Source organism: Garra rufa, chromosome 13 (genome assembly GCF_049309525.1).
Source record: "Garra rufa chromosome 13, GarRuf1.0, whole genome shotgun sequence".
NCBI classification, from domain to species: Eukaryota; Metazoa; Chordata; class Actinopteri; order Cypriniformes; family Cyprinidae; genus Garra; species Garra rufa.
Window position 1 is genome coordinate 14,023,425 of NC_133373.1, and position 72,089 is coordinate 14,095,513.

At 42.7% G+C, this 72,089-nt stretch overlaps 1 protein-coding gene across 1 annotated transcript; it reads left to right on the forward strand.

Annotated features, from left to right (window-relative positions):
- Positions 1-365: 365 nt before the first annotated feature.
- LOC141283313 (uncharacterized protein C14orf132) lies at positions 366-44,604 on the forward strand. Its single transcript, XM_073816597.1, has 2 exons — positions 366-569; positions 40,635-44,604. Exons 1-2 carry the CDS (start codon positions 543-545, stop codon positions 40,863-40,865), a joined length of 258 nt encoding a protein of 85 aa, XP_073672698.1. The 5' UTR covers positions 366-542; the 3' UTR covers positions 40,866-44,604.
- The last annotated feature ends 27,485 nt before the right edge of the window (positions 44,605-72,089 follow it).

Here is a 72,089-nt window from a genome sequence, read left to right on the forward strand (position 1 = left end):
TCCGACAAATCAATAAGTAAAACCACTTTATCATGAACGTTTTTTGATACTTTGTGGCTGTATAAATGAACATAGGCTAGTCAAATTTGTATGTCGATAAGTTAGACAAAACTGATTTTAAAAGAGCGAATGTGGCTAAATATTTAAAGCTCATATTTGTGGCGCATCTACAAAAGCTTTGTCCAAAAAATATTTTCGAGACGTCGGCGTCACAAAAACAAGTGAATATGAATAAGGCAAGCACACGCTCCCTCACTCGGTCCTCTCTCTCTCTCTCTCTCTCTCTCTCTCTCTCTCTCTCTCTCCATCCTCTTGTTTCCTCTCTTCTGGTCTGTCTCACCCTCGTCTCGCTGTTGATCCGTCTCTAAAATGATCGCAGACGCACATCAGATGTTGAGGATTCATGTACCCGGAGGCTGAAGCTGAATACGACGATGTCATTTGGATGTAAATAGGTTACACCGGTGGACAGAGACGACACGGAAAGCTAGCTTACCTGCTCTTCCTGAAGCTTTAGTTATTGTTCTGATAAGCATATCATCATGGATCTGTCATTTATGGCTGCGCAGGTAAGAGATTTCCCGCTTTTTTCTCGAGCTATAGATACCGATATACTGGATATACATAAAGTCAGCTTGAACTTCACAAAGAACTGCTTGTTGAAGTCAGAATGTACAGACTTCAGCTTAATCATATCAGAAAAACTAATTGTACACTGTGGGGTCCAAATGTCTACATTCAAAACTCTACAGGTGACGTTAAAGATACTTGAATTAAAATCCTGTTGATATGTTACATAAAAAAAAAAATGTTTTTGGATCTTTGGATTGTAAAACCATTATTTGTTAAGTTTCTGCATAATTTAAGGTCACTAAATACATTTGTGTATATATTTGCACACAAGTGCTGCTTTGTACAAAGCACAAGATGCCCTTTGTGGCATTATCAAATCATGCTGGGGAACATGGATCACCCTTTTTTTTTTCACAAACTTGTGGAGTTCAAGATAAGCCAAATAAGACATCCTTCTTATAGTCACCTTTAAAAAAAATCAACCTGTATGCATGTGACAGCTATTGATTCGACAGTATTTTAAGAATGAGTTACAGAGGCAATCCACAAGCAACTGTCAGCTTTTTGGATGAAAATGTCTAAAATACCAAAATATGTAATTGTAACATACAAATGATCTTGTGTTTATTATTTTATCCAGTCACTTTTCAACCAGAAGCAATTAAATAGGTCCTAAACATGTTTAAATGCATTTTATAGTCTTAAATATAGTAATATAATATTAGACCTTAAGAATGTGTATGCAATGTGCATGATTCAGAGAGTAATAAAATTAAGAAATGATAGGAACAACTGCAGCCTTTGTAATGAGCTGTAGAGCAATTATTGGTGGAAGGCTAATGGGAGAGAACAGCAGTGCTCAAGCTTTATAGTTATATTCATTTCCTTGTGTTTCATTAACTTGACTGAAGAAAAAAAATCAAAAGCATAAAGTGTTTCAACACTGCGGTAAAAGAAACTTAGTAAAAAGAAAAATCATAATTTATGCCTATGGCAACCACTTTGCTGTGGAGTTCAATAAAGTAGCTCTTTTATAAGCCAAAATTCTGTGATTACACACAGTGCTTGTTTTGGATGGGGATTTTCTTGTAGGCAGACGAGCGAGACGAGTTCTGCTTGGAGCGACATCAGAAAATTGCACTGACAAAGTCATTTAAAAGGATGTAGCTAAGTGAAGTGAGCAACATCGTTGCAACATCAGCCAGAGGTGCAACTAAACAACCTTTTCTTCTTACTGGATGAGCTACAGAAATAACTTCAGGTGTGTGTCCCAGACTAGATTGTGCTGTGGATGGATTTGATCCAAGGCCAGACAGAGACAGGTTAAAGGGCATCAAAGAGTGATCTCTCCATTAGTGTTGTGTCTTCTCTCAGTGTCATTTCTCTTGACAGCCAGGAGGCAGAAGCTTTAATATTAATGGCTGAGACTAACTTGGAGCCAAGTCAGGGTTCAAACTAGCCTGCCAGCACAGTGCTGTTCCCTAAGAATAGACATTACCCTCATAAAGTCAAATCTGACTGACTGACTGATTTCTGATGCCAAGTCTGATCTATTTCAGAACAGACGAACTGGACTGAGGTCTTCATTTCTATATGCTTGCGACTCTCAGTGGATAGTTTTAGAGTCAAGCCAAATCATAATAAGTGGCAGTTCAAGGCTAAATGATTTTTCGGTTCGGTTTCATCCCTCATTTGTGCCCTTGATGCAAATGAATCTTTGGCTTTATGTGTTTTGACAGGTGCTAAAAGATGGCCGCGGATTCTCACAATGGCCCTGATTGCTGGCGAGATTTCCGTTAATTTTCCAACTTCCCTCATTAATCTCATATAGCATTGTCTCTCTGGATTTAATTGAATTGCTTCATTTTGCTCAAATGGTGCAGAACAGTGAGCCTATTTTTTGGGAACGAGCTAAATTATATCAGTGGTGTTACAAAAAAGTTATGCAACTACAGAATACTGTACTAATAGTGCAGCGAAAAAAATTTCCTCATTTTTTTCCCTATTAACCGTTCAAAATAGGCTTTCACAAATGGTTTACATGCATCATTGTATTCAAAACGTATTTGCACCTAGTGAACTGCCTAAAGAATTATCATTTTAAGGCATCATGCACTAACAGATGGTTTGCTTTGAAACAGTTTTAACTTGTACTAATGAAAATGTCAAAAATAATTACAAAGAAACTGCAAGCAACACATTTAATTAAGTGTGGAATTTCTCGCACATGCTTATTTATTTTATTTATTTATTTATTTTTTTCAACAATTTGAGTAAAACATTTAATTTAAACTAGAAAATCAAAATTTCATAACTTCTGGAGAGAAATAGAGCAGATATTGGTCAACTTTCTAGTGCGCATGTGTTGTCCGCCTGTGTTTGTGTCAAATGGAATAGGCTGTATGCATATGCAAAACTGAAGCCTAAAGTATGAAACTACTTTGGGAAGTTTCACTTCCCGCCAAACGAATGCACAACCAGGACTGAAACATGACGCGACATTGTTGTCTGTCGTGTAACAAGGTTACCATGCTCTCCACTGATTAAACTGGAGCGCAATTGAATCTACTGCGCCATTGTTGCAGCTATGGTCGTGCTATATGCATTTGAGAGGTTAGAACTTAAATGTCTGACAGACAAGATGGCACAAAGTAAAGCTGTTTTTGATGTAACTTTTCAAACATGAATGTAAGATAAGTCATGAATATAAGTAATTTAATGAACTGACTTATATGATAGCAGTTTTTCTATTCCCATTGGCTGGTCTTGTTGCTCCTGTCACGTCCTAAAATCTTTACTGAATGTTTTTGAAGATTTTGTGAATTTAGCTTGCATTTTTATTATTTAAAATTAAAAACCTTCAGTTGGTTGACTGACCCAGCACTATGTCAAAAAACAACCCAGCAAATGGGTTAATGGAGTGGTTCTCAATTTTAGTCCTGGTACCACTGCTCTGCACATTTTGTATGTCTCCCTTATTTAACTCACCTGATTGACATCATCAGGAGGGAGATCAATAAAATGAACCGAGGGCGTCAGATAAGAGAGACAAACAAAATGTGCAGAGCAGTGGTACCCCAGGACTGGAATTGAGAATCGCTGGGTTAAAATAACCCAGCATGTGTTCTGAACAATATTTACAAAGCACTGGGTTGCCAAAAAAAGAAAAAGAAAAAAGGAATGGTTGTTTTTAACTCAGAATTTTTAAGAGTGTAGGATTTTGGAAAATTACTGTTGACTTCCTTAGTAAACAACTAGAAATGTTTACAACATCTGACTCTATGTTCTTCAGCCCTTTTTGCCTCCTCAACATGAGCAAGGCCAGATATAGTAGAAAAAGTGGCTGATTTTTTAGCTCTATATTGTACTTTATGTCTGGTAATGTTTGTTTATGGTTCAATGAGGCTTTGCAAGCCATTTATATGGGTAATTAATTCTGTTATCACTAACACAAAACACTGTTTTACTTGTGTGATGTGCTCTCATTACCTAATCTCTTGTGTTGTTGGTTCAAACAGTTTCTTTGTAGTACCATTGAAGATGTCATGACCAGAATTCGTATATCCTTCATTCTTGGTCTTTTATAAATGCAGTAAAAATTTGGCTGTTTATCATGGTCCAGTTAACCCTGCTAGACATACCATAAATACACCATCTGCCTGCAAAAAGCACTGTTGGTCTTAACACATGTCAAATCCCTTTAATGTGCAACATCCAGATGTTGTTTTTTACAGACCGTGACAGAGTGTACACGTTTTCATGTTATTGTCTACACTCAGCATTAAGTGGCTTTCCCATTATCTGAATCCTTTCCTGCATTGTGAGTGTGGGAAAAAAATCTCCTTTTATCAGCCTTTGAAACTTAAAACATGCATATTGGCTTCTTTTATTTCCCCACTGGCTCATGGCTGCTTTTTGATTCTTTACCCATTTGTGTGATGGTTTTGCTGAGATCTAGCCTTGGGTCTGACTGTAGACTCTCTGACAGTCTGTGAATCCCTAATGTATACGACAGGATTATGGGCAGTTCTCCTTTGGGACAACTCTGTACTAGCAGAACTCTACAGTGATAATAAATGCTTTAGCTTTTTCACCCGGCTCTTGATACCCTTGTTAAATTTAGCCATCTCATTAATCATATTGCATTTGCATTTTTAAAAGCGTCTTTGACGTTGATGTATATTTTCTTCTGTCTTTGTGTGCTGCTGCTCATGCTCAATATATCACCTATTGTTTAAGTGAATGGGTTCACTTGCTCCTTTGAGTCCTTTCTCTCAATGACAGCTATGTGAAACCTGACAAAACTGAAAATTTAAATGGACAAATTACCATACTGCAAAAAAAGAAAAAAAAAAAAAAGAAAATAATATATATATATATATATATATATATATATAAATCACAGGTCTTGTTGCTCCTGTCACATCCTAAAGTCATGTCATGGCCACTATTTAATGCCCCCCACCACAGTCAGCTTCAATCATGGTATTAAATGACTGGAAATTAATTGTCTGTTTTAGGCCCGTCCACACGGAGACGTGTTTAGGTGTATATATAAACATGTTATATCATATTGACATTTCGTCTCGATGGATCCGGCATGGGAGCATGAAACTGCTATTTTTTTTAAACTGGATCACAGAAAGGATAAATCTGGAAACAACACCGTTTTTTTGCGTTTTTGTGTGTACAGCCAATCATATATTTTGTGAAACGATGATGTCTTCACCCCACGTCTCGACCTATGTCAGAAACCGTAAACATCAGATTTCCCTTTAGTAGCATTGTGTGGTAGTACACTGTAAAAAACAATTTGTTGAATCAACTTAAAATAATTTGTTACCTGGCTGCCTTATAATTTTTAAGTTCAGGCAACTCAGAAAGTTTAGTCAACTTAAGATGTTAAGTTGTACTAAGTGACAACTTAGATATATGAATTGATTCAACTTAAAATTTTAGGGCAGCAGGGTAAGAAATTATTTTAAGTTTACTCAACAAATTGTGTTTTTTTGTTTTTGTTTTTTACAGTGTAGCTACTATGGTACAGAGATGATATACCATAGTATTTTACTATTTCTTTGTACTAAATAATTATAAGTGATATTTAAATGATACTCCATGACACTTATGGCAAATGCACTGTTTTTGTGTACCATTTTAATCTGAAAATGTATTGACCTACATTCACAAGCTGCGTACTGTTACCGTTGCTTGAGAAACCACTCGAAATGAATCAGTGTGAGTGAGCTATCGGAATGATTCAGACCGATTTGTTAATCAGTTCATTAAATAGACCTGACTGAGTGATTATTTGTTAATTATGCCTCACTGTAGTTGTGATTCTAAGTAGCTGACAGAACATATATTCATATGGTATGTCATTATATTGTCAAGGTAAACAAAACAATAACTTGTGCAAATGCTGCCCCGCTACTTAATTAATAAAAAGATTATTTACTTAAAAGCTACATGGTTAATTGAATAAATTAAGACTCTGCCACCTGAAAATGAATATTAGATGTTTGAGGCGACAGCACAACACTGCAAGTGATAATCTTTAATTAAGGTTAATTCAGGTTATTTAACAAATGCAGTCTGTGACACTAAAATTTCGAGCCAAAACAAGTTCACAAACTGCTGATGGTGAAGTTCTCTGCGTTTAAGCCAGCTGAACAAATGCCACATCACCAATCTGGAACCTCCTCCTCAGAGACCTTAGTGTCATCCCCCGCTAGCTGAGGACAGCGATGCCTGGATGGGTAAATGTGTGCCCATAAGGACGATGAAGGCAGCGGGACAGAGGCCGGAAGCTTGTTCAGCACTGCTGTGAATGGAAATGGCACTTCAGTGTAGATAATGCCATGTAGTTCACTGCACACTGATTCATTTGCACTAGCCAGAGGATTCCTTCTCTCAGAGGCACAAGCTGATGGCTCACATAAGGTATTTTTCTCCCATCTGCCTCTCTTGTGTTTCATGAGCAGCTCTCCTACATGTGGTGATACTCTTATGTAAGCCGACACAGTTATGAATGCATTTGATTCGAGCTCAAATGGAGAAATCTAATGTTTTTAACTGTATGTCTGTTGAATTCATCAGTTTATGTGAGGTCAAAAGGTTAAATATTCCTAATACATATTGCTTATGCTTTATCTAAAATATATAGTCAACTATATATTTATATGAAAATATGTTTTACTCTGTACTGTTATTTTGACACATAAGAAGCTCATAAAACAAAGAACATTAAGTGATAATAATGCCAGTAATGCTTACACTTAACTAAACTATAATAAAGCAGCAATATGTTAATGTGTTTTTATGCAGATCGGCTTGATAACCTTTATTGTGCATAATAATTCAATGTTATTCTTTACAGAAAGGTTGTAAATCATTATCTCAGCCTTCCTGATTGCATATCGTAATGAACTAATGCCAAGTTATGTCAAGAAACTCTTGATGGCGCAGGCTAATAGGTCCTTAACGCAAGCTGATGATATTCACAGCATTAACTACTTGGCACAAGCTGATGAGCCTGCTGCCTTACATTTCAATGTCAGAGTTATGTCTGTGTATTGTCCTGTTCTGTTATGTTTTCCAAGTGTTTCCCCCCCCATGTTTATAGTTCATTTGGTTTAGTCCTTGTTTCTCCCCCTTTTGGTTAGTCTTTTTGGTTCCTTCTATGCCCATATTTGCATTTCCCCCTTGTCATCCTGTTATCTTGTTAGTGACCACACCCCCGTTTCAGTGTATTTAAGAGTCTGTGTGTTCACTCCCCATTTGTCCGTCAATGATTTCTGTTACTGCTGTTTGCCTGGTTTCATGTGCTTCTTATGCTCCCGGTTTTTGTTTATGTTAGTTTCAGTGTTTCATTTAATAAACTGTTTACGTTTCATTTACTCCGGTTCTCCTCATTCCATCTCCACTCCACAACCCAGTCTGATCGTGACATTCAATGACTGGTTAGCATCCACTAGAGCATTTTGCAGCGTGCTTTTAGACTTGATCAGACCTCTCCACCTCCCCAGCTCCACCTGTATACATCTGTTACAGCTAATTATATATGTTATTTGTGCATAAAAAGTTTTTTTTTTTTTTTTTTTTCAAAGAGAAAATAGCTTCAATTCAATTAAAAATAATAATCATTTCGAAAAATGTTTATTGTCTACATCAGAAGTGGGACTGAGTCATCTGACAAGTTCAAAGTCTTAGCATTCAAGTCTCAAGTCAAGTCCCGAGTTAAGACAGGCAAGTCCAAGTCAAGTTGCAAGTCCTTAACTTCAAGTCTTAAATAAGTCTTTGTCCAAATTAGTGGCACATTATTAATTAGGTTACAATAATACATTTATATGAAATTATAGTAGGAAGGCTGGAGATTGTGACAGTTATTAACAGTAGTAAAATATTTAAAGGTCATTTAACATCACTATTTCATGTGTTTTTGACCTAAGTTCACCTAACAGGCCTGTAGGTGGCACCTGTTCCTGAAAAAAAAAAAGTCAACAAGTACATTATTTTGCAGCATGCTTTTAGAGTTGATCAGAAACCCTCCATCTCCCCAGCTCCACCTGTATACATCTGCTACAGCTAATTATATGTGATCCTGGACCACAAAACCAGTCATAAGGTTAAATTAGACAAAACTGAGATTTATACATCATATGAAAGCTCAATAAATAAGCTTTCTATTGATGTATGGTTTATTATGATAGGACAATATTTGACTGAGATACATCTATTTGAAATCAGAAATCTGAGGATGCAAAAAAATCAAAAAGACTGAGAAAATCACCTTTAAAGTTGTCCAAATTAGGTTCTTAACAATGCATATTACAAATCAAAAATTACATTTTGATATGTTTACATTAGGAATTTTACAAAAAATCTTCATGGAACATGAACTTTACTTAATTTCTTAATGATTTTTGGCATAAAAGAAAAATCAAAAATTTTGACCCATGCAATGTATTTTTGGCTATTGCTACAAATATACCCCAGCGACTTAAGACTGGTTTTGTGGTCCAGGGTCACATATATGATATTTGTGCATACAAATAAATCTATGGTTGAGTATTTTCTGTTTTTTTTTGCTTGTTTTTTTGCAAAGGGAAAATAGCTTCAGTTCAATTCAAAAATAATAATATTTTCCAAAAATGTTTATTGTCTACATCAGAGGTGAGTCATTGCACAAGTTCCAAGTAAGTCTTGAGTCTTTTCATTAAAGTCTCAAGTCAAGTCCTGAGTTATTTTGCGTAGCAGATCTATTTCACTGCAATCAAATTCATCAACATTGTCATATCCATTACCATGCTAAAATATTCCAAGAGTTGTCATAATAGAAATGATCATTAATTAAATGTTAAAAGGTTAAATTAAATCAGAGCTCAAGTGATAAGGATTAAAAAGTACTTCATGGCCACAATTTATAATATATTCAAACAGTGGCATGCAGATCAGGTCAAGGTAAAAAGGATTTGCTATGAAGCAAACTGTCACATTGGACAAAATATATTTACCTGCCATGAAGTTTGAAAATAGCAACATTAAGCTTTGAAATTCACCAGAAGTTCAGGATTTCATCTGTCAAGAATCAAGTCATGTTTTTTTCCCCCTTCAAAAATTTTATAGATGAGTTTTATTTTTCTTGAGTATGTCTAGCGCTCATGTAACTATTCTGCATTTCCATAAGACTTGAGACTTGAGTCTTCAGAATAAACAGTCAGTAAGAGCAGAACAGATTGAAGGTGTTAGATGGGTTTTGACAAATGTGTGAATCAATACACAATTCAGTTTGATGTGATAGTATTGAGTAAATCATCTGGAGCAGTTTCTCTGTCAGTAAAACAGTATCAGGACACTTAAGAAACACTCTAAGAAAAGTCAGTAAAAATAAGGTCCATGACAATATGAAGGGATTTTCTCTATTGATTCTCTATTGTTTTACCCAAATTTTAAATTACACATTTCATTGTATTGTGTTTTAGGGTTTAACCAAATATCTGTAAATTAAAAGATTTTAAGGCTATTCTTTGAGGAGTAAACTAACTTCGTGAAGCTTCAACTACTGCATTGTCATGTGAATAAGCAGGTGTTTACACCAAAGTGTTTTTGTGTCCATTCCTGTTGTTTTTCTAAAGTAAATCTGCAGTAGACTTCAGTGACTTCAAAACTTTAGTTTTTCACTAACCACGCATAAACGTAGTTCCCTTCCGAGGGAACTCTCACCGCGTCCCCTAGGGGTCGCTATTGGGGAACGCTGCAGCGTGACTCTTGTCTGAAGAATGCATATAGAAAAACAACATGAAATGGCCGGCGACAGCGTATGACGTCACCTCGGCGCGCTCGTCGCTGCTGGTGTGTCACTACCGGGCAACACAGTATAAAGAGCCACCGGAGTAAACACATATCCTCTTCGCTGTCTTCAGCCTTCTCTTTGTCTAGGAGTGCATATTCTCTCACCGGAGGCCTGCTTGTGACGTGTGTGGTAATCTGATACCCGCACTTTCACACTGCCCGAGCTGTGAGGGGAGAACGCAAGCAAGATTAGCTCTTGAGAGAGTAGAATGCAATCGGTGCATTCATTGCTTGTTTGTAACGAGAGGCACGCTCTCATACCCACTTGCAACGACTCTCTGCTACGTGGGTGTGGTAAATTACAGCTTGTTTAGCTCCCGCGGGAGCCGAATATGGGCTACGCGTCGCGATTGTGGAGTTAATTTACTGCCATAATATGAATGTATGTATGTATATGTATATACATATGCATGTTATGTATGCGTGTATGTGTATATATATATATATATATATATGTGTATATATTGTCACGGTTGAGAGATCACACAACAAGGCAGCTCAGTGCAAAAGCCCCGGAGGGTGGATTTTATTGAATACTTGTGCAAATAAAAGTGGTGAACGGTGCTCAGCGTGATCCAAACTGGTGCTCTAGTGAAGTTCTCGTGTCCGTGAAGGGGGTGTCCAGGCGTGCGTGCTGCGGCCGTCGGTCACTCGCTGCCCTCTGTGTGACAAAAGAGAGAACGTTAGCATCAGTGTGATCAGCGTGAGACGTGAGTCTGTCTGAGTGAACGCAGCAGCGGCGTCTTATGCTGCGGGCTGATGAGCGGCAGCTGGGACCGATCGGCCGCTGACGAGGAGGTGCAGGTGTTGCGTGTTGGTTGCCAGGGCGACGCTGATGAGCCCAGAGACACTCGTCACATCCCCCCCCCCTAAGCGTCGTTCTGGTCCTGGGAACGAATGGAGACAGTAGGGGTGAATTAAGGGGTGGGTGGGGAATGACCCCTGACAGACCTGCAAAAGCTGTCCATATCCGTGAGAGCCCATCTGCATTGGCGTTGGCGGCCCCGGCGCGGTGGCGGACTTCGAAGTGGAAGTCCTGGAGCGCGAGGAACCAGCGAGTCACCCTGGCGTTGGTGTCCTTGGCGCGGGCCATCCACTGTAGGGGGGCGTGGTCGGTCACCAGGGTGAACTTGCGGCCGAGGAGGTAATATCGCAGCTCCAGGACTGCCCACTTGATGGCCAGGGCCTCCTTCTCTACGGCGGCGTAGTTCTTCTCAGCCGAGGACAGCTTCCTGCTGATATAAATAATAGGATGCTCCTCACCTTCCTGGATCTGCGATAGTACGGCCCCGAGTCCGGTATCGGAGGCATCCGTCTGCAGCAGGAAGGGGCAGCGGAAGTCCGGGGCACGGAGTACCGGCGCTGAGGTGAGGGCAGTCTTGAGTCCGGCGAACGCCTCTTCTGTGGCGGGCGTCCAGCGAATCTTCTCGGGCTGCCCCTTCCTGGTCAGGTCTGTCAGGGGGGCGGCTAGAGAGGAGAAGTTGGGGATAAAACAGCGATAGTATCCCGCCAACCCCAAAAAGGCTCGTACCTGGGTCTTCGTCTGAGGCTGGGGAGCGGTGAGTATCGCTTCTACCTTCCTGTCCTGGGGCCGGATGAGGCCGCGGCCGACTTGGAAGCCCAGGTACTTCGCTTCGGAGAGCGCTAGGTGGCATTTGCGGGGGTTGGCGGTTAGTCCAGCCCGCCGGAGCTCCGAGAGCACCCTCCGCAGACGTTCCAGGTGTTCATCCCATGCCTCGGAGTGCACGACGACGTCGTCCAGGTATGCAGCCGCGTAGGCTTGGTGGGGCCTCAGGAGGATATCCATCATACGCTGGAAGGTGGCGGGTGCTCCGTGCAAGCCGAAGGGGAGGGTCCGGTACTGCCAGTGTCCACTGGGAGTGGAGAACGCCGTCTTCGGTTTTGCCGAGGGGGTAAGCGGAACTTGCCAATATCCTTTGGTAAGGTCGAGGGTTGAGATGTACCGGGCCCTCCCCAGCCGGTCCAACAGCTCATCCACCCGAGGCATGGGGTAGCTGTCGAATTCGGAGACTTCGTTCAGCCGGCGGAAGTCGTTGCAGAAGCGGAGGGTGCCATCCGGCTTAGGTACCATCACGATGGGGCTGGACCACGGGCTGCGAGATGGTTCTATTACCCCCAACTTCAGCATCTGTTGAATTTCCTCTTCGATAGCCTGCCGACGAGCCTCTGGGACTCTGTAGGGCCGTTGCCTGACGATCACTCCAGGGGGCGTTTTGATGTCATGTTGGATGACGTTGGTCTGCCCGGGCTGGGAGGAGAACACATCCTCGAACTGACTGACCAGGTGTTGCAGCTCGGTCTTCTGGGCAGCCGACAGATGGGGATTCATGTCGACAACCACGGGATCGGTGAGACTGAGGGCGGCCACCTGCTCGTTGGTCCCTTGCCATCTCTTGAGGAGATTAATGTGATAGAGCTGTTCGGTCCGTCGTCGTCCAGGCTGCCGTAGTCGGTAAGTTACTGGTCCGACCTTTTCCACCACAGTATAGGGGCCCTGCCAGGACGCCAGGAACTTGCAGGCGGAGGTGGGGACCAATACCATCACCCTGTCTCCCGGTTGGAATTCCCGTGGTTGGGCTGCCCGGTTGTAGTGGCGTTGTTGGGCCTGCTGCGCCTTGCTGAGGTGTTCCCGGACTAATGGCATGACCCGGTCGATCCTTTCCCTCATCTGCTTCACGTGCTCGATGACCGTGCGGTGGGGTGCAGGCTGCTGCTGCTCCCAGGCCTCCCGAGCGACATCCAGCAGCCCCCGTGGCTGGCGGCCGAACAGGAGCTCGAAGGGGGTGAAACCAGTTGAGGCCTGAGGTACTTCGCGGATCCCGAACAGGACATACGGGAGCATCAGGTCCCAGTCGCGTCTGTCCTCGGCAGCTACCCTCCGAAGCATCTGCTTGAGGGTTTGATTAAAACGTTCCACGAGCCCGTCGGTCTGCGGATGATAGACTGTCGTCCTCAACTGTTTCACCCGCAGCAGCCTGCAGAGGTCTGCCATTAGCCGGGACATGAACGGTGTACCCTGGTCAGTCAGTATCTCTGATGGGATACCCACCCGGCTGGCCAACAGAAACAGCTCCTGGGCGATGGCCTTCGCAGTTGCTTTCCGCAGGGGGACTGCTTCCGGATACCGGGTGGCGTAGTCGACGATGACGAGGATGTGCTCATGACCACGGGCAGACTTAGGCAACGGCCCCACAAGATCCAGTCCGATCCGCTCGAAGGGCACCTCAATGATGGGTAATGGGATGAGCGGACTGGGGGGAGGAGTTCTAGGCGCGGTCCGCTGGCATGTGGGACAGGCCTGGCAAAACCGTTTCACTTCCGCGTCCAATCCGGGCCAGTGAAAACGGTCTCGAACCCGTTGTGCGGTGTTAGCAGCCCCCAGGTGACCGGCCATGGGGTGGGAGTGGGCGAGCTCTAACACGGCCTCCGTTTTGGTCCGTGGAACGACCAGTAACTCCTTCTCCTCCCCCCTTCGCTGGGCGACGCAGTATAGCAGGCCCTTTCGGACAATGAAATGCGGGAGAGGATGGGGCCGTGGGAGGACGTCTTTGTCATCCACCGCGCGGACTTGTCCCCAGCAATGTTTCAGTCGATCGTCCTCCCGTTGTTCCTTGGCGAATGAGCCCCCCTCGCTGGCCTGACGAAACACATCATAGAAAAGGTTAGTATTTTGAGAGGGGGACTCACCATCTCTCCCGCTGTCCGAAACAAGCAGGGCCGGTTGGCGGCGGGGTCTTCGGGGGCGCCTGCGGCGACGACGGTTCCCTTCCTGGCCGGCGGGTTGGGCGGCAGCGGCGAGCAGGCGGTCAAACCCCGGCCAGTCCCGTCCGAGGAGCAGTGAGACCGGCAGATTCTCCATGATTCCAGCCTCCACAGGCCAATTGCCATGAGCTGCAGCGACGTTGATACGACGAGCTGGGACCTGTTGGGTATCTCCGTGCACACACGTAATGGGTAGCAGGCTCTTTTGGTTGGGACGGGGAGGGCACAGCCGAGCTTGTATGAGGGTGACCGCACTGCCCGAATCCAGAAGCGCTCGCACGGGTTTTCCATTCACGGTGACGTCCGCTTCTGGTGCCGCCGGCGGGACGCGCTGATGTAGGATGCAACCCGCCAGCCAGGTCCGCGGAGGTGTTGTCGGCTCGGCGGTGGGCATCGGCTCGTCCATCGGCGAGGGAACCGTCGGCCTGCTAACTGCGCGCGGGGTGCCCTCCGGCGTGCGTCGCTCCTGGACCACCCTCCGGGGAAACGGCGGCGCTCTCTCTCCGACCTCCCGGTGGTGGATGGCGTCCGCCAGCTCGATCGCCTCCACAAGGGACATGACGGTGGTGGGGTTTTTCATCCCGACAGCTTGGCGAAGGACTCGGGGCAGGGCTCGCTGGAGGCGATCGACCACCACGCGTTCCATTACCTGGGCTGCGGTGGGCTCTCCTTCAAGCAGCCAGTGCTGTGCCAAGCGGACGAGTTCGGCAGCCTGGGCTCGCGCTGGCACCCGGGCTTTATACTCCCACTCGAAGAACTGTTGGGCCGCACAAATAGGAGACAGACCCAATCTGGCGAGAATTTCTCTCTTCACCTCTCTATAATCACCGGCTGCTGTTGGGGACAGCGAGAAGAACGCCCGTTGAGCTTCGCCTGTGAGGAGGGGCGCCAGCGCTGAAGCCCAGTCGTCCGGTTCCCAGCCTTCGCGGTGAGCGGTGGACTCAAACATTTGTAGATAAGCCTCCACATCATCCTGCGCGGTCATCTTCGGCAGCAGCCGTGCTGCTTGCATCCGAGGATCAGGTAATGGAACGCGTGAGGCAGCTTGGGCTCGGAGGGCGGCGAGTTCCTCTTCGGTCCTGCCCTGCCGAGTAGCCAGATGTTCCATGATCTGCTGCTGGCGGACGGTGACTTCGGTAAGGCGTTCGGTAATTCATTCGTCTCCATGGAGAGAGAGCGCGCTGACCGATTCTAAAAGAAGAGTGAACAGAAAAAAAAGACGTCTTTCAGTGCGGGTGAATGCAAACACTTGTGTGTGATCTCTCATGCAGTTGCCCGCATTCTCCACCAGGTGTCACGGTTGAGAGATCACACAACAAGGCAGCTCAGTGCAAAAGCCCCGGAGGGTGGATTTTATTGAATACTTGTGCAAATAAAAGTGGTGAACGGTGCTCAGCGTGATCCAAACTGGTGCTCTAGTGAAGTTCTCGTGTCCGTGAAGGGGGTGTCCAGGCGTGCGTGCTGCGGCCGTCGGTCACTCGCTGCCCTCTGTGTGACAAAAGAGAGAACGTTAGCATCAGTGTGATCAGCGTGAGACGTGAGTCTGTCTGAGTGAACGCAGCAGCGGCGTCTTATGCTGCGGGCTGATGAGCGGCAGCTGGGACCGATCGGCCGCTGACGAGGAGGTGCAGGTGTTGCGTGTTGGTTGCCAGGGCGACGCTGATGAGCCCAGAGACACTCGTCACAATATATAAAAGGGGGATATTTTCCTAGACTAGTTCGACCATGATTATGGCAGAACAGTCTTATTAACTACAGCTGTCTGAGGTTAGCTGTGTGTTAATTCTTCCTCCTTTAGGGCTGGAGGCTTTCGGTCATTTTTTTTTTTTACCTCTGCTAGTCCCTCCTACACATACAAATATCTGCGGATGTCTGTGTGTTGGCTTACTGATTACTCCCCTTTGGGGGTTTTTAAAAAAGAGAAAAACAGTTCTTTTTAAGCTCTTGCCTAGATGGTGCTGTCTCCCCTGCTAGGGTTTAAGTAGACAGCCCACTCTGCCGGTTTGGGCTGCTTTTAGGAGGACTAACCGGAGGTCTTTCACTGATCTGTTAGTTTTCCCAGGCTCTTTGGCCTTTCTGGATTTATGTGACTTGGACTAAGTAGATCACTGCCTTTAAGTCCTTCACTCCATGAAGGCCCAGGTCTGAGTCCTACAACATGAGCCCCCTGCACGTAGCGGTTCTTATGTCCTATAAGAACCTCCATTACCGATGGTCTGGATTTTAACTCCTTAAACAGGTTTTTGTTTAAGTTTGAGTTAAATGCAGGTCACTTATGGGTGAGTACGATCCATTTTTTTTCTTTTAATAAAGAAAAGGAACTTAATACTGTCTCAGGCCTGTGTGTTGTGTTTTTGCTTCTCAGAGAAAAACATGACGAGTCCAAAGCGGATGCTCCCCCTCTGATCCTACGGATTATGGTTACGGCAGTGTTCGTCCTATCCATGCCACAGGTCGTGCGGTAAACCACCCTCTCAGCATATGTTAGACATAGGACTTATGTCCTCTTCAAGGTAAGCTCCCTAAGTTTCTTTCTTAGGATTGCCCTTGGCATGTTTAACATTGTCCTTTGCAGGCCTTTTTCTGAGAATCCCTCTTCCAGACTCTCTCTGTGGACTTTAGATCTTGGAGTGATCTTATCAGCCAAAGGTTCTTTCCAGCACCTCCTGAGTTTTGTCTTCAAGGAGCAATTTCTCAGTTCTCAAAAGTAACTAAAGTAGTACTCCCCTTTCCGCGGAAAGGGTTTATTCAGAGTACCGCTTCTCGCTGACAAGCCAGGTTTTCCTCCCGGTTCATCTGGGTTAGGAGCCTGTCCCTCTTGTCCAGGCTGATTCTCACTCTTCAGGTTCACACACGAGCTGGGCTCTCTCCTTCCCAAGGGAAGGATCCCTAATGAGCGCCCCCTCGGCTGGATGGGCGTTCCTCCCTGGCCTTCAGGGTTAGGAGTCTGTCCTCATAAGTTCCTGCTCTGGGGGATTTATGTCCCGTTGAGACAGGAACATAAGTCCACCTAGATTGGGGTCTGTTGATCCCCCTGTTAGACCGAGGGCAGGGTCGATTTAACCGAGGTAGTACTCCCCTTTCTGCGGAAGGGGTTTATTTAGAGTACTATTTCTCATTGACAGAGCCAGGTTCTCCTCCCGGTTCATCTGGGTTAGGGGCCTGTCCTTCTTGTCCAGGCTGATTCTCACTCTTCAGGCCTCACGCACGAGCTGGGCTCTCCCCTTTCCGAGGAAAGGGTCCCCAATGAGCGCCCCTCGTCAGGACGGGCGTTCCTCCTTGGCCTTCAGGGTTGGAGTCTGTCCCCATGATTATCCAGGAGCTCCCTTCTCAGGAACTTGAAGTAACTTTAGTAGCTCCCCTTTCCGCGGAAAGGGTCCTCTCAGAGCTCTTCAATGACAGCAGCTCACCTTAATTCAAGGTTCGTCAGTAGCATCACTGTCGTATGGACAAATTCCCCTTTGGTTGGGTAGAGTCTGTCATCAGGCTTCCTGAGTCAGGTATGATTGCTCCCCTTTGAGAAAGGGTTCCACTTAAGAGCGCTGCTCCTGGCAGGAGGAGTAAGCTCCCCTTCTGAAGAAGGGTGAAATCCGAGCGCTGCCTCCTGGAAGGTGGGTTCCCTTCCGGAGGGAACTCTATGCTGCGTCCTGGTGGACACTATGGGAACTGCCTTCAGCATGACCGGTTCTGAAACAAGCTATAGAACAACGACAGTGAACTTGACACTGGCCTGCGCCAGCCTATGACGTCATCAACAGGCGCCTGCAGAAAAGCAGGTGCCTGAGAGCACATTACCATCTTTTTGTCTTCAGAGTCCTCTGTTCTAAGCGAGTGAGTACAGCGATGCCTAGAGAGAAACTGTTTAGGAAGTGTGCGGATCCGTGTCAGAGAAATCTGACACCTGATGACGCACACAACCTCTGTGTGGTGTGTTTAGGTGTAGAGCACACGCGCTCTGCTCTAGAAGGAGCGGAGCGCGTTCATTGTGAGAGTTTCACCTTGAAGAAACACCGTTCTCGTTTGTCTCTTTTCTCGAGGAAATTGGGACATCCATCCGCCCCACGCGGCTCGGGTCCCACGGCGGCTGAGGCTGCCCGGCGGCTGAGATCGCGGGGATCACAGGTGGAGCTGGCTGACGAGTTTGAGAGAGGGTTTAATCTCTCGCGCACGTCAGCCGGAGACGAGAACGCGCTGCTAGCGGAAGATGTGCTGTCTCTCACATCTTCCGATCCTGCAGCGAGTGCTCTTTTGGCTTCAAGCCAGGGCGAGCAGGAGGCTGAAATGGAACAAGATGAGCTCTCTGAGCCCATGCAGCCTGCCTGCCCCGCATATGAAGAGTTGATGTCTGTTATGGACCGCGCGGCTACCCCTTCAGTGGAAGCCCGCCGGGGAAGAGGCCGCCCTAGGTAGACTAGACGAGCGGTTTCTTCCCGGCCATAACAAGCCAACTCCCGTGAGCCTCCCATTCCTTCCTGATCTGCATAAGAGATCGAGAAGGCATGGGACAGGCCATATTCAGCCCGCATTCACAGGCATCAGCATGTGAATTATGCTGATGTCGAGGGAATGCATGGGCGCGGATATGCGTCGATGCCTCTCATTCAGCAGACGTTTGCAAACGATCTCTCAGCGGGAGGGACATCGACCCTGAAGGCTCCGACCCTGCCATCCAAGCCTTTGAGAGAAACATCTCGGTTGAAAGGCAGGGCATATGCGGCAGTGGGTCTGGCTGGTGCTGCTCTGCACACGGTGGCAGTGTTGCAGGCATACCAGGCTGATCTACTGAAAGATCTGGACCGAGGTCTGGAGCTTTCCCTGGAGGAGGTGGCTGAGCTGCTCCACACCACAGAGAGACATCTGTGGGTGAACCTGGCGGACATCAGGGAGAAAGAGAAACGCTTTCTCCTCGATGCGCCGGTTTCGCCATCTGAATTGTTCGGCACATCCGTCGAGGCGGTGGTCGAGAAGTTCAGAGAGGCGAAGGCGCGCTCGGCGGCTTTTAAATCATGCATCCCTCGCCGGTCCACGCCCCCACCTGAACACCGGGGAAAACCAGGCCCGTCCTGGTCCAAGGGCCAGAGACGAGGCCAGGTTGCCAGTGTGGCCACTCGGGGCCCTCCCCCCGGGAGGAGTCGGTCCCAGAGGAGGCGTGATGCGCGGCATAGGAGAGGGGATCTAAGGGAGACGATCCAGCGCAGGCGTGGCGGCAGGCCTGGATCGGGCACCTAGAGTCTCCTCTCCGGTTCCCCTCACGTCCGTTCGGCTACCTGCCCCTCCTTTTTCCCCCTCGCCAAAGACTCTGGGGCTGGGCCGATGATGAGATTGATACTCAATCTGATGGCCCGGTATGTGAACAGTAAAGACACTTTAATAAAATATTCAAATGTGTATGTGTATGTTTTCTTTGTCTACCAGTCTTCCGCTTGGGTGATTGTTATTGCAGTTTTCGAGCTCCTCTTGAGTTCTACTGCCACCAAGTGCCGAGTGTAGCCAGGTCTCCCCTCGTTTGTGTAGAGACCTCCACTCGTAGAAATCCCCTCTTGGGTTAAGCGTTGTCAGGTTTAAAACCTCCGCTAGAGTAAGCACCTCCTGAGTTTTGTCTTCAAGGAGCAATTTCTCAGTTCTCAAAAGTAACTAAAGTAGTACTCCCCTTTCCGCGGAAAGGGTTTATTCAGAGTACCGCTTCTCGCTGACAAGCCAGGTTTTCCTCCCGGTTCATCTGGGTTAGGAGCCTGTCCCTCTTGTCCAGGCTGATTCTCACTCTTCAGGTTCACACACGAGCTGGGCTCTCTCCTTCCCAAGGGAAGGATCCCTAATGAGCGCCCCCTCGGCTGGATGGGCGTTCCTCCCTGGCCTTCAGGGTTAGGAGTCTGTCCTCATAAGTTCCTGCTCTGGGGGATTTATGTCCCGTTGAGACAGGAACATAAGTCCACCTAGATTGGGGTCTGTTGATCCCCCTGTTAGACCGAGGGCAGGGTCGATTTAACCGAGGTAGTACTCCCCTTTCTGCGGAAGGGGTTTATTTAGAGTACTATTTCTCATTGACAGAGCCAGGTTCTCCTCCCGGTTCATCTGGGTTAGGGGCCTGTCCTTCTTGTCCAGGCTGATTCTCACTCTTCAGGCCTCACGCACGAGCTGGGCTCTCCCCTTTCCGAGGAAAGGGTCCCCAATGAGCGCCCCTCGTCAGGACGGGCGTTCCTCCTTGGCCTTCAGGGTTGGAGTCTGTCCCCATGATTATCCAGGAGCTCCCTTCTCAGGAACTTGAAGTAACTTTAGTAGCTCCCCTTTCCGCGGAAAGGGTCCTCTCAGAGCTCTTCAATGACAGCAGCTCACCTTAATTCAAGGTTCGTCAGTAGCATCACTGTCGTATGGACAAATTCCCCTTTGGTTGGGTAGAGTCTGTCATCAGGCTTCCTGAGTCAGGTATGATTGCTCCCCTTTGAGAAAGGGTTCCACTTAAGAGCGCTGCTCCTGGCAGGAGGAGTAAGCTCCCCTTCTGAAGAAGGGTGAAATCCGAGCGCTGCCTCCTGGAAGGTGGGTTCCCTTCCGGAGGGAACTCTATGCTGCGTCCTGGTGGACACTATGGGAACTGCCTTCAGCATGACCGGTTCTGAAACAAGCTATAGAACAACGACAGTGAACTTGACACTGGCCTGCGCCAGCCTATGACGTCATCAACAGGCGCCTGCAGAAAAGCAGGTGCCTGAGAGCACATTACCATCTTTTTGTCTTCAGAGTCCTCTGTTCTAAGCGAGTGAGTACAGCGATGCCTAGAGAGAAACTGTTTAGGAAGTGTGCGGATCCGTGTCAGAGAAATCTGACACCTGATGACGCACACAACCTCTGTGTGGTGTGTTTAGGTGTAGAGCACACGCGCTCTGCTCTAGAAGGAGCGGAGCGCGTTCATTGTGAGAGTTTCACCTTGAAGAAACACCGTTCTCGTTTGTCTCTTTTCTCGAGGAAATTGGGACATCCATCCGCCCCACGCGGCTCGGGTCCCACGGCGGCTGAGGCTGCCCGGCGGCTGAGATCGCGGGGATCACAGGTGGAGCTGGCTGACGAGTTTGAGAGAGGGTTTAATCTCTCGCGCACGTCAGCCGGAGACGAGAACGCGCTGCTAGCGGAAGATGTGCTGTCTCTCACATCTTCCGATCCTGCAGCGAGTGCTCTTTTGGCTTCAAGCCAGGGCGAGCAGGAGGCTGAAATGGAACAAGATGAGCTCTCTGAGCCCATGCAGCCTGCCTGCCCCGCATATGAAGAGTTGATGTCTGTTATGGACCGCGCGGCTACCCCTTCAGTGGAAGCCCGCCGGGGAAGAGGCCGCCCTAGGTAGACTAGACGAGCGGTTTCTTCCCGGCCATAACAAGCCAACTCCCGTGAGCCTCCCATTCCTTCCTGATCTGCATAAGAGATCGAGAAGGCATGGGACAGGCCATATTCAGCCCGCATTCACAGGCATCAGCATGTGAATTATGCTGATGTCGAGGGAATGCATGGGCGCGGATATGCGTCGATGCCTCTCATTCAGCAGACGTTTGCAAACGATCTCTCAGCGGGAGGGACATCGACCCTGAAGGCTCCGACCCTGCCATCCAAGCCTTTGAGAGAAACATCTCGGTTGAAAGGCAGGGCATATGCGGCAGTGGGTCTGGCTGGTGCTGCTCTGCACACGGTGGCAGTGTTGCAGGCATACCAGGCTGATCTACTGAAAGATCTGGACCGAGGTCTGGAGCTTTCCCTGGAGGAGGTGGCTGAGCTGCTCCACACCACAGAGAGACATCTGTGGGTGAACCTGGCGGACATCAGGGAGAAAGAGAAACGCTTTCTCCTCGATGCGCCGGTTTCGCCATCTGAATTGTTCGGCACATCCGTCGAGGCGGTGGTCGAGAAGTTCAGAGAGGCGAAGGCGCGCTCGGCGGCTTTTAAATCATGCATCCCTCGCCGGTCCACGCCCCCACCTGAACACCGGGGAAAACCAGGCCCGTCCTGGTCCAAGGGCCAGAGACGAGGCCAGGTTGCCAGTGTGGCCACTCGGGGCCCTCCCCCCGGGAGGAGTCGGTCCCAGAGGAGGCGTGATGCGCGGCATAGGAGAGGGGATCTAAGGGAGACGATCCAGCGCAGGCGTGGCGGCAGGCCTGGATCGGGCACCTAGAGTCTCCTCTCCGGTTCCCCTCACGTCCGTTCGGCTACCTGCCCCTCCTTTTTCCCCCTCGCCAAAGACTCTGGGGCTGGGCCGATGATGAGATTGATACTCAATCTGATGGCCCGGTATGTGAACAGTAAAGACACTTTAATAAAATATTCAAATGTGTATGTGTATGTTTTCTTTGTCTACCAGTCTTCCGCTTGGGTGATTGTTATTGCAGTTTTCGAGCTCCTCTTGAGTTCTACTGCCACCAAGTGCCGAGTGTAGCCAGGTCTCCCCTCGTTTGTGTAGAGACCTCCACTCGTAGAAATCCCCTCTTGGGTTAAGCGTTGTCAGGTTTAAAACCTCCGCTAGAGTAAGCTTGGTATAGACATGATCCAACATACATATACATATGGGAATATGTAATAAAAACCCTCTTCAGCGTTGTTAAGCTGCTTCAAGCGAAAAAAAAAAAAAAACGCTCTGCTGAAGCCTCCGCTTGCTCAAACCCTGCTAAGAGTAATACTCTTTTTGCATGAGTGTAGTCAGGTCCCTTCCCTGTGTATATTCATATACACACATGTGAGACCTCCACTCCTAGGAGTTTGTGTGTTAGGGTGAACAGAGCGTCGTCAAGGCTCCCTCTCTGAGAGAGAGATGTTTTACTGAAGCCTCCGCTCTCTTTAAAAAGCCCCGCTTTTAAGTAGAAATCTTACATATTTGGCTGTTAGGCCCCATTCTGGGCCTCGCTAAATTATTTTCTGGTATTGTGCTAAAACCCAATCTGCCAGAATTGAGTGTAGCAGGCTTTTCCCTAAAAAAGGATGTTTTAAAAAGCCTCCTCTCTGTGAAGTCCTACTGACGTGTGGACTCGTATAAAGATAATACTTCTTAGCGCTGAATGTAGCCAGGTCATTCTTTTAGACCTCCATTCATGAGAGCTTTTATTGGTTTGAGTGTCGCCAGGCTCCCTCTGTTTGAGGTATTTCTGTTAAGCCTCCACTCTCCAGAAATACAGGCCGAAACACAATAATGCAGCTCTACTTTTCAGTATATGAGCCCTTTCGTGGACCTGTCACTTCAAGCGTTGAGTGTAGTTAGGGCTCCCTTCCTCGAGAGGGTGTTCATACCAAGGCCTCCACTCGGTAGAGCTTCCTCAGCTGAGCGTCGTCAGGCTTTGTTGCGCTCGAGAGAGTCTGTAACCATTAAAGCCTCCCCTCGCTGAAAGCTCCGCTTCCGGGTTTTGCTATCGCCCGGGAATAATAATGGTGTTTTCCTCGCTACGCTTAGAGCACCTCCTCAAATCCACGTTAGTGGTGATTACTCACGCAAGTCGTTTTGAGCATTCCCTAAAATCCACGTGAGTGGTAAGTGCACTACTTAGGCACTTCACTAAAATCCATACTTATGGTAAGGTTCCCTCCTGTAAAGGCAGGGTCCTTTCTGAAATCCTATACGGTGTGGGCCACGCAGGGGAATCCTCCGTGCCCATCTTCGAGTTGGTTCCAAAACCCTTTTTTTTTCAACTCCTTTTGATAAGCACAGTGTAATAGGTCTCCTCTCTGTCACAGCCACAGTACTGAGACCTTCACTCTCACAGTTATAGCAGCTGGCAGGCCCATGGGTGCCTCGCTGACTATTTTTTGGGGGAGTGCTGTCTTCCACTCACCAAAAAACTAGTGTTGCAGGCTTCTCTCTCTAGAGATGCAGTCTCGGAGCCTCCACTACACAGAGCTATGAGATAAATGCTATTTTGCATTTGTTAGCTCTACTGTGAGTATTTGCCATTTCTTTGAGCGTCGAGTGTAGTCAGGCCTCCCCTCGCTTAGAGCGTTCACTTTGAGGCCTCCACTCTGAAGAGTTTCCCTAAGGAGAGCGTCATAGGCCTCCTCTCGCTTTAGAGAGTCTTTCTGCTGAAGCCTCCCCTGTCCAGAAGCTCCGCTTTCAGGCTTTGCTATCGCCTAGAGACTGCAATCTGGTGATCCTCTCGCTATGCTCTGGGCACCTACTTAAAACCACATCTGTGGTGTTTACTCACGCAAGTCCTTGAGCACTCCTTAAAATCCACATGAGTGGTAAATGCGTTTATGCATTTTTCTCAAATCCACATTGGTGGTAAAGGTCTCCCCCGACTGGCGGGTCCTTTTCTAAATCCTTTACGGTGTGGGCCATGCAGGTAAACCTCCGTTCCCATCTTTTGAGTTGTTTTTTTACAAAAACCTTTTAGTTTTTCCAACTCCAATCCAGATAGCACTTCTAGCAGGATTGAGTGTTGACGCCTCTTCTGGCCTCCACTCTCCAGAAGAGCTCCACGAAGGTAATTCTGTCGTACAGGCTATTCAGCCTCGCGGATTACCTTCAGGGTTAGAGTGTAGATAGGTCATGAGACCTCCACTCTCAGAGTTCTTCTTTGCTAAGCACGGAAGTGTGTCAGGCTTCCTCTCTTGAAAGCCTCCACTCTCCAGACTCCACTCAGGTAGTACTGTCGCATAGGCTATTCAGCCTCGATGAACACCTGTAGTGTTGAAGTGTAGTAGGTCATGGGACCTCCACTCTTAGAGTCCTTTTCTGCCCACAGAATATTGCCACCAGACTCCACTTAGGTACTGTCGCATAGGCTACTCAGCCTCGCTGATTACCATCAGTGTTGAAGTGTAGTTAGGTCATCAGACCTCCACTCCTAGAGTCTTTCTTCTATGAAGTGTTGTTAGGCTTCTTCTCAGAAGCCTCCACTCTCTAGACTCCACTCAGGTACTGTCGCATAGGCTATTCAGCCTCGCTGATTACCGTTAGTGTTGAAGTGTAGTTAGGTCATGAGACCTCCACTCTCAGAGTCCTTCGTTGCCTCCAGAGATTTCACTAGAAGTAGGCAGTCCGACTGCACAGGCTATTCAGCCTCGCGGACTACCTCTAGTATTGGGTGTAGATAGGTCACAGACCTCCATCCTTAGAGTTGTCCTCTGCTGGGTGCAGAGTGGTACCAGGCTTCTTCTTACCAAAGCCGCCACTTTGCAGAAACTCCACTCAGGTAGTTCTGCTGTACAGGCTATTCAGCCTCACTGACTACCCTCAGTGTTGAAGTGTAGATGGGTCACGAGACCCCCACTCTTAGCGTTTTCCTTTGCAAGACACAGAGTGCTTTTTGGCTTCCTTTGAAGCAGTCACTCCTCAGAAACTCCACGTAGGTAGTTCTGCTGCACAGGCTACTCAGCCTCACTGACTACCTCCAGGTTTTGAGTGTAGAGGTGTCACGGCACCTCCATTCTTAGAGTTGCTCTCTGGAAGGCGCAGAGTGTTGCCAAGCTTCCTTTCGTTGAAGCCTCCACTCCTCAGAAAATCTCCACTTAGACAGGTCTGCTGCACGGGCTATTCAGCCTCACAGACCATCGTCAGTGTCAAGTGTAGTTAGGTCATAAGACCTCCACTCTGAAGATTCCCTCTGAGCAGAAGCTCCACTCGGGTAGTTTCGTTGCACAGGCTATTCAGCCTCACTGAATACCCCCAGTGTCGAGTATAGCATCTATACCTGTTAGCACTGAATGTTGTCAGGTCCCTAGAGCAGACATTCGCTCTGCTGAGACCTCCATTCCCTAAAACTCCGCCCATTATGACGAAAGGGCGTCTATGAGCTCCATCACTTAGGGAGCTAAGTGTAGTAGGCTCCCTCTAGGCCTCCACGCTTGAGAGTTACGTGCACAGGTAGCCGAGCTAGCCGTGGCAGGTCACTGGGCCCCAGCGACTCTTGCTGAAGCAGGGGTGATGTTCCTTCTTGACTCCTCGTTCAGTCAGTTTGATCACTTATCCCTCGGCATGGCAGCGTTGGTATAAACGTTCCCATAGTGTCCACCAGGACGCAGCGTAGAGTTCCCTCCGGAAGGGAACGTCTAGGTTACGTATGTAACCCCTGTTCCCTGAGGAGGCTGCGTCTCGGGGCCATGCCTCGGGCCCTGCACATACCTCCGTCAGACAAAAAGATGGTAATGTGCTCTCAGGCACCTGCTTGTCTGTTGCACCTCAGGCGCCTGTTGATGACGTCATAGGCTGGCGCCGGCCAGTGTCAAGTTCACTGTCGTTGTTCTATAGCTTGTTTCAGAACCGGTCATGCTGAAGGCAGTTCCCATAGTGTCCACCAGGACGCAGCGTCTCGTTCCCTGTCCTCAGGGAACAGGGGTTACATACGTAACCTAGACGTTTTCCTCTCTGTTAACCAAGGTTAGGAGCCTGTCTGCGCCTGACTTCCGGGTCGAGTGTCACCTCCCCTTCAGGCTTTATGACTAACTAGGAGTTCCCCCTTTTCAGGACCTTGAAATGACTTTGGCTGCTCCCCTTTCTGCGGAAAGGGTCCTACTAGAGCACCACCTTCTCCTAGTAAGCATCCATGTGGACTGGCATTAGTATGCTCCCCTTCACACTAAGGGTCCCTTCAGAGTATAGCCTTTTAAGGACGGATGTTCCTCCCTGCAAGTCGGGGTTAGGGCTCTGTCCGCCGTCTGCGTCCACTATCATGATGGTCAGTAGCTCCATGATTTCATCAGTTGACTAGCAGTTTGAGGACTGTCTGTCCTGAATAGGGTGTAGCATTGCTACCCTCTCTAATACAGGGAGGGTCCTCCCCTATTTTAATTCTTGTCATCCTATGACAAATCTGGAGCTTTAACAACGGAACCCCCAAAATGGGGGAAAACACAGTCTCCAAATCCCATTTTACGCTAAACCCTGGGCACTTTCTGAATTCCACAATAGTGGTAAGTGCGCACGGAATCCTTGTGCACCTCCTAAAATCCACATAAGTGGTAAGTTCCCACCAAGCTTTTGGTTCTTTCTAAAATCCTATACGGTATGGGTTACACGGTCCTCGTTCCCATTTTTTGTGTTGGTTTAAAACCCCGGTCTCCCTGGGCCCAACTTCACTCGATATCACCTTAGATATCTCCTGACCATCTGTTATCCAGGGTGCGTTATCTGAGGATAACCCCTGCTAGAATGGTCTCTGTCTTGGGACAGCCCTGTTAGTCGCTATTTCTGAGTCAGTTCACTGAGGGAACTAGACTCAGTAGTACTGGCAGTTCCTGTTCTAGTTAAGTCTAAGTATTAACTTAGCCGTTCCTCCGAAGGAATCTCCGATTCCAACCTGAGCTGTGCTCTGGGTCCTTTGACCCATTCAGGTAAGTGAGTAACAGTTCAGGCTTTGGCCGGGGAGGTTACGTTCTGACAGCTGTCACCTCGTCCTATAGGGATAATTCTTCACAGAATTTACACTTAGTGATTGCTACTATGCACTCCCCTCAGCATGGAGACGTGGGTATAACCGTTCCCCAATAGCGACCCCTAGGGGACGCGGTGAGAGTTCCCTCGGAAGGGAACGTCTCTAGGTTACGTATGTAACCATGATTCCCTGAGAAGGGAACGAGACACCGCGTCCCCTACGCTTTTTTTTCCATGCTTCGGACGAGAAGCTTCAGACATTGAAGCGGATATGTGTTTACACCGGTGGCTCTTTATACTGTGTCGCCCGGTAGTGACGCACCAGCAGCGACGAGCGCGCTGCGGTGACGTCATACGCTGTCACCGGCCATTTCATGTAGTTTTTCTATATGCATTCTTCAGACACGAGTCACGCTGCAGCGTTCCCCAATAGCGACCCCTAGGGGATGCGGTGTCTCATTCCCTTCTCAGGGAACCATGGTTACATACGTAACCTAGAGACGTTTTCTCAAAAACACAAACATGTACATTCATGTTGCTTGCATATTATTGTAGCCCAATATGTGCTAATTACAATGTAATCAGACGTTAGCCATTAATATATTTTAAGATACTGAAAAAAGCACAAATGTCAGGGCATGTCAAAACTTCTTCAGGGCCCCAAAACACCCTCAGACCCCAGAGGGTTAATGTGGGTTTCGCTGTTTTAGCATTTTAAAACGCGTCTAGGAGACACTTTTATTCTACACACGTGTACCATTTACTGAAGCATTAAAATGCTTATCTCAGAGTCAACTTTAATGTTTTTCTTTCGTTTTTTTGCAAACATTTTACGGATTATCAGACCACCCACACAAAAATATTGTGGAATGAAAACTTGCAGGCACCCCTTTTAATCAGAAATTACTTCTAGAAAGTATGATTTGGTTTTATCTTTATTAACAACAAAAATTCCTTGATAGTTTTTAGCCTTTTTGTTCCATCTTCACACGTCTCTAAAATTTATGTTATTCTGGAAAACATCCATTTTGTAGAAACATCTGATAAAAAGGAAGTTTATATACTTTCTAAATCAAAAAGTATTTGTCATTTTTAAAACCCTACTATATTAAAAGAGACAGTGTGATTCTCTACCATCCAATTCCTGCCAAATTCCAAGAGACAAACTGAGTCATGTTGCATAACTCATTCTGGTTAAATCACCGATGGCTTGGATACATTATCAGACGCTGAGAATTATGAATTATGAATCATAATTTCCATTCAAGTAGATCAATCTTAGCAAAGCAGACTCTGGGTTTGTTAATTCCATCCTTCTACTATATCATTACAAAGCTTTTTAGTGGTACCTTTATCTCTGCTTTTCAATCTTCATGCAATGTGTAACAGACACTTGTGGCAAATGCCTTTATCTCTTCACGACATAGAGGCTATCAGCCTCTGAAAAGATTTCATTTCTAACATGTGGAAACTCATTAGTCAACATCAATGCATGTTATCTTGGCATGGCTGAATGACTGAGGATCTTTTGTCTGTTTTTGATCTGGTTTAATTTTCGAATTTAACTGTGATGCTTAAGTTGACAGAAAGTCAAGTGCTCACTCTTTATTCCATCTTCAACAAACAGACTCATTTTTGCTTTCTTGAGTAAGTGGATTATGATAGTGGATATGAATATTGTCAGCTGGAATATATTAACATCAAATACTTTTCAAAATGTTCTTTCTATTCAATGTTCCCTCAAGATTCAGAACATTCATTTACATAATTTGAAAGCTTCCCTTTGTCTCCATTTGCTGAATATGAGATCAGTCCAAACCAACACTAGGCCTGGTGGAAATTGGTCCAACGATTTTCTTATTTTTGCAGTCCTCTCTCTGTAAGATGAAGATCAATTGTTATTCTGTGGAGGAAGAGCTTTGGTTTGAGAGTGCAACCCTTGGCTTGGATAGATGAGGACTGTGTTGTGTTTTATAATGTAAAACAGCTTTTAGCATATGCCACTATAGTAACGTAAGGCTGAATTAGAGTATGTCCTTCTGTATGATTTATAGGGTGAGACACAAGAGTAATAGAGTAGAAAAGGCAGCAAGCTCTGCTATACGACAGAATTAAAATGTTAAATTGATACCCACAATTTCCTTTTCCTGAACTTTTATCGATCTCCTAAAAGTTAAGTAAAACTAACCATGCTAGATACTTGTCTAAATACCATTTCAAACGTTTGTTTCTGTAAATAAACTTTTTAAATAAATTTTTTAAATAAAAATTAATATAAAAATTAAATAGACAGACTTTAAAATGTATTTAAAATGTATTTGAATTTATTTAATCTGTGCCAGAATGGGTAATAATGAGGTTGCAAAATTACTATAAGCTATTATGTATAGTTTTGAGTCAAATGTTGGTTTGTAGTTGATGAACGTATACTTTTCCAAATAACTAACTAATAATGTTAGAGAGTAACTAGTTGAGGTCAAAATTTACACCCCCCCCCCCCTTTCAGAATCTGTAAAATGTTGAATAGTTGAACCAAAATAAGAGGGATCATGTAAAATGCTTGTTATTGTTTATTTAGTACTGACCTCTAAGATATTTCACATAAAATGTGTTACATAAACATATAGTCACCAGAGAAAATAATAGTTGAATTTATAAAAATAACCTTATTTAAAAGTTTACATTCCCTTGATTCTTAATACTGTGTTCTTACCTGATACCTTCAGAAAAAAAATCTTTCAGGTCCCACAAATTCTTTGGTTTTTCCAGCATTGTTGTGTATTTGATCTATTTTGTAACAATGACTGTATGATTTTGAGATTAATCATTTCACACTGAGGACAACTGAGGGACTCATATGAAACTACAGGTCCTTTTCAAAAAATTAGCATATTGGGTCCCACTTTACATTAGGTGGCCTTAACTACTATGTATGTACATTTAAATTAATCATTTGGTACAATGTACTTATTGTGTACATACATGTTTTTACATTGTACTTACATTTTGTTAAAAACCTATATGTAATTACATTTGTAATTAATTTCTGTAATTACCACTGTTGACCCATCCCTTACACCCTAACCCACCCTTATACCTACCCAAACCACCAAACCTGTCCCTAACCTTACCCATATCCCACCTTAATAGAAGTAAAAGTGTACATTGTACATTGTACTTCTTTTTTTAATGTAAGTACATAATAGTTAAGGCCACCTAATATAAAGTGTGACCGCATATTGTGATAAAGTTCATTATTTTCTGTAATGTACTGATAAACATTAGACTTTCATATATTTTAGATTCATTACACACATTTGAAAGTAGTTCTAGCCTTTTATTGTTTTAATATTGATGATTTTGGCATACAGCTCATGAAAACCCAAAATTCCTATCTCAAAAAATTAGCATATTTCATCCGACCAATAAAAGAAAAGTGTTTTTAATACAAAAAAACCTTCAAATAATTATGTTCAGTTATGCACTCAATACTTGGTCGGGAATCCTTTTGCAGAAATGACTGCTTCAATGTGGCGTGGCATGGAGGCAATCAGCCTGTGGCACTGCTGAGGTGTTATGGAGGCCCAGGATGCTTCGATAGCGGCCTTAAGCTCACCCAGAGTGTTGGGTCTTGCGTCTCTCAACTTTCTCTTCACAATATCCCACAGATTCTCTATGGGGTTCAGGTCAGGAGAGTTGGCAGGCCAATTGAGCACAGTAATACCATGGTCAGTAAACCATTTACCAGTGGTTTTGGCACTGTGAGCAGGTGCCAGGTCGTGCTGAAAAATGAAATCTTCATCTCCATAAAGCTTTTCAGCAGATGGAAGCATGAAGTGCTCCAAAATCTCCTGATAGCTAGCTGCATTGACCCTGCCCTTGATAAAACACAGTGGTCCAAAGTACTTTTTTCGGATGAAAGCAAATTTTGCATGTCATTCGGAAATCAAGGTGCCAGAGTCTGGAGGAAGACTGGGGAGAGGGAAATGCCAAAATGCCTGAAGTCCAGTGTCAAGTACCCACAGTCAGTGATGGTCTGGGGTGCCATGTCAGCTGCTGGTGTTGGTCCACTGTGTTTTATCAAGGGCAGGGTCAATGCAGCTAGCTATCAGGAGATTTTGGAGCACTTCATGCTTCCATCTGCTGAAAAGCTTTATGGAGATGAAGATTTCATTTTTCAGCACGACCTGGCACCTGCTCACAGTGCCAAAACCACTGGTAAATGGTTTACTGACCATGGTATTACTGTGCTCAATTGGCCTGCCAACTCTCCTGACCTGAACCCCATAGAGAATCTGTGGGATATTGTGAAGAGAAAGTTGAGAGACGCAAGACCCAACACTCTGGATGAGCTTAAGGCCGCTATTGAAGCATCCTGGGCCTCCATAACACCTCAGCAGTGCCACAGGCTGACTGCCTCCATGCCACGCCGCATTGAAGCAGTCATTTCTGCAAAAGGATTCCCGACCAAGTATTGAGTGCATAACTGAACATAATTATTTGACGGTTGACTTTTTTTGTATTAAAAACACTTTTCTTTTATTGTCGGATGAAATATGCTAATTTTTTGAGATAGGAATTTTGGGTTTTCATGAGCTGCCAAAATCATCAATATTAAAACAATAAAAGGCTAGAACTACTTTCAAAAATTGTGTAATGAATCTAAAATATATGAAAGTCTAATGTTTATCAGTACATAACAGAAAATAATGAACTTTATCACAATATGCTAATTTGGTTCAAATGCTCACTGATCCTCCAGAAGGAACAAAAAAACATGCATTAAGACCATGAAAACTTTTTGAATTTAAAGATCAGGGCAGTACTAAATGAAAATATATGATATTTAGGCAAAATAAGACAAATACACACACAACTCCATTCTGCTCAAAAGTTTTCACCCCCTAACTCTTAATGCATTTCCTTCTGGAGCATCAGTGAGCATTTGAACCTTCTGTAATAGTTGCATATAAGTCCCGCAGTTGCACTCAGTGCAAAAAGATGGATCTCAAAGTCATATAGTCATTGTTGGAAAAGGTTCAAATACATAAAAATGCTGGAAAATTACAGTAGGAAAATCTATGGGGTGGGTTAGAATGTCTGTTGGTTACAGACTAACAATTTTACAGACAAAAAATGTTTTTGTGCTTCAAATGCTTCAATAAAACTAAGTGCCATCTATCACCTGAACGCAAAGGAGTTTACAAACAGTAGCACTAAGTTCCTGTCAGGGATTTTTATATCATTTATAAAGTTTAATTGACAGCAGATGCAAATGTCATGCCCTTGGTGGAGGATATCTCATGTATCCGATCATAAGCTAAAGGGAAACGTCCTTTCCTCCCCCATCCAGAAAGGTGCTTCATCATTCTGAACTTTCATTCAAAGTTTGAATGCATATTTGCAAGTTTAAATCACTTTGGCAATCAGTCATTGGTAGTGATGGATTGCGGCTCTTAATCAAATCTCACACTGCCAGCAGTTGAAGAGCTGCATTTTGGAATTCAACTGGATAGTGACTGGCAGCCAAAAGCAGTGCAGGAGATATATCACCACAGTGAGTGAATCCAAAAACTATGACACATAAAAAAAAAAAAAACTGCCATTGTCCTCTGGCTTTGGAGATTTATAAAGTCAAATCTTTTTCTGAACCCTATATCCTCCTGCTACACTAGGATTCGCTATTCTTTCTGAATTTCTTTAATTTGTAGGTGCCTTAAAGGCCAAAGTGCCAGTGAAACCCTGTCTGCGCCTCAACCAATAATAAAGCAGAGGTTCATAAAGAAGTTGCTGAAGGAGGTTTTCTAAGACTGGAAACAAGAACAAAGAGCAGCGGCTGTGAACAAAAAAGAGGATTTTGTCTTAAAATTGTGACATTTAAATGGAAGGAGGGCAAAAAATACCTGTAAGGCCTGCTGTACAGAAAGCGCTCTGTCTTCAGCACAGCGATAACACCCGTCTGGAGGAACGAAGCTTCATCATACTGACAAAGATCTGTTCTCAGTACAATAAACCCCTATCAGTATAGCAAGGTGTGTATGCATTGGTATTATCGTATCTAACATTATTAAGCAACTGAAAATAGTCTGGGAAATTGAAATAGTTATGTTATCCAATTAAGGCAGAGTGTGATAAGCCATATTTTAAATTGTGCTTCAGGAAATGATCAGTGACAAATGATGGTGAGGGGAAAGTCATAAGAAAGCATGCATACACACGCAGCTACAGTCAAACCAAAATTTGTTCAGACACCTTTTTCAAATTTCTCAAATTATCACAGTTTATTCACTATAGTTTAGAAAATGGTAATAAAATATGACAAGAACTCAAGAGTTGAACTGTGTCAGAGCAAATTCATTCGCCAGGTCAAAGTGTCAAATCAAATTTTTGGTCCCAAATTGTCATCAGTTTTACTGGTAGTCCACTGTATGAAGAATTTTTTGGGTATAAATTGTCACAGTTTACTTTATTTTGCTATCCTCACTTACATAAATGAACTGTAGTGAAAAAAAAAAATAATATATATATATATATATATATATATCTGGTGTCTGAACTTTTTGTGGTTTGACTGTATAGGATTATAAAGTCTCCATCAAAATATGTAGTCCAGAAATGCATTATGCCAAATAATTTCTAGGTCTAAATGAAATTTATATCTGAATGGCATATCAAATTTCCATCCATTTGGATTATTTAGCTTTAATATAAACTAATAAACTCCTATTTGCATCTATTAAACTTCATTTAGCACAAAAACAAATAATTCATAGAAAACAGGGACTAAACACTGGAACAAGGAATTAAATACAAACTAAAAGTCTAGGAAACACAACGAAAACTGTTACAGTAATGGTTAACAACTGTAATAGTACAAATAAACAGAAAAAATGGAACTGAAAAACAATGTAAATTGCATGAGAAAGCTTGGACATCTATAGATAGTTTACTGTTTCAGTATGTGTACATTTGTTTGCATTCGTTATCTTATTTTTATTAGGTGTCCCATAGTGCCTATTCGCTACTGTGAGCCTTTGGGCTTTTTGGAGCTGTCCCTTGATTCCATCATATTTGAGCTTCGAGCTAAGGCAACAGGAAGCATTGGAATCATTAAGACTTAATGCAGCTCTCTGAATGGTATTAAGCTCCAGGCAACTCATTTCAACGGATGCCCGTGCAATGAACAGATACTGAGTTCATGTGACAGTTGCACTGGATGAAAGCCTTCGTCTCAAATTAAGGGTTGATATTCATAGTAGTGTTTCTTTCTATGCATATTTCAGATTTTTTGGAAGATGTAAAATCCATCAGTGATTGCCGTTTATAGTTAAAAACGTTAAGGAGGTCATGAATATTTTGAGAACCTTTGAATGTGAATAATTAAATGCACAAAAAAAGGCAAAAGAACAGCTTCATTTGACAGTAAAGTGCTCTGTTTGGTTTAGAATTTTTAGGAATCAGTCCTTAACTCATTCATTACTTTGTAAAAAAAAAAATCTTAGGAATTTTGAAGGCATTATTTGAAAATATAATATATTAAAATATTTTAAAATCTAAATTTAAATGCACATTATGTTATGTAAGATAAATAAATAAAATATCCAAAACCCACTAGAACAGTGTTATATATTTTGCTGTTTTTTTTTGTTTTTTTTTTTTGTTTTTTTTTTTTGTTTTTTTTTTTTTGCAATGGACCGACGCCATACACCCTTGATTTTCCAGTTTTATTTTGTAGAAAACATGGAAACCCCAAAGGCACTTATTGCATGGGTGATGAACGCACACAGTAGCATTATAACAGAACTTTCAACACACTTAAATGTATCTAGCATGATAAAACAGCACTGCTTTTTCCTACATACGCATGACCGGAAGAAGCAGAAGCGGTCGACTGTAGCATAATAAAAGCTCCGCTGCTTCCTTCATTAGCAATCGCTCCAGCGTCCTCATTTTTTTCCCGAGTCCCAACGGATTGCATCAGTTGTGGGGATAAAGACAGCAACTCCCATGATTCCACACTCAATCAAGGCATCGTCAAACTACGCCTTTGTTTCTTCCTTTGTTTTGAATATGTGCCCTCTAGCAGCAAAAACTTACATATTGTGCCTTTAAGTTGTTATTTGCTGACAGACGTTTAAGGTTGTAAAAGATTTAAGTAATATCTGTGAGCCAAATCAATCAGAATCATTAACAAATCATTCAGGCCGGTTTTGTACAAAAGATAAAATTCAGAAGAACAGTTTGTTCACAAATTAAATAAAGCTCCAATGAACACTACTGGTGAATGAGAACTTAAAGTGATAGTTCATCCAAAAATGAAAATTACCTCATGATTTACTCATTCTCAAGCCATCGTAGGTGTATATGACTTTCTTCTTTCAGATGAACACAATCAGAGTTATATTAAAAAATGTCCTGGCTCTTTAAAGCTGGCAAGTGAATGGCAGTGAATGGCTGTTGAGATTTTAAAGTCAAATAGAAGTCCAAAAATGTGTGTTCATCCATCATAAAAAGTACTTCACACAGCTCTGGGGGGTTAATGAAGGCCTCCTAAAGTGAATCTGTGCCCTTTTGTAAGAAAAATATCCATATTTAACTCTTTCCCCACCAACCTTTTTTAATAAAAGTTGCCAGTCTCCGCCAGCATTTTTGATGATTTTCACTAAAATTTCATGGCCCCCAGAACATTTTGTTGTATGAATTTCTGAACATGCAATACATACAAAAACAGACCCTCTACATTTAAACAACAACTAAAATTAATTTTATTTTAGTTTCAAGCATTCTTTTTTTATCAACACTTGACTGTAGGTAGGTTTCATAAAATAAATAAATAAATAAATAAGTAAGTAAAAATAAAAATGAGCAAAAAGCTGACATTTTGATCACTAACTGCATCTGGATCATATTCAGTACTATTATCAAAGCAAAGATGCAGTGGATGGCTTCCATCAGCACTCCCAAAGTTTGCACAGTCCTTTACCACTTCCTGGATTGACATTTCACTCACTAACATTTGGCAGTTTTTATTTATATGCGGTTAGTGTTGATGATCACATTATTTTTCATATGCATATGCATTCATATGAGATCGCTCGTTTCTGCATTTTCCTCATCTGTGTTTTTGATCGGCACATTCTAGACTCATTCAGGGCATACATAATAGTGCCCCGAGTGTGTAACAGTGAAAACACGAAAACAAAAACAAAAATTGTGTTTGGCAGGGAAGCGTTGTCTCATGAATAACGGAAAATTGTGTGTTTGCCATGGGAAAGAGTTAAAACTTTATAAACCATAATCTCTAGCTTCCACTAACTGCTGTACGCAGGACATACTTACTTCTTATGTAAAAAAAAAAAAAAAAAAAAAACATTGATTCACTGCAAAAGGCCTTTATTAAAGGAAGGTTATTTCTTTAGTCGTTTCTGAGGAAAACATTTCAGGATTTTTCTCCATATAATGGACTTCTATGGAGTTTGAACTTCCAAAATGCAGTTTAAATGCAGCTTCAAAGGGCTCTAAATGATCCCAGCCAAGGAAGAAGGGTCTTATCTAGCGAAATGATTGATTATTTTCTAAAAATATTTACAACTTATATACCTATGCCGAGCTAGACAAGACGAGCATTTGAGGTTAAACAGTATATAAATTGTAATTGTTTTAGAACATAACCCATCGTTTTACTAGATAAGACCCTTCTTTCCTCGGCTGTGATCGTTTAGAGCCCTTTGAAGCTGCATTTTGGAAGTTCAAACTCAGGGGCACCATAGAAGTCCATTATATGGAGAGAAGACATGACATATTGGATGAGTACATTATCTGTAAATTTTTGTTCTGAAAGTGAACTACTCCTTTAACCCCCCAAAGCCATGTGGAGTATTTTTTATGATGGATTGATGCACTTTATTGGACTTCATTGGACTATTGAATCTTAACACCCATTCACTGCCATTATAAAGCTTGCGAGAGCCAGGATATTTTTTAATATAACTCTGATTGTACTCTTCTGAAATAAGAAAGTCATATACTCCTAGGATGGCTTGAGGGTGAGTAAATCACGGGGTAATTATAATTTTTGGGTAAACAATCCCTTTAAATATCAGTCTGCTCCTCACACTAACCTGTCGTATTGCTTCAGAAAACATGGAATACAGTTGTAATGACACCTTTAATGATGGTTTTTATTGCGCTTTTTTGTCAGTTTTGTCATTTTAAAAGCTTCTGTGATCCTTCAACTTTTGTATTAGAAAGCATGGCCAAAAAAAGATTTTTTTTTTTTTTCTGTTTAGTTGAACTTTACCCTTAAACAGTGGTTATTAAGAACAAATGGTTAAGAAAAATAACTGCACTGGCAAAAAATGTTCGATTTGGAACCATAGTGTGAAATCTTAACATGAGGTCAGAAGCGGAAGAAGTTTTGCGCTGATTTATTTAGTAGTACTGTTATTTATGTGTATGTCTGTTTTTATGTTTCGAAAAGAGGAGAGAAGGTTTTTCTCTTTAAAGATTGATGGAGTTATTCTGTCCGTGGGGAGCAGCAGGTGCAGTGCTGTATCGATTGCTGCTCAGTAGGCTCTGTTTTACACAGACTTCAATAATCAGCCAATCACTGACCTCTGAGTCATAAATCAACGTAACAACTCAAAATAGAATGTAGCTCTGAAATGGTGTAATTTTAAATAATGTGAACCTCATGTTCTTCTCTGCTTTCCTGGTCTCAATGTAAGTCTGGCAGTTTGACCATAATTGAAGTGTTCAAGTGTACTGTTGCCTTTAGCAAAATAGAAAACATTGCTAACAAAATTGACGAAATGTACAGCAACGTGACATACTGAATTATTAATTGAATATTCTATATAAATGTGTTTTTGAATTTACAATATATTGTTATATAAAATATCAGATACATTTGTGCTAGAGCATGTATACTGAAAAGAAAACATTCAGTTTACATTCAGAAATTGCTACTAAATTTTACAAATAATAGCAAGTAACAGTGAATTTGAGGATTAGATCCACCAAATAATAATAATAATAAAAATTTTAATTAAAAAAATAATAATAATTTAGCATTAAATCACTTCACATGCAGTGAATGGGTGCCGTCAGAATGAGAGTCCAAACAGCTGATAAAAATATCACAATAATTCACAAGTAATTCACACCACTCCAGTCCATCAATAGGGTCTTGAAAAGTGAAAAAGGTGCATGTCTGTTAAAAAACAAACAAACAAACAAACAAAAAACCAATTAAACATTTTTGGGTGTACTATCCCTTTAAATGTGAACTATTGAAGTATAATACCTGAAGTTGTGTTTTCTTCTAAAACAGGGGTTTTCAAACCTGTCCTGGAGCCTCCCCTGCCCTGCACATTTTGTATGTCTCCCTTATTAGGCACACCCAATTCAGGTCTTGCAGTCTCTACTAATGAGCTGATGATTTGAATCAGGTGTATTAGATGAGAGAGACAAGCAAAATGTGCAGGGCAGGGGAGGCTCCAGGACAGGTTTGAAAACCCCTGTTCTAAAACATACTCCAATAATCTTTAACTACAACTTTGAAGATTTGTTAACAGTGTAGAAAACATACCTCAGTCCTATTTGAGTGTATTTTGTTCTGCAAGATCAGTTTGTACTTCCTGAAATTGGTTTGAATATGTAGTAGATACAGATTAAAAAGTGTTCAGCCATGAGTGAAATGACACATTATAAACAATTATGCTCCAAGATGGATGATTCAGATGCTGCTTTCTTTGATTTTGTTTATCCACACATGATGGTTCACTAGTAGCCGCTCATACGCAGTTAAGTTTGCCATCCTTCTTCATTCCCAGCATCCTTGCCTCCATCATTCCTTGTTCTCTTCTGTCACCAGTTGCCATAGTGAAACAGAACAAGGATTTGTCTTTGTATGTGTGAAGCGTGCAGCTTGTAAGGGTGTAACACCTCAAACCGCAGAACAGACAGGTGTGCATGTCAGGCTGAATAGAGAGGAGAGAAATTGGCCGTCTCTGGGTTCTTTGTGATATTTTTACCCTGGTGGTGAGAGTCTTTTCATCTCGGCTCAGTAGAGGCTGTCAGACTCTTTGCTGCCCCATGCAGGTTTTGATCAGCCCTGAAACAGGTCAGACACGTCTCTGGAAATAGCCAGGATTGTTATTCACTGTTGTTCACAGTCTCGCTTTAATCGTCAACATGCAACTTGTTAGACACTGTTGTGAAAGTTATGCAAATGACAGCTACGCTTTGTGAATTGCTAAAGAGGACCATTTTTTAGGGCCAAGGGCCATTAGACACGGTTGTGTAGTGTGAAGTATTTTCAGGGAATAGTCAAATTTGATTTATGAACACAGGTGTGAAATATAAAATAGTTGTTTTTTTAATGCAAATTTGTTATGGCTGAAATTTTTCTAATAAAGGAATGGAACACCCCAGGGATGCATGTACTTGTTAGCCATAGGGAGGTTTGAAGCTATTTTTCTTGCTTTTGATTTGCAGGTTAAAAAGTAACTTGCCAAGCAATATAATACTACTACTAATAATAGTATAAAGTGAATACAATAATTAAATGTCATTTTTTTCTTTTTTTGTATCGTTGTATCATTTTAAATTATTAAGGATATAATTCATAGTTATTTAAGTAACAGAATTTATCATATTTTATCTATTGAAACAAAATTGCTTTTGATTTGAAAGTTTGCAGGTAAAAAACAAAATGCTTTTTTTATTTATTTTAAGAATGAATGAATGCATGAATGAAGTATTTTTTATTTTTATTTTTACTTTGCAGTTACTAATTTCCCCACCGCAGGGTTAAAACAAATATGAAAGATTCCATAATTATTTCTGTAAACTAGTAAAGATTGTGATGCATAATAATAATAATAATAATAATAATAGAGTAAATAGTGAATGAAACTATTAAATGTCACAAATATATGGTATAATTCATAGTTATTTAAATAGAATAATTCATCATATTTAATATGTTGAAACAAAAAAAAGCTTTTGATTTGAAAGTTTGCAGGTTAAAAACTTGAATTTAAGTTAATTTATTTTAATTTAATTTAATTTAATTTAATTTAATTTAATTTAATTTAATTTAATTTAATTTAATTTAATTTAATTTATGGAAATGTTTTGTATTATTGCTTTGTAAGTACTAAAAAAATTGAGCTACAAACGATTAATCATGATTAATCAATTCAAAATAAAAGTATGTTTGCATACTAAGTTACAAAATTATTTCTGTAAACTAGTAAAGATTGTGTATAATATAATTTCATATTATCACATACAATAAATCTAATCAAAATGTATAGGTCCATTGCATGGTTGATGGTTATTCTATAGCATTGCTGTGAAACCCCCCTTTTGGATCTTTTATTGTTAAGAGTTCAGAATAAGGATAAAGCAGTCTTAAGTGCACTTCTCGATTGTCTCTTAAGCTGTAATTGTGCCTAGCAGTGAGAATTTTGTAAGATGTCTGTAAAACCAGACCAGGATGCACGTCAGAGTGCTACTGATGTAGATGATGGAATCATTTGGTTGAATGCTCATCCGTCTGACCTCTTCTCATCTCTATCACCAGATCCCTGTGATGACAGGAGCCTTCATGGACTCATCGCCTCACGATGACTACAGCACGGATCACTCTCTCTTCAACTCCTCTGCAAGCGTTCATGCCGCCGCTCTGGCAGCTCACAACCAACAGGAGGAGCAGCAGCCCATGTCCCGAGACGCCATCTGGCTGTGGATCGCCATCACCGCCACCATCGGGAACATCATAGTGGTGGGCGTCGTCTACGCCTTCACGTTCTGACCTCTGGAATGAAACCAGCTGAACTTTGGAGACACATTCGGCTTTGAGTTCCTCAAATATAGGGCCCCGGGCCCTCATCAGACAAACAGTGTGTGCAGTCTTTCAAGAAAAATAATGTACACAGTGTTAGTTGTTTATTTGGTTGTTTTTTACGCAGAATGGTACTTAGAAGCTCTAGAAATTATTTTTGATTCATTGAAATTTTCATGTTGACAACTTTGTAACTAGATTGTTTAATGCTCAATAAGTGTAACGTGAGAAAAAACACAGATATCTTTTTTTTTTCTTTTGTTTGTATTGTTTTCTGAGAGTAATACTGCCAGACTTTTGCCAAATAATTTGTACATTTTTGCTTTTAGTATGTGATAACAAATGCTGTTATTAAGCTTTAAATGTCTAGAGGGCAAACACTACTCTCTGAAAAAGCTGAAAGTCATCCAACTGCCTTTTTGAAGCAGTGATTATAAAGTTGAAATGAATCCCAAACCTAATTTGGAAAAGTAACCATAAAATAATATAAATACAGGAAGTGCCCAGAACAGGAAACTAACCCCTTTTTTAATTAAAGTATTTTAACTTATAAGCACTTAAAATCTTCTTGATTCATGAGGCATTTATACACGTTGATTTGTCCGTCTTTTTTTTTTTTTTTTTTTTAGCCTCAGGACATCAATTTGAAGACAATCTCTTCTCTTAATTCTTCACATAGTAAAATCACCACTTTAGTTTATGAAAGGCTCAAGTTAACATTTGATTTTAATTAAAACCTGCATACTATTAAATGATTTTACACTGATAAATCATTCCATCCCTCTAGTTGAGGGTGACAGGTCCAGCTTGTATTTGGTAGAGGTCAGAGCTTTGCTTTTAATGAGCTCAGCATAAAAGGCGGATGTTGCTATGGTGACTATTTCATTCTCTCTGGGAGAAAGTGGCTGCGGCTTCTTATCCCACCATCACACACCTGGAAACATCTTCACTGCCCGCTGGCGCAAAGCAACTGCCCTAACAAAGACGCATGGAGAAATGTATTTTTATGCCCTTGTTTGTTTGTTTATTTAACAAATTGTTATTGTGTCCTTTTTGGAGTGTTTCAAAGCCTTAATCCACACATGAAGCATATGTCTGGACCAATAACGTTAATTGGCTTAGTGACCAACATGGTCTTTTTAGAGAAGCCAGTTAAATGGGTTAAACCAAGTTCTCCCAAAAATTAACATTTGCTTCAAATGTTTTCATCCTCAGGTCATCCAAGATGTAGATGAGGGACAGATTTAGAGAAATTTAGCAGTACGCCACTTGATGACCAATGGATCCTCTATAGTGAATGGGTGCCATCAGAATGAGAGTCAGAATAACTGATAAAAAAAATTATCCACAAGACGACTCCAGTTTATCCATAAACACCTTTGTTTGTAAGAAACAAATCCATCATTAAGATGTTTTTTTTTTTTTTTCACTTTAAACTGTGCTGGCTAAAATATGAGTCCTCTATCCATAATATTGCTTTCTCCATTGAAAAGGTCATCTGGTCTGAATCAGGAGAGAAATATGCACAGACCAAGGATCGCTTACAAGCGAAAAGAGACCAAAACTGTTTTAAAAAACATATTGGTACATTTTGATGTGAAAAGACAGCAGGTAATTGACTTTCACTGGAAGAAGTGTATTGATGGACTAGAGTTGTGTGGATTACTTGTGGGTTATTGTGATGTTTTTATCTGCTGTTTGGACTCTCATTCTGATGGCACCCATTCACTGCAGAGGATCCATTGGTGAGCAAATGATGCAATGCTACATTTCTCCAAATCATTTTAGATGGCCTGAGTGTAAGTAATTCTTCTGCAAAGTTTAATTTTTGAGTGAACTATTCTTTAAAATGATTAGCTCACATCCAGAACAAAAATTTCCTCATAATATACTTACCCCATGTCACACAAGATGTTCATGTCGTTCTTTCTTCAGTCAAAAAGAAATTAAGGTGTCTGAGGAAAGCATTCCAGAATTTTTCTCCATATAGTGGACTTCAATGGGGATCAGTGGGTTGAAGGTCCAAAATGCAGTTTCATTGCAGCTTGCAAAGGGCTCTACACAATCCCAGCTGAGGAATAAGGGTCTTATCTAAAACAATTGGTCATTTTCTAAAAAAAGAAATTTTTATAATATTTTTTACAAATACTCGTCTTGCACTAGTTTGACCTCACACATTACGTAATCACGTCGGAAAGGTCACGCATAACGCAGTAGCAAATAATATGCAAAGAAAGTCAGACGCTCTTTACAAACAAAAGTAAAACAATGATGTCAACCACGATTTTGAATTTGGAGGAGAAAATTAGATTTTTCGCCCTACTCACAGACCACATGACCTTTCAAGATTACATAATGCTAGAGCAGAGCTAGTGCAGGACATGCTTTTTTTTTTGGTTTAAACAAGTATATCAATTTTATTTTATTTTTTAGAAAATGACAAATCTTTTCACTAAATAAGACCCTTATTCCTTGCCTGGGATCATGTAGAGCCCTTTGAAGCTGCATTGAAACTACAGTTTGGACCTTCAACACATTGGCCACCATTGAAGTCCACTATATGGTGAAAAATACTGGATTGGTTTCCTCACAAACCTTAATTTCTTGGATGACATGAGGGTGAGTAAATTAGTAGGATTTTTTTATGCTGGAAGTGAACTAATCCTTTAAGCTATTTTGTTAAGCAGATTGATGGAAACACCGGCTTCCCACCATTTGTTACTGCTGGTTCTTTCTTTTTTTTTTTTTTTTCTTTCTTTCTTTTAGAACAGTCAGTTCTGTTTTAATTCTAATCATGGAATTGCCAAAAGTTTTCAAATGTCCTTAAACTAAATCACTAAAACTAAACAAAACAAAAAAAGGTTTAGATTGGTCTAGTTATTTCATACCAGTGGAATTTTACAAACCAGTCAGATCTTTAGTATTTTCACTGTAAAACCTGAGGGACAATTACTAATTGAGTCGTTATTGACCGAACAGGTTTCAGACTGTGACGGTCACTGTATTGATCTAAACAATGGACACTGGGCCTTATTTATAAGGCTGACCATAATGAACCAGTTTTAGCTATGGTTCAGTGGGATGAAATGGACTGGGACCAAGCCAAGATGATCATCGATCATCTTCTCTGCAGTGGATTGCACTAGGAAATGAATCTGAATATATACTGAACAGGAAAATGGCCTTCACTTTATCAATGACTTTGATTTATGGACTGGAAGGTCTCATGTCAGTATGTAAAAATACTTCACTGATAAACTCTAACTGCCACAATGAAGTTTGATGAAGAGCTGATTGTTAATCATGGCTTATAATACAGTCTAATTAGAAAGACTATTGAAATGTCCTTCAAAGTCTCTTTTTGATTAAGGGAGTAACCTGCGGTTTGCTGGTACCATCGTAGTTCCGAATAGAGGGACAAGTGTTATTTAGTCCAGCTCGAATCACAATCTTCAAACCACAGGAAACCTTCATTTAGAAGTGTGCTGTGAAAGTATAAATTTTCTGCTCAGCAAACAATGTAGATATTATGATTCTTAGTAAAAGTCCTGTCTGTTGATGTTGAGAGGTCTTTATATAGAGGCCTGAAATCTAGTGTACAGTAGCAAATGAAGTCCGGTGTGTTCAGCTCAATTCTGCTTCACCTGCACTGCAACATGTTTCTTTTTGTATTGAAAAACTGTTGAATTAAATGACTCATTGAACACCAGATGTGTGACTGTCATCACAATTATGATAACAAATCTGCTCATCTTTTCTGACGGTGACACTGAACAAAACCTTGACGCTTTAACCTAAATATTTTCTTGTCACTATAGATTGCCTAGTAGTGTACCACAAATCCCTGAGCAAGTGCAAATTTAGCAAATTATATATAAAATTAGACACATTTGTTCAGGGACAAGTAAAATAGGGGAAAAATACAAGTGGTTATTTTCTTAAGTTGCAAAGATGTCTAACTCTGAAATTTGTGTTGAATAAAATAAATGTATTGACATGCATGTGTTTACATTCACAATCAATTACTGTTTTGAATTCATTTCCACACAGAAACTAAATAAAGGACGATAAAGGAAGTGAAAAACAATCACGAAGAACTAATATAAAGGTTGGCTTACAGAATAATTTTGTGTCCTTTAGTCCACAGGGAGTCAAACTGAAAGCATTTACTGCTCAGCAGCTTGGCCTATAACAAAACATTCCCAAGAGCCACAGGAGAGAGAAAAAAACAAACATCCAAGCCAAACCAAAAGTCATGACAATTTAGAGACACTATGCTGGGTGTAGATTTAAAAGTATGCCGTTTTGATTAGGGCTATCAAGTGATTAATAAAAAAAAAAAAAAAAAAAAAAACGAATTAATTATATACTGTGCCGCATAAAGTTATTATTAAAGATCATTTAAAGTTATCACTGTGTTAAATAAGAAAATCACTGAATATACATGACAAAAATACACAAAAATACAAATAAATACTGAAATGATCTAAAAAAAAAGAAAGAAAAATAAATGATACTCTACTGTAAATATTAAACTAAAAGCACCACTATGTGGTGGCAAATCACTGTCTTAATAAGTAAGTTATCGAGTCATTCATTCAATCGATTTGTTCAAACGGCTGGTTCATTCAGAAACTAAGCAAGTGACTGCCTTTATGAATGGATCACTGAATCATTGACTCACTCAATTTGTGGATTTGATTCATTCAGTAAAGAAACACTGCTGTGTGTTGATCAGAGATGCACAATATTTCTCTTAGGGCTTTATTTTCATTGCCAATATTATTGACAATATGTCTAAAATGTAATTATTCACACCTTTACCTTCATTTTTAATTGAAAACTTTAATGTAACCTATTTTTTTTTCTTTCTACCAGCCAATGATGATTCTACACAACTTTCATCTGACTAACAGAAATATGCTTGTATTTCAGCATTGCTATAATGTTATAGTTTTTTTTAGCAAATAGTTTGCTTCGTAAATTCAGTTCAACAGCATTAAATTAAAGAGGGTAACTTTTATCACTCGAATGAATCTGCACATGCATTTTAGAAGGTGTTTGTGCGCCATCCAAGCAATAAATGCGCATCTTTGAATGAGCACTGTAATATCATTCAACCACTCAGGTAATGTTAGTACAACCCATTTCATGGGCTGCCAAAATAAAATTTTAAAATCAGTCAGAGCTATAGAAATGCATAATAATATTAGCAAGTTATAAGTTATAACAGGGGGGATCAAACCTTCTTTAGAGGAGTTAGAACCCCCAAATATTTCCGTAATTCGCATCCTGCTGATTTAGAACATAGGCAAACAAGGACGAATGCGGTAGCGCAGAGAAGAGAGCAAACCAAGACACTGGTCATGAATTAGAAGTTTAAAACAATGATTTGTAAAGAAAAATGTCTAAGGGTTTTGATATAAGCCAAGAGGAGACTGGTTTATCTTTGCTGTAAACAAAACTTGGTTCTTGTAACCCCCTGAAGCCATGTGGAGTACTTTTTATGATGGATGAATACACTTTATTAGACTTCAAAATCTCAACCTTCATTTACTGCCATTATTTTGCTTTAGCTTGGAAGAGCCAGGATATTTTTTTAATATAACTTGTATAGGTCATACACCTAGAATAGAGTGAGTAAATCATAGGGTAATTTTCATTCTTGGGTGAACTATCCCTTTAATATTAATGAGTTAATCCCTATACATTTATTTGAACAAGAACATAGTGGTGTAAATGTCTATAACTGGCTTTATTTTCTCCTCTGCTTGGATGACTACACATCATTAAGGGAACCTTCTGAGGTATAGTTCTGGAAGAGTGGGCAAAAATCCCCCAAAACAGATGTCAGAGACTGATTAGTGGCTATGGGAGATGTTTACACCACATTATTGCTGCTAATGGAGGAAATCACAAGCTGTTTACTGATATGCATATTTTTGCACACATTAAATCTGAGTATAAAAAAGATTTTATACGGTTTTGTAGGTGATATTATAGTATATAACATTGTTTCCAATCTGTTTTACTTATTTGTTGTACTTAGTAGTTTGTGCCAACTGCCATTTGAATATCAAATCTTGAGTTATGATCATGAGTCATTCATCCAGTCTCCAGTTAAATGTTGTCTATAAAGACATCACTGTTAACACTGTTATTCTTAAAACACCAAAGAACTGGGCTGTTAAGGTTACAGGTGCTCCTGTTAAACAGGCTTCCTTAATTTGTCCTTTTTGGATGTCAGACAAGTCATTTTATTTATTTTATACATTTTTATATTGTATAGTGAAGTCAAAGACAACCTTCTAAGTAACAGCTAACTGACTAATATTTAAAACCAATTCCTTTTTGTTGACATGCCTGGAAAATCAAATGAAAGATAACAGCTTGATTCTCTCAGATCAAAGTATAATGATGAGGCCTATTTCTGCCGTTAATCACAATAAACACCCGTCTGCTAGTCAGGAATTAAAGACAAACTGCCAAGAACAAGAATTGTGCCATATACAGAATAATTTAACATGTGGCTCAAAACATCAAAAGCTTCATTGCGCTACAGAAATTATTCTGGATACCAAACATATGGGCAGGTTTTTTTCTGCTTCTCTAGAGGAAGCTGTGAGCCTGCAAAATCCCAGTATCCAACCTGTTCCCTTTGATTTGATACATATTCTATGAGCCTCTCAGCCTGTTCCCACAAACCCTGGTCTTTGTTGACTCGGACTGAGGCAGGCTCCCCAGAGACATCTGCTGTTTCAGAGCTCATGCTTTACAGACGCCTCAGTGCTGCTCAGAGCGACACTTAACATAACTCTCACGTCTCTCTCAATGTCTCCCACGAACACCCAGTTCTGACTTCAGCCGACCCAAATATGACTACCCAAGAGCTTTTACCCGCACTCTTAGTCTTTCTTTTTAACATTCTCTACATGTTATCTCTCTGACATTTTACAATTTCTGTTTATATGCAATGCAACTCCTATGTGTGTGTGTGTGTGTGTGTGTGTGTGTGTGTGTGTGTGTGTGTGTGTGTGTGTGTGTGTGTGTGTGTGTGTGTACCTGGTATTCATCACGTTGTGGGGACCAAATGTCCCCACAAGGATAGGAATACCAGTAGATTTTGACCTTGTGGGGACATTTCTCAGGTCCCCATGAGGAAACAGGCTTATAAGTCATGCACAATGAGTTTTTTTGATGAAGTAAAAGTGTGCACAATCTCCTGTGAGGGCTAGGTTTAGGTGTAGGGTAGGTGTAGGGCGATAGAAAGTACGGTTTGTACAGTATAAAAACCATTACGTCTATGGAATGTCCCCATAAAACATGTAAACCCAACATGTGTGTGTGTGTGTGTGTGTGTGTGTGTGAGAGAGAGAGAGAGAGAGAGAGAGAGAGAGAGAGTGAATCTAAATGATTAAGAGACCCTTTAATATATCTTAGTAACAGAAATGTTCTGCATCTAAATGTGTCTAGGCCCATGTAAAAAGTGTTCAGTGTTTTCAAAGATTGTGTGACTAAAAATGTGACTTTTCTGAAATCAGCTGCAATGCGTAATACATTTAAAATGTGCAAACAAAAAGCAAAAACCTTGTACAGTTGCATTTGCATTATGAAGCAGAAGCATATAAAAGCATGAAGCACTAGAACAATGCAATGCTTTTAGAGCTGTTTGAATTCCATGGGGATTCATTTCTGCCGACGACTCTGCATGCTTATGACAAGGTTGACAGTAAAAATAACAGTGCCGGAGAGGTTTACAGCAGAGATTGACTGGACAATTAGGGAACACCAAGATGTTTCTTGTGGAGTATTGTCAATTTTTGCTACATAGATAAATAAGATAATATAGCAGATAAGTAATTGAAATAAGGAATAATGTACAGCCATTATCATACACTTATCCTAAAGGGGTTTACTTTGTATTAAAGGTGACCAATTATGTCCCTTTTTACAAGAGGTAAAATAAATCTCTAATGTCCCAAGAGTGTGTATGTGAATTTCAACTCAAAATACCTGACAGATCATTTTTTATAGCCCCCCTTTCAAAAGAGGGCGGAGCTTCAAGAGCGCATGCTCCAGCGTACTGGCAACATGCACTAAAGCAATTGCCAGAAAGTCTCAGAAAATGCACTTAGTTTAAAAGTTAGTCATCTGATTGTACTGTGTATAATAAATGTGTGTTTATTTACACAGATGGGGCGATTCGTGCAATAAAAATTATGACCACCACTTTTGATTATGAGCTTGACAAATTCAAGTGGTCAAATTCACATTGCTTTCATATGCAACTTTTAACTACCACATTCTTATTTATGATCATTTTGGTAGCATGTGAAGGGCAGCATCAGTGAAAACAGGAAGAGAAAATGGTAGCTTTAGCAATGTTAGCCTTACAGAGCGCTGTGATTCTTACTTTGTCTGAAGCTGACGTTCGTTCACAAAGCGTTGGTATTGATCCCTCTTTCAGAATCAACTTTTGTGAAAATCCAACTGGCACAAACATATAGAATTTACCGATTTCTTTCCAGGACATTTCCTTCAAAAATTAAATGTAACCACCATGTCCTCAGAGGCTCAGATGGAGGGAGTCTGTTGGTGCATACCAAAACACAACACTTGTAATGCCTCTTTGGCGCTGACATTGTATATCTCCAGCAGCTACAGCAAGAAAACAGTAATGGCAGACTGCTGCTTCTCACTCAGGCAGAGTTGCCAGGTTTTCACAATAAAACCCGCCCAATTGCTACTCAAAACTAGCCGTTTTGAAGGGGATCCCCCATTAAAAATTGTGTTCTGGGGGGTACACATTTTTTTGGCAGGGTTCCCCTGATAAAATCATCATTCCATCAACCGTGGACTTGGCAACACTGCACTCAGGGCTGTGTCTATGCTAATAGGGCAGTGATCGTAACAAATGGCCAGGATTTCTTCCTACGATGATGTCAACATAGGGAGAAATCTGGAATTAAGTGTTCAGAGAGACTGTTTATATAAAAAATGAGTGTGTGAATTTTTACCATTATAGGCTGGATGTTTTCACACACTAAGGCCACACAACTGTTTTCAAACACCCTAAAAAATGATTTTTTCCATAATAGGTACCCTTTAATGTCCAGATATCAATACATTAGTGCTCGGCAATATACCCATTCAAACGGTAAATCAGTTCGAATTATGCACATTTAAAAATAAATAAATAAATAAATAAATGGCATAGAGGTTTGGCATCCAAATGGCTAAGCAATGTAGACAGCGTTGTGAATTGAAAGTAAATCCCTGTTAACTGCATACATTTCTGACTAATGGTTAGAGAACTATTAACAACACACAACCAATTCTTTAACTGGGCAAATAAACCAATTTCCAGAGATTCTGCAGACGAGCGCAAAGAGGAGAAAATACTGTAGCAGGCAGAGCAAGATTACTGTTCACGATGTGCGAAATATTGGAAAAACACCTAAATGCTAAATTGGGGGGTTATATGAATGTATCTCTAAGGTGAACTGTTCACAAAAGTTTAGACGCCATTTTCTTTTCATCTTACCTCCTGTGTTTTGTTTACAGGGATAACCAAGGAAACTCTGTATTGCGTTATATTGCCACTTGCTGTCAGAGAGTAAGGTGGCATTTTCATTCAGCCTGTCTGCTGTTTTTTGTTTCATGCAGATTGTCACAGGCACAATGAAGATTAGAACAATAAATCATTTTAATGGGAAATCCACATGATGAAGAGGGTCTAACACACAGGGTAACATTAACAATACTGTACGAGGGAAAACTAAACAGGCTAGAACTAAAGTAGGGTAGTTAATCTCTGGGGCAGCCAGAGATTGTGAATCACTGGGGCAGCCATGGCCTAATGGTGAGGGAGTTGGGCTTGTAACCCAAAGGTTGCCAGTTCTATTCCCACACTGGCAGGAATTGAAGGTGGGGATTGTGAATGAACAGTGCTCTTTCCACCTTCAATACCATGACTGAAGTGCCCTTGAGCAAGGCACTGAACCCCCAGTTGCTCCCTGGGCGCTGGAGCAATGGCTGCCCACTGCTCCGGTGTGTGTTCAGAGTGTGTGTGTTTGTTCACTTCTCACTGCTGTGTGTGTGCACTTGGATGGGTTAAATGCAGAGGGCCAATTTCGAGTATGGGTCACCATACTTGACAATACGTTACGACTTTCACTTTTTTTAACGAGGGACAGACAGGTAAGTAGGATCTTACCTACTAATAATGACACAATGAGAACAGGAGCAGGAACATAACCAAAAGCACAAGAGGGAGAAACCATAACAATCAGTCCTGGGGTGTGACAGAGACATGTTTTACGTAGCATAATTTCACAAAGCTAAGGTAAAACTATTGTGTTTTTGCTTAAAAATTCTGAAATGATACAATCTAATTTACATAAAAAACAAACTGCTTATACTATATGTAGCATGTTAGTTTGGATCAGGATTAAAACGCAGTGGTTCTGCATGCATTCTGATTCATATAAAGGCACAGTGAAATGAACAACAATAGGTGCGTTTCCATTACAGATTTGCGCAAAACTTTTGCAATATTTTATAAATTCCGATTAAAAACTATTGCAAAATGACGGCATTTCAATAAACCTATGTTATGTGATTAAAACGTTATTTTTTTCTCTCACGATAAGTCATGACAACTGATGTTGGTAGGTTTATTTATATTGCAGCCAACGCACTTTTAATCGAAGGAGATGTAGACGTATCTTTAGCAAAGCAGTGCAGAGAGCTGCTTCTGGGGCACTTCTGAAATGTGCTGTGGCGCGGATATTATAAACAAGCATTGACTAGAGTGGCCATGATCAGCTCTGGCGGCTGTGTCTGAGCTGCGATGTGGACATAAAACCATGTCCACATTTGTGATCATCAAAACGACAAATTTAATAAATATGCAAATGTACTTACAGGATGTGAGTCAGCGCCAGACTGACCTTGTTATCGTCCCACTTTATAGAACCAGCCTTTGTGCGCAGCCGGCATTGTAGCCTACCCTCCCTGGTTCAGGAAACAGTCCTCCGTAAAATGTGCTGCACACACTTGAATATTTGTGTTGTACTGTTCTGTAACAGAGTTGTAAACTGATTTCTAGTTGTGTACGCATTTGGAAGGCCAAACAATGTAGTTTCACTTTCACAACAAAACAATACAGTGAGAATAAAAGTTATGCCTTCTTTCTTTGCATATACATTTGGGCAGTGGTATGCAAATCTTCCCACACAGTGACATAGATATGTGGAAGCGTGTTTGAATGAGCTGTTTTAGGAAGGTATGGCTGAGTCTTAAAGGCTTAGTTCACCCAAAAAATGAAAATTAGCCCTACAATTTACTCACCCTCCAGGCATCCTAGGTGTATATGACTTCCTTCTTTCAGACAAATTCAATCAGAGTTATATTAAAATTATCCTGGCACTTCCAAACTTTAGAATGGCATAGGCAGGTGTTTCTCTTCATCGGTCCAAAACAAGTCCAATAAAATAATAAATATAAATATAAATAAAAAGTGTGTCACATGGCTCCAGGGTATAATTAAAGTCCTCCTCTAGCGAATCAATGCATTTTTGTTAGAAAAATATCCATATTTAAAACATAATATTCACTTTAATCTATCTTGCGCCAGCTTGACCAACATGTTCTCACTCCCAAGTCGTCACATATTGATGTTTGGTCAGGACCCCTTGGCGTCACATTTTGACGCACAGGGTAGTCAAACATATACACCTAGGACGCCTGGAGGCTGAGTAATCGTGGGTTAATTTTCACTTTTGGGTGAACTACCCCTCTAAATTTTATAAAGAATATCTATTTGAGTTTGAGACTTTAATCTTTGCAACTTTACAGATCTTAAATATGCACGAAGAGCTTGTAACACTCCAAAGACAAAGGAAAACATTAAAATGCATCATATGACTCCTTTAAAAAAAAAAAAAAAGTATATATTTTTTTCGAATTGTCTGAAAAACGTTTTTGGAAAATTTAGGTTTCCATTACGCAATTTCAATTTTATGCTATTTCAAAGGTAATGGAAATGCAGCTAGTGATAAACTGTGAAACTGTATATTGGTTTGTTATAGTTATATATTGATATAAGTTGCACTGGTACAAAAATAGCAGGACTGTAAACCAATATATTCACCAGTAGGTTGCCATGAATAACTTTTTTTAAAGTAAAGGTTCTTTACTGGCATCAGGTTCCATTATGAACCTTTAATATCAATGTAATCTTTCCATTCCACAAAAGGTTCTTTATAGTGGAAAAAAGTTTTTTAGCAGGTTGTGACAGGTGGGTATAGATGCGATTTCATTCCTGTTTACAGATCAGTCCCTCTGACATCACTGATGGATTACTTAATACTTCACTAATGTGAAAGTGAATGCTTTAGTTGCAGGTGAAAAATTACTGTTTTCAGCCTTTACATCAGCGCTTGATCTGTTCACTATTATTGATGGTTTGTTCCAAACAGAGATTTGTAACACATGCCATGTTCAGCCACCAACAAGCCCTGCTCTTCTCAACCTCAGGCTGTTGTCACACACATTTAGGGCACTTACGTGAAGCCTGAATGCTTCGAATGCTACAACCACTCATTTTATGAAGGTCAGTAATGTTTGTCATCAATCTGCCCATGTCTGTTTTGAAAATGCGTTGGTTTAGATTTTCTGACATTCCACGTAAAGCTCTTCACTGCTTGCATTTGGCCTTAAACCAGACAGATGATGATCCTTGTGATGTTATAAAATATGAAATTAGATATTCCATCCACCCCAGGGGTCAGACTAAGGTAACCCGATATTGCAGCTTTCCATCTCGTGGAATCATTGGTTCTGTTAAGATGAATAGTTTTGTGTGGGTTTGTGTTTTGTTGAGAGTACATGTGGAAAACACTTATGAAGCTCTCCCACAAATGTGTGCGGACTAGTCGCAAATTACCAGTGGAAACTCTGTTGCTATGGCAGCATCACCATGGTGACAGTAATTTAACAGTTTTTGAGGATTAAGCTGGCAGCGACCCTGCAGCTGATGTTCGGGTGTTATATGTCCACAAAGAAAGAAAATTCACACCGATGTTGTTCATCTCCTGTGCGACTTAGATACGTTCAGTCTGATGAATCCTGTAACTGCGGATCCTGCAGCGCGTCAGGTCCATCAATCTCCCAAATACTGTGTGCGTGGGATTGATGGCTCATTGCCGGGTTGTAAAGGAGAGAACTGGGGGAGTCTGGCTCCAATTATCCCACAAATCTCAAAACAGCTGCATGTTGATGAATGGGTCCCACCTGTCACCTTCTGTTTGACATCACCTGGCAGGTAAACTCATTTAGCAAGAGAGCAAACAGTTGATGTGATGTGCTTGTGGATCTCTGTTCGTTCATCATGATATGTTGGCTGAGTAACCGTTTCTGTTTTTGCCATATCTGATTATGGGAATCAAGTAACATTTAGAGTAAGTACTAAGCCGTTTCCTGGATGAGGCCTATATCTGGAGAAAATTACTGTCAGTGCTGAATCTACAATGAAAATAGTCTTTTGTTAGGGCTATGTTTAGCAGAAGTGTGGAGAAAAAACAGTGTCTTGTGTTTATTTTATCGCTGTGACTTTTAAGAGCAATTATAAACAGCACTAACCACGCAGACTGTTTGACTCCATTAGTTTAATAGAATAAGATAAAAATGCAGCTGGACGGAGCACGTGTTTTGGTATTTTTCATTAATTACACATCATTTTGTATTTTAAAAGATTTTCAGGCACTTATTTATCATATATAACAAGCTGGTCAACATAAGATAAGGAACAATTAAATTTGACCAACGACCTTTGAAATGAGTTGTACACAGATGTACATTTGTAGCACCATCTGGCTGCCATAAATAGTAGCTAACACTTGTAGAAACAATAAACTATGAGCTCAGGCCCTCTATTAAACTGGATCTCATGTTTCATCTGCAGTAACAATCGATGGGAGCAAGAAACAAATTAAATTATGAAATCTAATAGCCACAATGCAAACAATCACTTCCACATTTTCACTCTTCCATTTCCAGTATTCCACATAGATTTCATGGCAAATATAACATTACCTCATAGCTGGCCTACTATAATCATCATAATAAAATATGAAAAATAATTAATATTAATAATAATATATTATATTAAAATAATAATAATATAATAATATAATATAATAATAATATAATATTATTATAATAAATATAATATAATAATATAATATATTTACATTTCACATATACACTTACATATTTATATTTATCATATGTACATTTTGAACAAGTTGTTTTTCAGCTACATAATAGCTTATAGAAATATACTGTAATAAATGTAGAAAATAATGTTATCAATAATGATTCTATATATTCTATACATAATATTATTGTCACAGCCCTGGACTGTTTGTGTTTGTTTTTTCTCCTCATATGCTTACTTTGACCTAGTTTTCTGTCTATGTCTGATTATGTCATTTGGTTCAGGTGAGTCATTAATTATACTCATTAGCCCTCCTATTTAAGTTGTGTTCAGTACACTATTTGTCGTCCAGTCTACCAAGTCTTTACGTGTGATTCCTGCCTGTCCATCCTGTATTTACTCTTTTGTGCAATTATTTCCACCGTAGTGTGACAGAGAGATTCACCGCTTGGCTCAGAGGCAGGATATTGAACATTTCGGTAGGGCTGTTTCGCTGTCACCACCGCCTTTGACAGTGTTCAAGATCTGGGATAACTGCCACCGCCCCATCGACCTCCCAGACACCACGGGACTGAACTGGAGGGAGGTGATCATCCAGTGTCTGCGGAGGGTCCCACCCAGAGACCCAGACCCAAAGCCAAAGCCCAGCCCACTATCACCCTGCTGCACAGAGCTGGGAGCCTGAGTCCCCTGCTAATGGAGAGCCATCGCCAAGTGGAGCAACAGTGCTAAGGATCGCCCTAGAGCTAGAGCCTGACACATCAGACCAGGTGCGAGAGCTGGCTACAGAGCTCACCACGGGGGAGAGTGCCACCCACCCTTCCTCTCCTGCCTCCCTTTCAGGAGGGAGGCATCCCTGCTTCAGCTCCGCTACCACTGTCTCCTGGCAGCCCCTCAGCCCACCATGTGCGGTAGAATCGCCACAGGTCTGCCAGTTTTCGTCGGCGTCGTGGCTGGAGGGTCCCTTGTCTCTGCCTCCAGCCTCTGAGTCCTGGACTTCGCCTCTTCCTTTCAATCCAGTGGCTCTACCATGGCTCCTAGCTCCCTCCTGTCCACCTTGGCCCGTCAGTCCACCAGCTCCGCCGGACTCCCTCGTCCCTCCGGCTCCACCTTGGTCAGTCATCGCCCATCCAGCACCTCAGGACTCCACTCCTCTGGCTGTCTCTCATCCCTCATCTCTCTGGCTCTGTCAGGCTCCTCCTTCCCTCACTCCACCTTGGTCCTCTGTCACTCCGGCTCCACTGCGACCTTCCAAAATCCCCACCTCTGTCTCAGTCCTCTGGATCCTCCCTGTCACCCTGGTTCATTGGCTGTCTATCTCCACCTCGGGCTCCACCACCCCATGCTCCACCGCTGTCGGTCGGTCCCCTGGAGTCGTCAGCCCTTTGTCCACCATGGCTCCTCCTTCCGTCATCTCCACCGTGGTTTGCCATCATGGCTGTGGGCTGGGTCCTGCCTTGCTCCTCCTGCTCTAAGTCCCTCTTGTCTTCTCCTTGGCTCCTCCCTCCATCATCTTCGTCGTCCTCCTCCCAGGTGTCCATCCTCCACCCGAACTTCCACCAGCATTGTCTGTCTGTCTGTCTGTCTGCCTGCCTTCCTGCCAGCCCTTTGCCATTCCTTGTCACCATTCCACATCCTCTCCTTTGTCCTCCTCCTTAGTCCCCCTCCGTACCTCCCTTTCAGCCATTGCTGCGGTGCCCAGGGAGCTGTTGGGGGTTCGGTGCCTTGCTCAAGGGACTCACCTCAGTCGTCGTATTGAGGGTGGAGAGAGCGCTGGTAATTCACTCCCCCCACCTACAATCCCTGCCGGACCTGAGACTCGAACCTGCAACCTTTGGGTTACAAGTCTGACTCTCTAACCATTAGGCCACAGCTGTATTATTTTAATGAGTAAATACGATAACAATAGTAAACACACACTATTATAATAATGGTAAACCAAATGTAAATACTGTAAAAAATGTAAAATAATTTTGAATATTTATTTATTTAAATTTTTACTACAACCTGATGATTCATCATAAATTACTTCGCTTTTGATCTTAATTTTTAATCTTAGTTTCAATATTATCTCAAAACACAGCCTCCCGATCAGACTAAAATCAGTAAATTATAACATTAAATAATTTTCTTTCCAGTGACACGTTTCAATATAAAAATTAACATGGTACCAAAATTAACATGTACCCTTTTAACAAACCTCTTTTTACCTTGAACTTTGACCATTTACTTTTCACAACTTCATTCTTGTCACACTTCCACAGTGTGTACATTAGGGATAAATATTTTCTATCCACTTTCCATGATGTGTAGATGGGAAAAGGCTACAATATATTACTGGAACTCTGCGTTATTATTAATACTTTACCCGAGGATAGAGTTTATGGAAATAATTATGCAACCGTTCTAATTTTAAACTCATAAATGCACTTTAATGGTCTGTGTTTGCAAAATACATTTTTTTATTGGACGCTGTTTCCAATCAACACACCCCAGAAGAAAATTCTGGCAGGCGTGTGGACTTTGCATAAACAACATTTTTTGAATCCATCGGCACCTTCTGTAACAAAACGCTGCTGTCAGATATCACATCTGGAACACTCTACTTCCTTTAAGTGTTGTATACCCTTAGATGCGTCAACACAAGCCTCGTCATGTTGATGCTGACCGAGAGCAACATCCCTGAGTCCACAGCTGCAGAGAGGCAGGAAACAAGAGGCGCCGCTCATGCAATGGCTCTCCTGTGTGGCTGTTACCATAGAGACAGATGGCAATTCATCCGCATCTAATTTCCATCAACTTCAAGATGGTCGTGATGCTCCCTCAAGCAAACTGGTGGGAGAAGAAGCTTTGGAGTCTCAAGGGTCAAAGCACCCACCTCTTGGAGCTCTAATGGACTTTGGGGTCAGGATGAATCTCTTCTTGGCCTCATGCCTTCACAGTTCATAGTGTGATGTCTTCACACCCTTGAAAATAAAACTAATGAAAAGAAAACCTTGAGATATGGGATATTAGAGGAATTGTTCACCTCAAAAATAAAATGTATTCACACTCAGGCCATCTAAGATGCAGATTAGTTTGTTTCTACATCGAAACAGATTTGGTGAAATGTAGCATTTCATCACTTACTCACCAATAGATCCTCTGCAGTAAATGGGTGCCGTCTTTTACTACACATTTTGAATTAACGGTGTGTCTATTTACACAAAGTGCCAGGTTTTCGCATCCATAACAAGCATTTGATAGGAAAGGATGACAAATATGAGAAAACCGAATAAACACATACAAAAATTTCAGACTCAGTGTGCAATGACAAAAGTTTAAGTTAGACAACATTGCAAAAGATGCCTGTTAGGCAAGAGTTCCAATGGCGTATATACTAGGGCGTAACAATTATTGTTTTGACGCGATCGACCCGAGTTCGAATCGAATCTTTTGCCGAACTCATTCTTCTCCCTTTTCACTATGGAAGCCAGTTGATAAAAAAAAAAAAAAAAAAAAAAAAAAACTGTAATTGTGACATTTTACTTCAGAATTCTGACTTTTTTCTTGCAATTGGGAGTTTAAATCTCGAAAGTCTGCTTTTTTTTTTTCTTAGAATTGCAAGTTTAGATCACAAAGTTCTGAGAAATAATGAGTTTATGTCTAGCAGTTGTGACTTTCTAACACGCAATTCCGAGTTATGTCAGAATAATGCGATATAACCTTGCAGTTCTGAGAACATATCTTTTTTTCCCCTCAAAATATAACTAAATTGCGAGTTTATATCTCACAATTTGGAGAAAAAAGTCAAAATTGTGAAATATAAGCTGACATTTACGAGATAAATGTCAGAATTGCGAGTTATTCTGACTTTATTCACTATTCTGCCTTTATTTCTCGCAACTGTTTATATCATGCAATTCTAAAAAAAAAAAGTCTGAATTGTGAGTTTATATCTTGTAATTATGACTTCATAATTCACAGTTGTGAGTTTTTATCTTGCAATTAGGAGTTATGATGTCAGAATTATAAGATATAAACTTGCAATTCTGAGAACATACCAAAATTGGACTTCATGACTCGCAATTGTGAGATTTTTTATCCCACAATTCTACGAAAAAAAGTCAGAATTGTGAGACGTAAACTCACATTTGCGAGAAAAATGTCAGAATTGCGAGTTATTCTGGCTTTATTTCTCGGCAACTGTTAGTTTATATCATGCAATTCTAAGACATAAAAAAGTCAGAATTGTGAGTTTATATCTTGTAACTCTGACTTCATAACTCACAATTGTGAGTTTATATTTTGCAATTAGGAGTTATGAGGTCAGAATTATAAGATATAAATGTGCAATTCTGAGAACATGAATGAATGAATGATGCATTTATATAGCGCTTTCATTGTGTATTGCCGTACACCCAAAGCGCTTTACAATCATATAGGGGATCTCTCCTCAACCATCACCAGTGTGCAGCATCCACTTGGATGATGCGTCGGCAGCCACAGTACAACGGCGCCGGTGCGCTCACCACACACCAGCTACAGGTGGAGAGGAGAGAGTGATGGAGCCAATTCAATGAATGGGGATTATTAGGAGGCCATGATTGACTAGGGCCAGTGGAGGGAATTTGGCCAGGACACCAGGGTTACACCCCTACTCTTTACGAGAAGTGCCATAGGATTTTTAATGACCACAGAGAGTCAGGACCTCGGTTTAACGTCTCATCCGAAGGACGGTGCCTTTTACAGTATAGTGTCCCCGTCACTATACTGGGGCATTAGGACCCACATAGACCACAGGGTGAGCACCCCCTGCTGGCCTCACTAACACCTCTTCCAACAGCAACCTAGTTTTCCCAGGAGGTCTCCCATCCAGGTACTGACCAGGCTCAACCCTGCTTAGCTTCAGTGAGCAACCGGTCTTGGGCTGCAGGGTGATATGGCTGTGGATCGGACTTCATGACTCACAATTGTGAGTTTATATCCGAAAATTCTACAAAGAAAAGTCATAATTGTGAGACGTAAACTCACATTTGCGAGAAAAATGTCAGAATTGTGAGTTATTCTGACTTTATTCGCTATTCTGGCTTTACTTCTCGCAACTGTTAGTTTATATCATGCAATTCTAAGAAAAAAAAAGTCAGAATTGTCAGAAACCTTTTAATAATAGGTTTTATGAAAAATCATAGAAAACAGATGTGATTCATAGTTAAAACTGATAAAAAATAAAAATCAATTAATTGACCTAAATCTTAGTATTCATGTTTGTTTCATAAGGTTTTGAAAAATGTGTATACTATTTACAACAAAACTGAGCATTTAAAGACTAAAAATGTCATGTAACCATCAAGTAAAAAACAATATTTTCCTGACACAATCATAATATTAACTTAACAACTCTTATTAATTTAAGTTACTGTAACCTATTTACCTTCAAACACTGGTGATTTTTTTTAAATAGTATTTGATGGTTATTTTTATGTTGTTGTTTCAAGTTGGTTGTTGAAAGTCTGATTTTTTAAAATATTTATAATCCCCCTGGATCTCTGAAATAAAGACAGAAGTGAATCTCAACAAAACATGAGGATTAATTCTTGTTCTGTGTGCATGAGTCAGTGATGTGTGTGTGGGTGTATCTGCAGAGACTCCATGGACTGAAACAGCCAGGAGGATTAGTGTTTAAAATGCATTTGTGTGTGTAACTTGGTTTTCAGTGTTGTGTCAAGTGCCCTAGGGGGGAAGATGTGGCTACGTAATGAGGAATCTCCACAGATTCACAAAAAAAAAAAAAAACACTTATAGCCTAAAGCTCACAAAACAAATGTGTTAATATGTTTGAGAAAAGAACTCAACCATTTATAAATATTTAGAAATGACTAAATGTGTGAAGATTGACAGAGGCAATATATGGTCAATTTTTAAAAAATAGGCCTCAAATGAAAACGATTGAGAAAAGCTGTGGTTTCTTTTCAGTATCTTTTTGATATATCGCCTCAATGCTGGGTTAGTCTATCTTTAAATTTTCCTGCTTTGGATTACCTTCGAGATGCACTTATGTTATATAAAAGGCATTAAAGAGAATGTATCAAAGAAGAGAAGTGAAGCAGAAAGGGGCATGCTATCCTCCTTGTGCTGGTGATATGGGGTAGTGGATTGTGACCTAGCATCTCATGGGCAGCGTAGCCTTTATTAGCATCAGGTGCACCTCATCACACACTGATAGCTGTACTCAAAAAGCACACACATCCACTGGGAGTCTAGGCCGTTGGAGGGTGAGAGGAGGACTGGAGCGATAATGATTCCAGGAGAATCCGACAAAAAGAGGAGAATGATTTCTTGTACCCAGATTTATGACTAACAGCACAAGATATACTTTGCAGCTTATTATGGCCAAGAATCGCTCACTTAAGGTGGGTGCACAATGTACAATTTATAATAGTTCTTCAAGTTTGTTGCTTGTCTTTACGAACATGATCCCAACTGTAAGCCATGTCATATTGTGGGATTTCAATTGTTGCCATTAATGTCAGATTGTACGACAGTCAAGACTTGGTAAAAGCAAACATACTCATCTGGAGTTATACTGAGCTAAAATTTGATCGCAATGGTCATTAATTGGCTGTCTGGAAACAAGTTGAACTAGTGATGAAAGACAACAGATTTTGGAAAAATTTGTCTCATGTAGCCAAATCATGGCCAAAATTGTATAGTGCACAACTTAATGAGGCCTTGATTTTATAGGAAAGATGAAAACACATTATTATTGTAGGTTTATTTTTCATAGTCAGTTTAGTCATTTTCTGTAATGGCACCTTATAGTAATAAAGAATAATAAAAATAAAATAAGAATCTTAACAACAAATAAATAAATACTTTTATACACATACATACCAGAGGCATTTCCAAAAAAGTAGTACAAAAATAAAACAATACCAATATTACAACATATAAAAAGTGTATAAATCACTGGATTTTCTAAAGAAACATTGTCCAACTGCGACACCAGCAGGTAAAGTTACAGCGAGAGTTAAAGCTTGGTAAATATTGGTCACAGACACAGAGATTTACTATAAATTTCATCAAGCTTCACCAAAATTCAACAATAGTTAAAAGTTAGCTATTAAAAAGAATACAGTTGAGGTCAAAAATTTACACCCCCCTTTCAGAATCTGCAAAATGTTAATTATTTGACCAAAATAAGAGGGATAATACAAAATGCATGTTTATTTAGTACCTGAATAAGATGTTTCACATAAAATATGTTTACATATAGTCCACAAGAGAAAATATTAGTTGAATTTATAAAAATTACCCCTATCAAAAGTTTACACCCCCTTGATTCTTAATACTGTGTTCGTACCTGAATGAGTATGTTGAGTTGCTCACGAGTCCCTTGTTTGTCCTAAACAGTTAAACTGCCTGCTGTTCTTCAGAAAAATCCTTCAGGTCCCACCTTTTCTTTTCATTTTGTCATTTTGGCCTTGTCGGCTCCTGAAGAGATATTCCCCACCTGCATTGTACAAATCATTATTTTCATTAAAAATACTGCTCATTCATTAACTTCGTATCCTTGCACTCTTTCATGTTGCGCCCTCACCCTAGAAGGGGGCGTAACAACCTTCACCTGTCAGTCTGTCATTAGCCATCCTTTATAAGTTGTATTCTGTTTAGTGTTAGTCGTCCGGTCTCAAGGTTATGTATGTGTGTGTTTTCCTGCCCCTTATGTCTGGATTTACCTATTGTGGATTATATTGAAGACTGGTCATTGTATTTGGCCTTGGTGTTGCACCTACCTTACACCTACCTTGGTTTATTTTAATAACTAATTAATTTAGTAGTTTATACTTCAGTATCATGTTGTTTCCTAGCACTATGTTTCCTTGTTTACCCAAGGAAGTATGAAGATATAAGGACTCAAAATCATATAATTAGATATGCCATAACTGACCTGGGACTCCTTTGCAGATGTATAAAATGTCATGTTATGCACTGCTGTGCCATGTTTTCCATGTTCTGGACAGTACATGATTGGTCCCTTGTGGAATAACTCTTGTGGACAGATTGTCCTGAACGGATATTGTTCTGTGTGCAATATTATGTCACATGAATTTACAGTGCTCATATATGTCATGCTGGTCAGCTCTGTTTAGTCTGCTGCTCTGTTAAAGACCTAATAATTAACAAGTCTTCTGTTTCTGTTCACAGATGATGCAGATGTTTTAAAAACTGCATGCAACAATACAATGTTTATTTATTTGTGTTCTATCTACATTTGCATTACATATTAAGCTGATTTAAAAGTGTTCAAGTCTTTGAAATTCTTGAAGTCAAAGTTTATTTCTTTATTGTCTTTTTTAACTGTCAATTACAAATTAAGAGATAATTAAACCTCACTTGTGTAAACAAAACAAACAAGAATATATCCAAAAAATGGCAAACCAGGCAACTGAAGTTAAACTGAGGCATCTGAGTGCTGTTATACATTAATTATATTTCATAATCATTAGGCCAGTCAAATTTAGACCGGAACTATCAGTAATGTAATAGCATATAATGTTACCATAGTAATATTGATTTGCAAAACAGCCTTTCTGTGGGCCTCTTGTTACTCTGTTTCACTACTTCCCGCCGTCTGACGCAGCTGTGTTATTCAAATACCAGACATTAAGCAACCGGCCATGACGCTATGCAGAAACACTTCAGAGATTGTTTAAAGCAGGAAAACTTACACAGCTGGAGGATTTTTATCTGCTACTTTTTACATTCCTTCATAAATTGTTTAAAAATATGATTTACAGTAACAGTTATCCTAGATTGCTGATGGCTAAAAAATCAGTCTGTTTTAGCATGGTTTTGCTCTCTAATTGTCTTTCTGTTTCTGTCTGTTTTCATCTCTACACTCAAACAGTGAATGTTTCAGTGCTTGAGCAGAGATTGGATCGTCAAATATAAATTTGTCTTCAAGAGTTTAGATGACATTCACAATCTAAACAGAGCTGAAACAACTGTTCTTCGTCCATTCTCTTAAATTCACCATGTGATGATGCCAGAAAAGCTTAATTTCACAAGAACCTTCCACAGTTTGAAACTATAAATAGTGGCGACTGGCTTGATGAGGGATCCAGATAACAGATACAGATGGCTTCCTGCCCACCCCCATCCATGACCTCCTCTGAGCCTCCCACCAAAGTGTTGCCGCCACCAGCTTTAATTAAGCAATCCATCTCAGGTGAGAGCTGGATATGCTGATTACGGCACGGACTGTCTGCGTGACCTGCTTTTATGAAAAGTAGAGAGGAGAATGTAACCCTGCTATTTTCCTGAGCATTGATCACAAAAAAAAAAAGAAAAGAAAGAAAAGAAATGGTTGTGTAATAATAATAATCAAGCACTGAAAAATTGTGTACTGAACATTTGACCATTAGAACATAATGTGTACTCCTATACTGTATACTGCACAAATTTTTTATTGGATAAAAAATACATTATTTTATTGAAGGGATATTGATGCTGTTAATTTACTCACCCTCAGGCCACTGAATATTATTTACAACATTATTACCTGTAATCCATACCCTCAGGCAAACAGTCCGGAGTGATGCCTGGTTCGAAAACGTCTCAGGTTACGTATGTAACCCTGGTTCCCTGAGGGAACGAGACACTGCGTCATCAACGCTCTGGGGGAATGCCATTGGCGAACCCGGCTCTGAATCAGTCTGCAACCAATAGGATGACGGGAGTGACGTCACCAACGTGATGACGTCATACGACCAGGAAGTATATAAGCATGTGCGTTTCAAACCGGCTTCAGCTTCCAGGAATGAAGCGATGCGTGGTAGGAATGCGGGAATTATGGCCCATGACGCAGTGTCTCGTTCCCTCAGGGAACCAGGGTTACATACGTAACCTGAGACGTTCCCTTTCGGGAACTCTACACTGCGTCATCAACGCTCTGGGGAACGATATGCCCACGTCTCCAGAATTCCAAATTCCTACCCAGTGGTGTTTGTCTGGGAAGAAAAAAGGGAAGCGCTGCTTCTGGTGGATCAAGCCAGGAAAAGCTCTCTGCCTGGGGTTACCAGGGCAAGAGAGGCAGTACACCTCTGTCCGGGGGACCAGCCCGGAACCAGAGGGCAGTGCTCGTTGATACTTACCTGCAGGAGCACCGACGGTTCTCCGCCTGGGAAACTGCCAGGACAGGAGAAGTATTACACCTCCGTCCGGGAATAGTGCCGGAGCGAGAGGGAAGTGGCATATACCTCGGCCCTCGGGCTCGCGAGGAAAGTGGTCGCTCTGTCTGGGGACACCAGCAAAAGAGGGACCAGAAGAACTCCGCCTGGAAAACTGCCAGGACGTGAGTGGGATGACATCTCTGCCTGGGGAGCACCCAGCGCAAGAGGGAACATAACAAGTACCTCGGCCCTCAGGCACTCGAGGAAAGTAGTCCAAACTCTGTCTGGGGAACAGCCAGCATGAGAGGGACTAAATTAGCTCCGCCTGGAAAACTGCCAGGACGCGAGCGGGATTACATCTCTGCCTGGGAGTACCCAGCGAAGAGGGATATGATCCGCCTCGGCCCTCGGGCTCACGAGGAAAGTGTCTACCTCCGTCTGGGGACCAGCCAGACGTGGAGGGACAGGTAGCATCTGGGGAGTATGCCAGAACGCTAGGTTGCTTCGCCTGGGAAGAGTGCCAGGACGCAAGCGGGATTACATCTCTGCCTGGGACGTACCCAGCGAAGAGGGATTGAGTAAACCTCGGCTCTTGAGCCCACGAGGTTAGGTCATACACCCTAGTCTGATCACCAGCCAGAGAGGGGTCCTCCTTGGCCCTCGGGCACACAAGGAGAGGGCAATCCTTTGTCGGGGCGCACCCGGATCAAGAGGGATGCAATTAGTGCCTGGAAACTCTGGCCAGAGCACGGGAAATAGCTCCGCCTGGAAACAGCCAGGACGCGAGTGGAATTACATCTCTGCCTGGGGAGTGCCCAGCGCAAGAGGAATCATAGCAAGAACCTCGGCCCTCAGGCGCTCGAGGAAAGTAGTCCAAACTCTGTCTGGGGAACAGCCAGCACGAGAGGGACTGAATTAGCTCCGCCTGGAAAACTGCCAGGACGCGAGTGGGATTACATCTCTGCCTGGGAGTACCAGCGAAGAGGGATATGATCTGCCTCGGCCCTCGGGCTCACGAGGAGAGAGTGTCTACCTCAGTCTGGGGACCAGCCAGACGTAGAGGGACAGGTAGCGCCTGGGGAGAAAGCCAGGACGCTCGGTTGCTTCGCCTGGGAAATTTGCCAGGACGCAAGCGAAATAACATCTCTGCCTGGGGAGCACCCAGCGAAGAGGGAGAGTTATCCACCTCGGCCCTCAGGCCCCGAGGTGATAGGCCTCCGTCTGGTGACCAGCCAGACTAAGAAGCATCCTCGGCCCTCAGGCACACGAGGAAGGGTAATCCCTTTGTCGGGGCGTACCCGGACAACAGGGACCCGAGAAGTGTCTGGAAACTCTGGCCAGAACACTAAATTAACTCCGCCTGGAAAACCGCCAGGACGCGAGTGGAATTACATCTCTGCCTGGGGAGCACCCAGCGCAAGAGGGAACATCTACCTCGGCCCTCGGGCTCACGAGGGATAGCGCCTTCGCTGTCAGCTCAGGACAGCCGAGCTCGTAGCTCTTAGGTCTAGTTCATAGAACTTTACAAAGGTCAAAGGGGTGGACCAACCCGCCGCACTGCAGATGTCCTGAATGGGGACACCTGCTAGCAGAGCTTTGGAGGCAGCCATGCCTCGAGTTGAGTGAGCCTTGACGCCCATCGGTGATGGGAGGCCAGAGGACTCATAAGCAGTAGTTATTGCATCTACAATCCATCTACTGATAGTATGCTTAGTTGCCGGGAGCCCCCTCTTAGGGGGACCGTAACAAACTAGCAATTGCTCTGACTTTCGCCACAGGGCAGCTCTGTGGACGTTCTCCACGAATGGAGGAGGATAAAAGGCCTGTAGGGTGACTGGCTGTGGTACTGCTGTTGGAACCTTCGGTACGTACCCTGGTCTAGGGTAGAGGAACGCTTTGGCCAAACCGGGCGCAAAGTCGATATATGAAGGGGCCACTGAGAGGGCCTGAAGGTCTCCTACTCTCCTCAGAGAAGTAAGAGCCAACAGCAGCGCCGTCTTAATTGTAAGGAAGTGATCTGAAATCTCCTCAATGGGCTCGAATGGAGGCCGAGAGAGGGCTTCAAGGACCACAGCGAGATCCCAAGAAGGAGTTCTGGGTACCACCCGAGGCCTTATCCTGAGTGCACCACGAAGGAAACGTATGACCAAGGGGTTCTTGCCCACTGACATGCCACCGAGAGGGGTGTGGAAGGCCGATAATGCCGCCACGTAAACCTTCAGGGTGGAGTGGGCTAGCCCTATGGAGAGGCGAGACTGCAAGAACTCCAGCACTGTACCAACCGGGCAGTGGACTGGGTCTGCGTGTCGCTCTTCACACCATGAAGTGAAAAGCTTCCACTTAAGGCCATAAAGTTTCCTTGTAGAGGGAGCTCTAGAGTGAAGGATGGTCTCCACAACCTCGGCTGGGAGACCACTGTCTATGAGGTGTGCCCCCTCAGAGGCCACACCCATAGTTTCCACTTCTCTGGGTGGGGGTGGCAAATTGCGCCCCCAGCCTGAGAAAGAAGGTCCTTCCTGACCGGAATCTCCCACGGAGAGCCGTCGAGGAGGGAAATGATGTCCGAGAACCATACTCGGGCCGGCCAGTACGGGGCTACTAGTAGTAGACTGACTCTGTACCGGCGCACTCTTTCTAGAACTCCTGGGAGCAGAGCGATCGGGGGGAAAGCGTACAGACGAAGCCTCGGCCAGGTCTGTACCATAGCGTCCAGCCCCAGTGGAGCTGGAGGCGTTAGAGAGTACCAAAGGGGACATTGCGAAGTCTCTTGAGTCGCAAAGAGGTCCACTTGAGCTTGGCCAAACACTCTCCATATCTGCTTCACCACCTCGGGGTGAAGTTTCCACTCCCCGGGCCTCGGCCCCTGCCTCGACAGGATGTCTGCTCCAATGTTCAGATGCCCAGGGATATGAACTGCACTCAATGAGAGGAGTTTCCCTTGGGACCACAGGAGGATATGGTACGCCAGCTTGAATAAGGGGCGTGAACGCACACCTCCTTGGTGGTTGATGTAATATACTACCGCTGTGTTGTCGGTGCGAACTAACACATGACGGTTTCTCAGGTCTGGGAGGAAATGCCTCAAGGCCTTGAACACTGCTAACATCTCTAGGCAATTGATGTGCCACAAGAGATGGTGACCGGTCCATAGGCCGGAGGCCGAGCGGCCACTCATGACCGCTCCCCACCCGGTGAGGGATGCATCTGTCTCTAGCGTGACGCGGCGACAAGGAGCTCCCAAGACCGGGCCCTGAGATAGGAACCAAGGTTTCTTCCACATGTCTAAGGCACGAAGGCAACGCCGCGTGACCTTGATCTTGCGGAACGGATTTCCCCTCGGGGAGAATCCCTTGGTCTTGAGCCACCACTGCAGTGGCCTCATATGCAGCAGGCCAAAAGGTATTACGTTGGCTGCAGCTGCCGTGAGACCTAACAGTACTTGGAACTGTTTGACAGTGAGTGACAGGCCTAGCTTGACCGCATTGACTGCAGTAAGGATCGACTCGATCCGAGCAGGAGACATTCGTGCCTGCATCGTGGTCGAATCCCATGCCACACCTAGATAAGTGGTTCTCTGTAAAGGAGACAGCACACTTTTCTTGGCGTTGAGCCTCAACCCCAGCTTTTTCATATGAGCGAGAACAACATCTCGATGCTGAGCCGCTAACTGTTCTGAGCTGGCTAGGATAAGCCAGTCGTCTATGTAGTTGAGTATGCGGATGCCCTGGAGTCGCAACGGAGCCAGCGCAGCATCCACACACTTCGTGAAAGTGCGGGGTGAGAGTGCTAGGCCGAAAGGAAGAACTCGATATTGGTAAGCTTCGCCCCTGAAAGCGAACCTGAGAAACTTCCTGTGTTGAGGAAGGATGGAGATATGGAAATATGCATCTTTGAGATCTATCGTGACAAACCAGTCCTCGGACCTGATTTGAGACACGACCTGCTTGACAGTAAGCATTCTGAACTTCAGCTTCATAACTGAGCGGTTCAGTAGCCTGAGATCTAAGATGGGCCTCAGCCCTCCATCCTTCTTGGGAACAATGAAGTACCGGCTGTAGAACCCGGATTCTCTGTGCTGAAGAGGGACCACCTCGATGGCTCCCTTCCTTAGAAGAGAATTTACTTCTTGTTCCATGACCAGAACCTGCTCTGGGCCTACCAGGGTAGGAAATACTCCGCTGAACTGAGGCGGAGGAGCGCCGAACTGGATTTGATAACCTTTCTCTACCGTACGGAGAACCCATGAAGATACATTTGGCAGTAGTTTCCACGCTGCTAGAAAATGTACTAAGGGAACCAGCCTCTCGAGACTGGCCTCTGGTAGAGTTTGAGGAACTAATTCGGTGGCCTGTAACAGCTGACTGGCAAGCGACACCTGAACTAATTGCTCTGAGGACCCCCGTAGGGGTGACAAACTTGCTGAGTCCGCTACGAAATCGGGCGGAAACCCCAGCAGAGGTTTGCGGGAGACAGCCGCGCCCTGAAACACTGGCAGGGTTAGCTGACTGGTCTCCTGAGGGCCCCGAGGGAGAGTGGGTACCATAAATTGTGGAAGACCCGCTTCTCCCCCGAGAGGGGCTGCCCTCAATGGCCCTGAGACATAAAAGTCAGGGCCGCTTAGCCGAGGACCTCTTTGACTGCAGGACGACCCTCAGGTCCGGCCTGGCCTTAGAGGCCCTCGACTTGGAGCGTGACTTGCCCTGCCCCCTAGATCTATCTGGCGGGGCACGAGCGGCCACGCTAGCTTTTTGGGTCTGGCGGTGTGAGGAGCTGGTACGCGGCTGGGGCTGCTCCCGTCCGGCAGCCCCAGAATAGACACGGCGAGGGAGGTACTGTTGGAAGGCCGCACTTTGTTTGCGGGCCTCCTGGTACCTGCTGACGACGGCCTCGACCGAGTCGCCAAACAGACCAGGAGACTTGAGTGGGGCGTCCAGCAGAAGGGCCCTGTCCTTCTCCTTCATGTCGGACAGGGACAACCATAGGTGTCTCTCCGCGACCACCAGGGCTGCCATAGACCGCCCAACAGCGCGGGCGGTCTCCTTGGTGGCACGGAGAGCTAGATCTGCTGTTCGCCTCAACTCAGAAACATTGACCTCCCTGCCTTCGTCTAGGTCTTTAAGCAGGTCAGCCTGGTACGCCTGCAACACAGACATTGTGTGCAAGCATGAACCGGCCTGACCTGCTGCCGCATACCCCTTGCCCAGCAAGCTGGAAGTTAGTTTTAAAGGCTTGGTGGGCAAGGTTGGAGCCTTCAAAGATGATGCCGCTGCGGGCGACAGATAGCTCGCAAGCGTCTGCTCAACCCTGGGCATCATCTTATAGCCGCACTCCTCTACCCCCCCAACGTTACCGTAGTAACCGGAGGAAGGGGTGAAGACGCGGGCTGAGAAGGGTTTTTCCCATGATCTCGACAGCTCACTGTGGAGATCAGGGAAAAACGGAAGGCTCCTTCCTGGAGGTGGCTTGTGTGTCCGCAGAAAGCGCTCATCTAGCATGCTTTCATGCGGCTCATTTTGACTGTGCTCGGCAGGCCAGCTGATGTTGAGCCTGGCTACCGCATGAGTCACCACCTCCAGGAGCTCCTCAAACTGCGGGGATTTTACTGGCGGTTGGATGAGGTCAACACTCTCTACGTCAACCTCCTCGGAGGAAGACAAGAGTAGTGTTGAGACCTCCTCTCGGGGGGAAGAAACCGCAGTGCGGGCTTCCGCATCCAAGAGGAGATCAACCGATCCGCCGGGTGAGGAAGGAGATAGGGGATCACCCGTCTCCATACCCTCCAGCAGATCGAGCTGCGAACCCCACGAGTGCAGCTGCCGCTCCGCCTCAGCGGAAGCGGGGCCAGACCCGCGAGGAACGCTGGTGAAGGCTCCCTCCTCGAAGAGATCCTTCCGGGAACGGAGCACCCGCAGTGGAAGGCGCTCACACTGCGGACAGCCAGCCCCCTCGAGGGCTGACTGAGCATGCTCCACTCCCATGCAGAGAACACACAGACTGTGTGTATCCCCACCAACGATGAATCGCTGGCAGGGAGGAACACACCGTCTGTGTGACTGCTGCACCGCCATAACAAACTTCTTTCCCCTTTTTGACATTGCTCAAAAGAAAGTTGTGCAAACTGGCACAGAAAAACAGCAATGCAAATAACCAGACAAACAGACCAACATAGAGCGCTTCGCTGAATGACAAAAGCTGAAGCCGGTTTGAAACGCACATGCTTATATACTTCCTGGTCGTATGACGTCATCACGTTGGTGACGTCACTCCCGTCATCCTATTGGTTGCAGACTGATTCAGAGCCGGGTTCGCCAATGGCATTCCCCCAGAGCGTTGATGACGCAGTGTAGAGTTCCCGAAAGGGAACGAATCATTCTATTGCACTAGTTCTTTGGATCAATTCACCAAATCAGACTGAAGCGTCCAAAATAGTTTTTGGAATAAGCGGCACATAAATACATGTTACTTAATCAAAACTCACTTTCAGACATGCCTGTCAACAGAATAGCTTGCTCTAAAAAGGGTAAAAAGGGTGTTTTTACACTACCATTGAGAAATTTTAACCAAAGTATGTTATAGACTTCTCATTAAGACCCTAAAGAATCATATGAACTTGTGGAAAATGGGCAACCGATGACCCCTGTAAAAAAGTATTAATATCCCAAGTTTTTACGAGGCAAAATGATTGATTTCTGAGAGGAATAGATGTGATTGCTATCTCTATCTGCCGTAAAGCTCATCATGTGTGCAGTCTGTGCACAAATTAAAAAATTGTCACCAGAAGAAGCGTTACATCAGCTTTGGTTGTGAAATGCCATTGGC

What these genes read in the sequence shown, in the direction of transcription:
- LOC141283313 (XM_073816597.1), top strand. Translation starts at nt 543, where the DNA reads ATGGATCTGTCATTTATGGCTGCGCAG. An exon ending in TGTCATTTATGGCTGCGCAG is followed by an intron (nt 570 to 40,634) that starts GTAAGAGATTTC and finishes CTCTATCACCAG; the next exon opens with ATCCCTGTGATGACAGGAGC.